Source organism: Lactuca saligna, chromosome 3 (genome assembly GCF_052625555.1).
Source record: "Lactuca saligna cultivar CGN05327 chromosome 3, ASM5262555v1, whole genome shotgun sequence".
Lineage (NCBI taxonomy): Eukaryota > Viridiplantae > Streptophyta > Magnoliopsida > Asterales > Asteraceae > Lactuca > Lactuca saligna.
In genome coordinates this window covers 189,255,161-189,327,249 of record NC_136419.1, presented here as the reverse complement: position 1 = coordinate 189,327,249, position 72,089 = coordinate 189,255,161, and the positions used below count along the sequence as shown (strand labels likewise).

At 35.6% G+C, this 72,089-nt stretch overlaps 1 long non-coding RNA gene across 1 annotated transcript; it reads left to right on the top strand.

Moving 5' to 3' along the window:
• The first annotated feature begins 26,733 nt into the window (after positions 1-26,733).
• On the top strand, positions 26,734-29,366 carry LOC145034082 (uncharacterized). Its single transcript, XR_013677874.1, has 6 exons — positions 26,734-26,811; positions 28,068-28,194; positions 28,428-28,463; positions 28,554-28,707; positions 28,948-29,031; positions 29,305-29,366. It is a non-coding gene; the product is annotated as an uncharacterized LOC145034082 (long non-coding RNA).
• Positions 29,367-72,089: the final 42,723 nt, after the last annotated feature.

Below are 72,089 nucleotides of genomic sequence, written 5' to 3'. Positions count from 1 at the left end.
GAAATAATATTTAAAAAAAAAAAAGAATTTTTAGGTTTTTCCATTTATTTTGCATTTTAAAATTATTTTTTAGAATATGTTAGTCTAATATTCTATTAGAATATTTCACGTATTTAAAAAAAAAAAAAAAAAAAAAAAAGGGATTTTTTTATTTTTTTAGTTAATTGAAGTTCCGAAAATAATATTTAAAAAAAGAATTTTTGGATTTTTCCATTTATTTTGCATTTTAAAATTATTTTCAAATTTGGTCTCACGGTCTAACAAAATTAGAATGGTTTCAAATGAACCTAAACTTATATATATATATATATATATATATATATATATATATATATATATATATATATATATATATATATATATATAGAGAGAGAGAGAGAGAGAGAGAGAGAAAGGGTTCAATTGAGAAAAAAAAAGGTTGAGAATGGGGGAATCATTCTCAGCCACTCATTTATTTTTACTGCAAAAGCCTCCGTCATACCAGCGGAAATGGAAAATGAATAGACATGTGTTTTCCAGCAAAATATATTACTATCATTACCTTAATATATACATTAACAAAGTTTTTTTTGTTTTTTTTTTTAATTTTTAGAAACTATTTTTATCAAAAAATGATTTTAAATATACCAAAATTCATGATTTTTTATTCTCTACATATAAACATTCATATTGATATAATTTTAAGATAAAATATTTTTTTTTTATTTTCAGCTATCATTATTCATAAGTGAATAAAAATGCATCAGGTTTTATTACAGTACATTCGTTATTCACTTATGAATAAAAAAAATATATATTTTTTTTACAATTTAAGTATCATTCATATATGAATATAGCATATAATAAACATAGTATATTTATATTTTAATATTGGGCGATGCATTCACTTGTGAATGTTAACATAGTATATTCACTTGTGAATATTAGATGATATATTCACTTATGAGCATTAAATGATATTTCATATGTGAATATTCCATAGTATTACATGGTATATCACATATGAATGTTACATAGTATATTCACTTGTGAATATTAGATGATATTTTCACTTATGAATATTACATTGTATATTCACATATGAATATTACAAGGTATATTCACTTATGAATATTTGAAGGTATTATGACAAATATATAGACTTGCATATTTTTTTGTGTTTTTAATAATCATATACTGATTCAGGTGAGAAAACATATTCATATGTGAATATAACGTGGTAATTTAGTTTATGCATTTCATCAAACAGTTGGACTACATGCAAGTTAAATATTTTTAAAATGTTAAAAACATCAAGTTATTAATTCCAAATCATCATATACTTCCGATTTCTACTTCAGATGTGACATCCTATGTCTGATCGATTTCTCATTTTGATTTTGATTTCCGAAAATCCGATTGGGAACCTGTGAGTACCAATTCTGAGTCATTCAATGTCGACTGTGACTACGAGTCCAGAACTCCGATTCCAATTTCATGAACAGCGAAGAAATTCCGGTTTAGTTGAAAAAATCTGGATGATAATTTAACGTTTGTGAAAAATTTTGATGATGAACGAACTGTTATTGAATTCTCTATAGTTACGTATTTGAGATTGAAGGTTATTAACATATTTACAAGTTTACCACCATGTCATTTTATGCTTAGATTAAATGAGTGGCTGAGAATGATTCTCCCATTCTCAACATTTTTTATTTTCTCAATTGAACCCACCTCTCTCTCTCTCTCTCTCTCTCTCTCTCTCTCTATATATATATATATATATATATATATATATATATATATATATATATATATATATATATATATATATATATATATATATATATATATATATATATATATATATTGGTAAATAAAAAATTGTATTATACAAGAAATATATGAAACTATTACGATTTTTTTTTGATGAAATCCATTGTTTAAGGGAGCTGATCCTACAATTTTTCTCCATACACAGCAATTGGTGCTTTAAAATGTTGTATTGTACAACTATATAATGCATGAATTGTTGTATATAAAAAAAAAAAACTATTGTGTACGAATCACTTACCTTTTTTTAAACAAGATTTACCCGATATAACCTTATCCAATTACTGTGTTACCCATTATTAAATTTAAGTTAAACTTAATCATTATTTTGTACACCAAAATTGAAAATCAAGCTTTATTTAAATAAACAAAATATAAATTTCATTTGCAATTAATTTTGTTGTTACCAAACAGACAATTCATATATATATATATATATATATATATATATATATATATATATATATATATATATATATATATATATATATATCCACAAAGGGTTTAAGGAACAATGAACTTTTCTTACTTTTTGTTTTCGTCACAATAATTTTTTTTTCTTTTGTTTTTGTGGCGGAAGTTTTGAGTTTTTGGGTTTTTACCACCATTGTTGTTGTTATGTGGATTAACTTCTTTATAATATATTTTCTAATTTTTTTTGCTGAGGTTTAGAGAACATTATAGTTTTTTGTCTTTACATATTTGTCACATAAGTCTTTTGTCTTTACAAATTTGCCACATAAGTTTTTCCAGTTTTGGAAAGAAGATTAACACTTTCGAAAGTTGTCAGTTTTGATCCGTTAGGTTTGATATATTGTCGGTTTTAACCATAAACACAACTTCTTTAATTAAAACTGATTTTATGAAAATTACAATACAGTCCCTGGAGTATATATTTCATAATTTATTATTATTATTATTATTATTATTATTATTATTATTATTATTTCACTACACGCGTTGTCTCACACATTTGTCTTTATAGTGTTTTAAAAATTGTTGTTTTATGAGTTTTTTGTCTTTACAAATTTGCCACATAAGTTTTTCGAGTTTTACATGGGGAAGAAGATTAAGACTTTCGAAAATTGTCAGTTTTAGTCCGTTAGGTTTGACATGTTGCCGATTTTAACCATAAACAAAATTTCCGTTATTAAAACTGATTATATGAAAATTACAATATAGTCCCTGGACTATATATTTCATAATTTATTATTATTGTTATTATTGACTATTGTCAGTACACGCCTCTATGTCCCACACATTTGTCTTTATAATGTTTTAAAAATTGTCGTTTTATGTTTCTTAAAAGTCATTATAGATATTTAAAACTCTAGTTTAATTATTATTATACATTTTTATCAAATCTTTTAATTATCTCCAAAATAATGAGATACAAATTATTGACTTATTGTCATGTTTTTATTATATCATATGATATTCATTATAAAAAATTGTTTTGGCATTAACAATTTCAAGCTTATCAAAAAAATTATTTAGTTTAAAACTAATTAATCAAGTTTTATGTAGAATCTTCACCTTTATGTTCTATTTAACTTTATGTTCAAGTGAGTTTCAATTTTATTTAGAATTCCATAATTTTGTGAATTATAAGAATCAAAACTATTTAATAGCTCTTATTTTGTTACAGGTTTGCATAAAAAAAAAAAAAAATTAACGTTGTGTTCCTGTATCCAAGACCACAAACAAAAGCTTCTCGATGTTCAAACAACAATTGCTTAAGTTGTGAAAGGAATTTATTCGAACCCACACCAATGGCGTTGTGACCTTTTACTATTACAAATAAAAAACGCGCCTTTGGTGCAACTGGCATTTCCTAGTTAATATAAAAAGGCATAGTTCTAATATTTGGGTTGTCCTGTAAAAGATATTTGTCATTTCACTTTTATCCAATTCATTGTAAACTCTTTGGCATACTAAAAATAAATAGTTAAATACAATTGTGTAGTAAAATTTCTTTTAGTTTTTTGTGGTTAGTATCTCAAAATCTTATCCGTTTTGTTTCATTAATTCAACAAATAAGTAAAAATCCATTATAATTAACAACAAATAAGTAAAAATCGTATGATATGATAAACAAATAAGTAAAAATCGATTATAATTAACCCCTATTTCTTAAGTTTTAAACCTTTTAAACTATTGATTAGTTGTTTTTGTATTTCAGACTAGCACTTGTGAAAATAACCCCAGAGTAAGTAATCCCCTTGTGCAACATCCAAAAAAAATTAAGTTATATTATTTGATCACATATAATGGGTTTATGGTTTTTTCTTTTAGGCTCTAGGATTTCACCATTGCAATGGTCTTCACCTCACGAGTGTAACCTCTATTAATAGCTCGAAAAATCATGTATCTATAAATTCTTACAATGGAGCCATCATCTGTAACATCAGCATAACCGCGCCCAAAGAGAGTCCTAACACGGACGGCATTTTCATTTAACTGGTGGACACATTAGGACTAATAAAAATTTCTCATTGCTCAATTATACATCTATTTAATTAAGATTATATGCATTAGATAACAACAACCTACTTTTCCTGATTTATTTATTAATTGCAACATCATTATATCATTGTTGTTTTGAAAAATGTGCATAGTACGAAAATCATTTACAAGCTGATACATGGTATACTAGTAATTCTTTCAACATATATAATCTGAATAAGAAAAAAAAACTTCACGTACATTATAATCATTATAATCATATGCATGTAATATACATCACAATGAAACAAAATTTAATAAATATATAAATAAAGTTATATTATGTATGTTATATATTTCTTGCATTTAATATTTTTACTTGATGAAAAGTATTGTTTCTAACACTATTTTATTTTTATTTTTTAGGGGATGAGTGTATCGCAATCAATGGTGGTAGCTTCCACAACACTGGTGACAGTCTATTTTTTGGCCCAGGTCATGGCATAAAGTTTGTTGTACAACATTCGATCACAACTTAATCACTAGAATTATATCATGGTTGTCACTACTAGAAAATTGGGTGAATTCCTGCGGAAAGTAATAACAGAAATTCCATCGGAATTCTGACAAACATAAAAAAACCCTACTTTAGTGACAGAATATTGACAAAATAGCGACGGAAATATATTCAGTCGGAATTCCGTTGGTGATTACCGATGAATGTAAACAAAATATTAGACTTGGGTCATCCGTTGGTATTCTGTCAGTAATCACCGATGCATTCCCGACGGAATTGTTTTTTTAGAAAATAAATCAACTTTTTATATTAATATTTTTAAAATATTTCAATTATTATTACTATTAATATTATTAATTGTGTAATTCATTCTTTCTTTCTTTATATATATATATATATATATATATATATATATATATATATATATATATATATATATATATATAATAGTTCAATTTACTAATTATTATAGTATAAGTAATTTTGTTATTATTTATAATTATTATGAAAATTATAGATTATCAACGTAAATGTTGTTTTAGGAAATAAGTAAACTTTTTTTACTAGTATTTTTATAAAAATAACTCAATTATTAGTAATAATAGTAATTAACTATTAACTTTTTTATAATTAAAATATTATAATTATCAACCAAATAAATCCACTTTTTATTAGTGTTAGTATATAATAATAGATTAACAACATATATAATTACTACTACTTAAATAATTATTTATTATTTAATTATAATAATATAATAGTTATTATTAATTACTATTTATCGTAACTATTAGTATTAGTAAATAAACAATTATTTACCATTTTATCAACAAAAAGTAATTATTATTAATTACTATTTATCTAGTTATTGGTATTAATAAATAATACGAATACTAATAAAAATATTTACAATAATAATAATAATAATAATAATAATAATAATAATAGTAATAAAATATATTAATGATGTATAATAAAGGTGTGAGGAAGATAAATTAATAAATAACATGTTCAGTACTCGAAAACTTGAAAATTAGGATTGAAACATTGGTCCTGAAGGTGTACACGGTTGTATGTATGCATACATATGCTATAATTTGTCAAATGTATAGTTATTGATATATTATATGTGGGTGAGAAAAAGAAATCCGAAAAAATGAGGTATGGTGCTCAAAAAGTTGGAAATTAGAATAAGTTTGTTGGTAATTACCGACAGATTAGCGACTGCTTGTGACTAAAATATGTGTAGGAAACTAGATCTCATAACTAATGTGCATATTATTAATTCTTTGTCCAAGATTAATCAAATCATTAACAAAATTAACCTCATTTATCATCTCATCTTCTCTTCGAACTACACGTATAAATGCATGAGTCAATTCGTATCACTTTAATTTATTAAGAGCTTTTCATCTTCATTATCTCCGTATAGTCATGGTAATTACACTAAAACTCTATGATCATCCTAATATGCCAAAACTTGAGTAAAATAGTTAATAACTTATGGTATTATTATTATTATTATTATCATCATCATCATCATCATCATCATCATCATCATTATTATTATTATTATTATTATTATTTGTCAATGCAGCCTATTGGTACGATGCTTAACGTGATTACATGCGCCCTCATGAGCATTATTATCATTATTATTGTTATTATTATTATTATTATTATTTGTCAATGCAGCCTATTGGTACGATGCTTAACGTGATTACATGCGCCCTCATGAGCATCAGATTCATCACTGCCACACAACCTCACAATGTAGTTAGTTTGGAAACTGATGTTAAGAGCTTTGGAGCTGTAGGAGATGATATCACCTATCATTCTTTTGTACACAACAACTTTTATATATACACAATGTGATTCTTCTGAATAGTAGCAGTTGACTAATCGGTTTTCAAGCTATTTTCTTTTTGAATTACTGATGGATATTCTAAAAATTGATAGAAATAGGAAATAGGCAGGTAATTAACTTAAAAATAGTTACATTCCTTTTTTTAAGCATTTTACAACTTAAAAGTTTTAATGTACGTATGTCATGATCTTGTAGGTAGTTAACAAGGCATGGGATGCACCATGTAGTTCGACTGGACAATTTAAATTATATGCTGGAAACTTTCTTGTTTAACAAAATATGATTGCCAAGAAAATAAATAAATTAGTTTGTTACTATAGAATTCATGGGATCATTTTATATGTTTCCAGGTCGTAGGGAGTCTACTAGCACCACTGAAGAACAAGTGGGACTCTTTCAAACAGATCATGACATCTTTTTATATATTACAATGTAAAAAACAAAAATATATTTTCATTCAATTGTTTATTAGTTAGATATATTATGGATCTTATTTTATTACAATAAAATACTTTAACAAATCAGTCCAGTTATATATAATCTTGGAAACTGTTTTTCATTCAGATTATGTACCAGGTTATATTTGTCATATTGAAGTCTAGTATTGTAATAACAACAATGGAAAATGTAAAGATCATATGATATGATAAACAAACAAGTAAAAATCCATTATAATTGACCCTTATTTCTTAAGTTTTAAACCTTTTTAACTACTGCTTGTTTGTTTATCTATTTCAGACTAGCACTTGTGAAAATAACCCCATAGTAAGTAATCCCCTTGTGCAACATCCAAAACAAATTAAATTATATTATTTGATCACATATAATGGGTTTATGTTTTTTCTTTTAGGCTCTAGGACTGTACCATTGCAATGGATTTCACCATTGCAATGGCCATCACATCACGAGTGTAACCTCTGTCAATAACCCGAAAAAAATATATATTTATAAATGCTTGTAATGGAGGCATCATCTCTAACATCAACATAACTGCGCCCAAAGAGAGTCCTAACACAGACCACATTGACATATCTGATTAAAGCGGTGTTCATGTCACTAGTGGACACATTGGGACTAGTACAAATTTCTTATTGCTCAAGTATACATCTATTTAATTAAGAGTAGATGCATCAGATAACAACAACCTACTTTTCCTAATTTATTTATTATTTGCAGCATCTATATATCATTGTTGTTTTGAAAAATGTGCATACTACAAAAATCATTTACAAGCTAATGCATGGTATACTAGTAATTTTTTCAACATATATAATCTTAATAAGAAAAAAAACTTCATGTACATTATAATCAAGCATGTAATATATGCAATGAAACAAAATTTAATAAATAAATAAATAAAGTTATATAATGTATGTTGTTATATATTTCTTGCCTTGAATATTTTTACTTGATATGAAAAGCATTGTTTCTAACGCTATTTTATTTTTATTGTTTAGGGGATGATTGTAACATAATCAGTGGTGGTAGCTTCCACATCACTAATGACGGTCTATTTTGTGGCCTAGGTCATGGTATAAGGTTTGTTGTACAACATTCAATCACAACTTAATCACTAGAATTATATCATGGTTGTCACTACAAGAAAACTGGGTGAATATCTATAGAAATTAGTAATGGAATTTTTCCGGCGGAAATTATTAACGAAATTCCGACGGAATTGTTACAAACATAAAAAAAAAAAAAAAAAAAAAAAAAAAAAAAAAAAAAAAAAAAAAACCTAATTTTAGTGACAGAATACCACAAAATAGCGGCACAAATAAATTCCGTCGGAAATCCGTCAGTGATTACCGACGGAATGTAAACGAAATACTAGACTTTAGCCATCCATTGGTATTCCGTCAGTAATCACCGACGGATTTCCGATGGAATTGTTGTTTTAGAAAATAAATCAATTTTTTTATATTAATATTCTAAAAATATTTCAATTATTATTAATAATATTATTATTTGTGCAATTCTTTGTTTCTTAAGATATATATATATATATATATATATATATATATATATATATATATATATATATAAAATAGTTCAATTTACTAATTGTTAAAGTATAAGTAATTTTGTTATTACTTATAATTATTAGGAAAAATATAAATTATTAACGTAAATGTTGTTTTAGGAAATGAGTAAACTTTTTTTATTAGTATTTTTATAAAATAACTCAATTATTAGTAATAATAGTAATTAACTATTAACTTTTTTATAATTAAAATATTATAACTATCAACCAAATAAATCCAATTTTTATTAGTATTAGTATATAATAATAGATTAATAACTTATGTAATTACTAGTACTTAAATAATTATTTATTATTTAATTGTACTAATGTAATAGTTATTATTAATTACTATTTATCGTAACTATTAGTATTAGTAAATAAACAATTATTTACCTTTTTATCGACAAAAAGTAATTATTATTAATTACTATTTATCTAGTTATTGGTATTAATAAATAATAATAATACTAATAATAATAATAATAATAATAATAATAATATTAATAATAATAATAATAATAATAATAACTAGGTGTGAACCCCGCTCCGTGGGGTTCGGTTATGACCATGGTTTTAGTCTTTTGTTTATCGTTTATGACCGTTTTGTTCTCCAATATCATGAGGACAACATATTGTTGTAATCTTCATAAGAGATACCCTATGTACACAGGCCATTCGGAAAGGGTAAAATGGAAAAAATAGAAAAGTACTTTCATTCATTTGTTTATTATAACATCCTACTTTCATTTCTTCCTCATTTTATTTAAAAATTCTACCAACTATAGCAATGTCATCTGAATAAAAAATATACTTCTATGATCAGATAGCTTTTTCAAAGTATAAGGTCGTAATAAGAAAATAAAAGAAAGAACAACGTTATAGCCTGATAGAGCTTTTATAGTACAATGCCTTAATCAAGAAATAAAAGTAAACTACTACTTCTTGCATTCAACCATTTTAAGAACAAAATTTACGCATCAAAGGTATATAAGCATGCAACAAATATTAGACGATTAAAACTAAAAAACAAAGTCAATTATTAATGGAAATAGAAAAAATTATAATCATGAGAAGTAACATATGTTGTTTCGGTCAATAGTTGAACATCGAATAATAGAAGGCTGCTGGTCACAAATTCAATTTGAATGTTCTAAATTCAAATATTTCTAGTTGTGTTCATGGTGAGCCATGGGACATGTTTTTTTGGGCTTTAATTAGCTGGAATGGTAAAAAACTAAAAAATACACACATGTTTATATGCTATTGAGGAGATTTTGCAACAACAACGTCAGCTACAAACAACAACAAATACATTTAATAAAATAAAACTATACCAAAAACAAAGTACTTTCTGGAAACCAAAACATATCCTTATTAGTAACTAAATACATCGTGTTATGGGATAAAAATAAAACTGTACATTAAAAAAAATGCAAGTATGTTGCTATTATGGGTTGTTTTGGACGGTTTCTAGTGTGGGTCCTTTTGTGGTTTGGTTTATCCCTTGTTTTGTTGTTAAACAAACAGCATACACGGGCGTTTTAATCAAAAACTGTTAAATCAACAAATTTCTTTTACAAAAAAAATAGTATGGAGGGGCATCTTTGTCAAATGCTGTTAAAATCAATATTATTTTACCAAAAAATAATATGTAGGGTTTAGGGTTTTTATTTTATCAACAAAGGAGCATGCAGGGGCATGTTGGACAAAAATGCTTAAAAGAACTACTTTTTTTACCTAAAAAAAGTATGTAAGTGTACTTTCATCAAAAAAAGGAAGAGAAAAAACTTTTAATGTTGTAAATGGAGTAAAGCAATATATATATATATATATATATATATATATATATATATATATATATATATATATATATATATATATATATATACTAATTCTGAAAATATTCTCATTCAGTCCACCTTTCTCCATTAGCACTTTCATATCTACAGTCAAACAATTGCTAGATATCAACATGAAAACGACACACATGATCCATGTATTATTTGGTATTTAAAAAAGTGACCTTTCATTTGCTCCATAACGTATAAAGCTTGACGGGTTCTTCAAGATAAAGGTCTTCACATTGCAACATAATATAACACACAATATAATAAAGAACAATAAAAAAAAAGTGTTAAATATGGAAAAAATGCTTGAAGGTAGATGTTGTGTTAAAAAATTAAGAAAGTAAGATGAAAAACCTGAACGATTAGATCCTTACTAAACACAGTTTTTTCTGTCAGTTTTGCTTCTCTAAAGAACAAAACAAAGAATGAAACTTTAAAACTTATTGGTAGTGAAAATATAGAGTTACCTGTTTCACCCTTTTGTATGGGAGTTCTAATTACAGTCTCTATTCGTAATATTGATGACAACAAATATGTTTGAAAAACAAATTTCTTGTTAAAAAAGGAAATACATTATCAATAAACTTACCTGCCAAGCTGCACAATCGGTCTTTTTCCACTACTTAGCCTCTTCATATTATTATGATTAACATCCACTGTCAATGTTTTGCCTCCAAATCGAAACCCAAATAACAGGAAAACATACATTGTGTTAATAGAATCGTCGGAGAATTTAAATATGACTAAAAAAAGGAATCATGCATATCATCAAATATGCAATATAGTAATAACACTTTATGATATTTAAATCATTTTCAAATAAGAGCTTGAAGTTTCCAACTGTAGCTCCAACTGCTACAGGCAAAGCAAGATGAAATATACCACACAAAGATAGAAATAACTGTTTTGTGAATATTGGAATTGCTTTGTTTTCAAGATGCGAAAAAAATATCAAATACAATTATTTTTTTATTTATTTATTTTTTTTTTCAGAATATCATATAAAAGTGTAGTTTAATTTTTTGGGTTATACTAAGTTTGGAAAAGTACATAACAGCAAAAGTCTATATATTTGTTTGTGTTAAGGGCTTTCATTGTAATCACTGATCAGTTATAATAAGGAACACGAACCAGATGTGAATAAAGCAATGAGCTCACCAACCTACCAAGAATAAAGGACAAATATAGTGTGAAACAAATTTATCAAATTGTATTCCATAATGATAGTAGTCACTGTGTAAAAATGAGTGTAATTCATACATTTTATTTGTCAAAAACTTCCACCTACAAAAATAAGATAAAAGTATTAAACCTTGGCAAAAATAAGATAAAAGTATTAAACCTTGGCAACTGTAACGATTGCAATGAAAATATAAGCAAATGATATTGCCTTGTGAATGAAAACATAGACCAATATTTGAGCTCTTAAGCTACACATAACCTTCTCCTATATCTTGTTCATATCCACAATAAATATAAGTGTGAAAATTGGTTCCAATGTATATAGAACTCCAACCTTGGTAAAAAGCTGCCATAAAGGCTCTGTTCTGGCCCCTATTAGTACCTCAAAAAACCTCCGTACAATGCAAGAAATATAAAAGAGAGAGTAGTTACCTAAATGTCAAAATAGGCCAACGTTAGTGGCTGAAAGAGTGTGGTGAAAAGAAAACCAAATGATTCAATCCGGTCTGACCTGCACACGTCATACTTCTGAAAAATAATATGTCGAGTCCTTTTTTTTATGAATAAAAGCTAGTAAAATTATCACATATGTAATTAATGAAGGTGAAGTATTATTGAGGCATTTCATCGAGCATCTAAAGTGCAATTGGGTTTTCAACTAAACTTATAAGTATAACATGATATTAGTATTCCATAATGCAAACCATAATGTATAAACAGCAGAAAATGTTTACTCCGAGTTACCAGAGCCGATTAATGCGAAATTTGAAATAAATAAAGCATGAAAGTGGAAATTTTTGTGGCTGAAACGTACCTAAATGAACTTCCTGGGCAGTTGTTTGTAGCCAGAGTTATTGTTCTTCGCAAATAAAATTCATCATCGTCTCTATTGGAAGGAGAAAATGAAAAGGATTAAGCAAGATACCTGATTAAATATAAAAGGAATTAGTTCATCTCGTTCCGTTCAATATCCTTTGCACCGCCTCCATTGATCGCTACAGCAATCACCACCACCGCCCTCAATTCTGATAACGGAAATCCATGTTAACTGCGATGGCTTTCCTTTTAGGGAAAATAGAAATAGCAGTGATGATAGAAGAAGCCGATGACATTTAAAACTTTAAGCAGAAGTGTATTCAGAGAAAGAATCGGGTGTGGTTTGTGGGTTCGATTTACCTGGGTTGAAGAATACAGAAAAATCAAAATCTATAGGTTCAGGCAGGATTCCCACTTCTCTCCACCAGTTTTCACAACCTATAAATCGCACAATATCAAGCTTAAAAGAAATTCAGAATCCAAAAATGGAACATGCAGGAATGAAAGCATACAGTTGAAAAAACCATTGTACGAATCTTCTTCAAACCGACGACGACTTCACCGGAAGAGCACGTTCAATTAGAGGTGGTCTCTTAAAAGACAAGACGACAGGAATAGAATCGATCGAGATCTGTATATGTGTAAGGAATGGAAGGATCGGGAATAAGGCAAAGCAAGGAAAGAAGCACGTGGCAAAAAATCGGGAAAGGGAAGGCATGAGTAGACAAATTGGATAAAGCAGAAGAAGCCACGTACTATGACGCCCTCCACTACGCAGTCAACGGTGAACACCCGACCCTTGAAAAAGAAGGAAAAAAACAGACAACATTTAGCAAACATACATAACTTAGGGACCAATTTTGCCAATCCCTTAGCTACTTTACAAAGAAGACGTATACAACTCCAATTTCAAAAATGATCTAAAAAGCCCCTGAAGAAAAAAAAAACAGAAATTGAGCATATACAAATACCTAGGGACCAAATATGCCAAACCTTAGCCACTTTACTGTAGCTAAGGGTGGATAAATTTAATATAATAATAATAATAATAATAATAATAATAATAATAATAATAACAATAATAATAGTAATAAAATATATTAATGATGTATAATAAAGGTGTGAGGAAGATAAATTAATAAATAACATGTTCAGTACTCGAAAACTTGAAAATTATGATTGAAACATTGATCCTGAAGGTGTACACGGTTGTATGTATGCATATATTAGCTATAATTTGTCAAATGTATAGTTATTGATATATTATATGTGGGTGAGAAAAAGAAATCCGAAAAAATGAGGTATGCTGCTCGGAAAGTTGGAAATTATAATAAGTTTGTTAGGTAATTACCGACAGATTAGCGACGGCTTGTGACTAAAATATGTGTAGGAAACTAGATCTCATAACTAATGTGCATATTATTAATTCTTTGTTCAAGATTAATCAAATCATTAACAAAATTAACCTCATTTATCATATTATCTTCTCTTCGAACCACACGTATAAATGCATAAGTCAATTTGTATCACTTTAATTTAATAAGAGCTTTTCATCTTCATTATCTCCGTATAAGTCATGGTAATTACACTAAAACTCTATGATCAGATCATCCTATTATGCCAAAACTTGAGTAAAATAGTTAACAAATTATGGTATTATTATTATTATTATTATTATTATTATTATTATTATTATTATTATTATTATTATTATTTGTCAATGCAGCCTATTGGTACGATGCTTAACGTGATTACATGCGCCCTCATGAGCATCAGATTCATCACTACCACACAACCTCAGATTGTAGTTACTTTGGAAACTGATGTTAAGAGCTTTGGAGCTGTAGGAGATGATATCACCTATCATTCTTTTGTACACAACAACTTTTATATATACACAATGTGATTCTTCTGAATAGTAGCAGTAGACTAATCGATTTTCAAGCTATTTTCTTTTTGAATTACTGATGCATATTCTAAAAATTGATAGAAATAGGAAATAGGCAGGTAATTAACTTAACAATAGTTACATTCCTTTCTTAAGCATTTTACAACTTAAAAGTTTTAATGTACGTATGTCATGATCTTGTAGGCAGTTAACAAGGCATGGGATGCACCATGTAGTTCGACTGGACAATTTAAATTATATGATGGAAACTTTCTTGTTTAACCATTGTCTTTCTTGGGTCCATGCACAGCTCCAACTGTTGTCGTCATTGTAAGTGTAATTAATTAATGAATATGATTGCCAAGAAAATAAATAAATAAATTTGTTACTATAGAATTCATGGGATCATTTTGTATGTTTGCAGGTCGTAGGGAGTCTTCTAGCACCACTGAAGAACAAGTAGGACTCTTGCAAACATGTCATGGCATCTTTTTATATATTACAATGCAAAAAACAACAATATATTTTCATTCAATTGTTTATTACTTAGATATATTCATGGATCTTATTTTATTACAATAAAATACTTTAACAAATCAATCCAGTTATATATAATCATGGAAACTGTTTTTCATTCAGAATATGTACCAGGTTATATTTGGATAGATTTGTCATATTGGAGTCTAGTATTGTAATAACAACAACGGAAAATATAAAGATCATATGATATGATAAACAAACAAGTAAAAATCCATTATAATTGACCCCTATTTCTTAAGTTTTAAACATTTTTAACTAATGCCTGTTTGTTTATGTATTTCAGACTAGCACTTGTAAAAATAACCCCATAGTAAGTAATCCCCTTGTGCAACATCCAAAACAATTTAACTTATATTATTTGATCACATATAACGGGTTTATGTTTTTTTCTTTTAGGCTCTAGGATTGTACCATTGCAACGGATATCACCATTGCAATGGCCATCACATCACGAGTGTAACCTCTATCAATAGCCCGAAAAATAATATATCTATAAATGCTTGCAATGGAGGCATCATCTCTAACATCAACATAACTGCACCCAAAGAGAGTCCTAACACAGACCACATTGACATATCTGATTAAAGTGGTGTTCATGTCACTAGTGGACACATTGTGACTAGTACAAATTTCTTATTGCTCAAGTATACATCTATTTAATTAAGATTAGATGAATTAGATAACAACAACCTACTTTTCCTAATTTATTTATTAATTGCAGCATCTGTATATCATTGTTGTTTTGAAAAATCTGCGTACTACAAAAATCATTAAAAGCTAATGCATGGTATACTAGTAATTTTTTCAACATATATAATCTTAATAAGAAAAAAAAAACTTCACGTACATTATAATCATGCATGTAATATATGCAATGAAACAAAATTTAATAAATAAATAAATAAAGTTATATAATGTATGTTGTTATATATTTCTTGCCTTGAATATTTTTACTTGATATGAAAAGCATTGTTTCTAACACTATTTTATTTTTATTGTTTAGGGGATGATTGTAACGTAATCAGTGGTGGTAGCTTCCACATCACTAATGACGGTCTATTTTGCGGCCTTGGTCATGGCATAAGGTTTGTTGTACAACATTCGATCACAACTTAATCACTAGAATTATATCATGGTTGTCACTACAAGAAAACTGGGTGAATACCTATAGAAATTAGTAACGGAATTTTTCCGGCGGAAATTATTGATGAAATTCCAAAGGAATTGTGACAAACATAAAAAAAAAAAAAAAAAAAAAAAAAAAAAAAAAAAAAAACTAATTTTAATGAAAGAATACTACAAAATAGCGGCAGAAATAAATTCCGTCGGAAATCCGTCAGTGATTACCGACGGAATGTAAAGAAATACTAGACTTTGGCCATCCATTGGTATTCCCTCAGTAATCACCGACAGATTTCCGATGGAATTATTGTTTTAGAAAATAAATCAATTTTTTTATATTAATATACTAAAAATATTTCAATTATTATTTGTGCAATTCTTTGTTTCTTAATATATATATATATATATATATATATATATATATATATATATATATATATATATATATATATATATATTTCAATTTACTAATTATTATACTATAAGTAATTTTGTAATTACTTATAATTATTATGAAAAATATAAATTATCAACGTAAATGTTGTTTTAGGAAATGGGTAAACTTTTTTTATTAGTATTTTTATAAAAATAACTCAATTATTAGTAATAATAGTAATTATCTATTAACTTTTTTATAATTAAAATATTTTAATTATCAACCAAATAAATCCAATTTTTATTAGTATTAGTATATAATAATAGTTTAACAAATTATAATATTACTAGTACTTAAATAATTTTTTATTATTTAATTATAATAATATAATAATTAGTATTAATTACTATTTATCGGAAAAAAAATAATTATTATTAATTAGTATTTATCTAGTTATTGGTATTAATAATAATAATAATAATAATAATAATAATAATAATAATAATAATAAAATATATTACTGACGTATAATAAAGGTGTGAGGAAGATAAAGTAATTAAAAACATGCTTAGTACTCGAAAACTTGAAAATTAGAATTGAAACATTGGTCCTGAAGATGTACACGGACGTATGTATGCGTATATTAGCTATAATTTATCAAATGTATATTTATTGATATATTATATGTAGGTGAGAAAAAGAAATCAGAAATAATGAACTATGGTGCTCGAAAAGTCGGAAATTAGAACAATTTCGTCGGAAATCGGTTAGTAATTACCGACGGATTAGCGACGGCTGGTGACTAAAATATGTGTAGGAAACTAGATCTCATAACCAATAGGCATATTATTAATTCTTTGTTCAAGATTAAACAGATCATTAACAGAATTAACCTCATTTGTCATCTTATCTTCTCTTCGAACCAGATGTATAAATACATGAGCCAATTCATATCATTTTAATTTTTTAGAGATTTTCATCTTCTTTAACTCCGTATAGTCATGGTACGTACACTAAAACTGTATGATCTGTTCATCCTATTATGCCAAAACTTGAGTAAAATAGTTAATAACTTCTGTGATTATTATTATTATTATTTCTCAATGTAGGCTATTAGTAGGATGCTTAATGTGATTACATGCTCACTCATGAGCATTGGATTCATCACTGCCACCCAACTTCAGACTGTAGTTAGTTTGGAAACTAATGTTAACAACTTTGGAGATGACATCACCAATGATTCTTTCGTACACAACTTTTATATATACACAGTGTGATTTTAAGTAGTAGCAGTTGACGAATCGTTTTCAAGCTATTTTCTTTTTGAATTGGTGACGGATATTCTAAAAATTGACAGTAGCAGGAAATAGGCAACTAATTAACTTAGCAATAGTGACATTTTTTCAGCATTTTACAACTTAAAAATTTTAATGTATGTTTGTCATGATCTTGTAGGCAGTTAACAAGCCATGGGATGCAACATGTAGTTCTACTAGATAATTTAAATTATCTACTGGAAACTTTCTTGTTCAACCACTGTCTTTCTCTGTTCCATGCAAAGCTCCAACTGTTGTCGTCACTATAAGTGTAATTAATTAATGAATATGGTTGCCAAGAAAATAAATTAATTAATTTGTTACTATAGAATTCATGGGATCTTTTTATATATTTGCAGGTTGTAGGGACTCTTCTAGCACCAACGAAGAACAAGTGGATTAATAACACCGGTACTTGGCTTAACTTTCAACACATTGATAATCTTGTTATAAATGGACCTCAAGGATTTGATGGTCAAGGTGGTGAGACTCTTGCAAACAGGTCATGACATCTTTTTATATATTACAATGCAAAAAGCATAAATATATTTCCATTAAATTGTTTATTATTTAGATATATGCATAGATCTTATTTTTATTACAACAAAATACTTTAAGAAATCAATCGAATTATATATAATCGTTGAAACTGTTTTTCATTCAAATTATGTATCAACTTATATTTTGATAAATTTGTCATATTGGAGTCTAGTATTGTAATAACAACAAAGAAAAATGTAAAGATCATTTTATATGATAAACAAAGAAGTAAAAATTCATTATAATTAACCCTTTTTCTTAAGTTTTAAACCTTTTTAACTACTGAATGTTTGTTTATATATTTTAGACTAGCACTTGTGAAAATAACCCCACAGTAAGTAATCCCCTTGTGCAACATCCAAAACAAATTAAGTTATATTATTTGATCAAATATAATGGATTTATGTTTTTTTCTTTTACGTTCTGAGATTTCACCATTGCAATGGCCTTCACCTCACGAGTGTAACCTCTATCAATTGCCTGAAAAATCATATATATATATATATATATATATATATATATATATATATATATATATATATATATATATATATAAATGCTTCCAATGGAGCCATCATCTCTAACATCAGCATAATTGCGCCCAAAGAGAATCCTAACACGGATGGCATTGACATATCTGATTCAAGCGGTGTTCATGTCACTGGTGATCGGTACAAATTTTGTACTGCTCAAGTATATATCTATTTAATTAAGATTAGATGCATTAGATAACAACCTATTTTTCCTGATTTATTTATTAATTACAGCATCATTATATCATTGTTGTTTTGAAAAATGTGCATAGTACGAAAATCATTTACAAGCCGATGAATGGTATACTTGAGTAATTCTTCAACATATATAATCTTAATAAGAAGAAAAACGTCACTGCATTATAATCATGTATGTAATATATGCAATGAAACAAACTTTAAAAAATAAATAAATAAAGTAATATAATGTTTGTTGTTATATATTTCTTGCATTTAATTTTTTTACTTGATGAAAAGAATTGTTTCTAACAATATTTTATTTTTATTTTTTAGGGGATGATTGTTTCGCAATCAATGGTGGTAGCTTCCACATCACTGTTGACGGTCTATTTTGTGGCCCAGGTCATGGCATAAGATTTGTTGTACAACATTCGATCACAACTTAATCACTAGAAGTATATCATGGTTGACACTATTACAAAATTGGGTGAATTCTTACGAAAATTAGTTACGGAATTTTTCCATCGGAAATTAGTGTCGAAATTCTGAGGGAATTGTGACAAACATAAAAAACCCTAATTTTAGTGATAGAATACTGACAAAATAACGACAAAAATAAATTCCGTTAGAAATACGTCAGTGATTACCACTGAATACTGACAAAATTTAAACGAAATAGTAGACTTTGACCATCCGTTGGTATTCCATCGGCAATCACCGACAGATTTCCGACGATATTGTTTTTTTAGAAAATAAATCAACTTTTTTATATTAATATTCTAAAAATATTTCTATTATTTTTTTATTAATATTATTAATTGTGTAATTCTTTATATATATATATATATATATATATATATATATATATATATATATATATATATATATATATATATATATATATATATATATATGATTCTTCAATTTACTAATTATTATAGTATATGTAGTTTTGTTATTACTTATAATTGTTATGAAAATTATAAATTATCAATGCAAATGTTGTTTTAGGAAATAAGTAAGCTTTTTTTATTAGTATTATTATAAAAATAACTCGATTATTAGTATATAATAATAGTTTAATTTATAATCATATTAATTTTAGGTTCCTTTCGTAACAGTACTCTCCTCTCATTGGTTACTTTCGTTTTTTATTCTTTCCTTTTTGAGACCTTTATTGTCTGTTAATTCCAAAGATATCCTTCATCATCTCTCTCTATTCTTCCCACCGTTTCCACCACCTTCACTCTTTCAATCACTGTTCTTCCTCATCACAGTCTCTTTTTCTTCTTATGCCAGTTTTTCGGGAATAACTTTCTTCATCCGTAAATCTGGCGTCGAACCACCACTATTGTCGCCTCCATTGTCGCCTAGAGATATCCTTGTCCACAGTTCCCTTTGTATCCCAACACTATTCTCGCCTCCATCGTCGCCCGAGAGAAGTTACTTCGACATTGAAGGTCTGGGATCTTCAGGGTGAGCGACTGTTGTTGCCGTCGATTGAAATCCATTGCGGCTCTAAACCACTGGTGTTGAACCCGACAATACCAATACTATTCACCAAGAATAAGGACGTCTTTGTCGATGGGGAAAACGACGGTTTCTATAAGGCAGTTTGGATTTGTAAGAGAGGTAAGCCTTGGAAGGTAGATAGATCAGTCCCAAGCATCGCTGGTGACCAACGAATGAAGCAGTGGAGACGGTAATACCTTATGTTCATCACTATGTTTACTTTTGTTTCTCTTTAGGGTTTGAATAGTTCCCCAACCTTACTATAGCCAATGGTGTTGTGAATTGTGACCGGTGTTGTGAATTGTGATTGTCAATTCTGTTTTTGTTTCATGTTTTCAGGTTTGGTTTGTACTAAAACTTTTGTTTGAGATTTCTCAATGATTGGTCTCATATTGCAATCAGGAGACACACCCATGCATATTCGACCACGGTTAAGAAGAAGGGCAGTAGTTAGTGTTGATGGTGCTGTGATTTTGCAATTATCTTCCCTAAAACTTCTTATTTTTTGCCATATATCAATCTTGAAGGTATGTTTTATGCTGCATTTATGATTTACACTACATTCTTAGTTAAAAATTTCTGCAAAAGTAGCCCTAGATGATTTCTATAGGTGTTAAACATTGCTAGTATCAACTATGGACATTAGTATTTACATGTCAATTTTAGGATTAGTTTCTGTTTGATGAATATTTCTTCAAATATGTAAAATGTGAAATCAAAAATAGTTTTACAAATATGTGACAAGATCCATGGATACGTGCTTCAAAGCAAGTGTCATCTCCAGAAAAATCAAAAGTTGGTGGGTCTATAAGAAAGCAAGTTATCATCAATTTTTGTGTTTATAATTTTATTACAGTTACATTACCCATCTCCCCTATTCTATTCTCCATACCTTTCATCGGTTTCCATTTCCAAAAATCCATTCATTGGGTTGATTCTTTTGTTTATTATCCTATCTTTGACTAGGTTGATTATAGGGGGCATAATGGGTATAATAAATTGCTTCCTAGTATTTTATGATTTTGGGCATTTTTTTTAGTATGAGTTTTGTTATTTTATTAAATGTGTTTGATGTTGATTTCAGTTGAAACTCCTATTGCAAAGCCTATTGTTCTACTATCAAAGCCTAATTCAACAAAAGATAGTATATATGCAGGTAAATATGAATACCTCTAAATGAAAATATTTGGTTTATGTTTATGGATTTATGATAAAAGAAAGATGCACAGTCAGTTTTTTCTTATTTATTTGTAAAAATTACACTTATGGGTAGCTAGAGGATACTTCATTGGTCGAAAAATAAACAATTTACGATGAAGTATAGTAGTTTTGTTCAGGTAAAGGTTGTATTTTATATAAAAAAAATATAAATAAAGTTCAAAAAAGGAAAATTGTGTTAGATAATAGAATTATTAGTGTTGTTATGTTGTTGGTTTGACTTTTGACTTTTTTTTCAATGTGTTACAGGTAGGTGATAATTATTTGAAAGATCTTCTTGCAAACAACAAGGTAAAATACCCTTCGTTTATTTGTAACCAAGTCCATTGACTTTGTTACCATTTGATGATCAATATTCACGTGTTGAAATTACTTATTTGCCCTTTATCATGATCTCAAGCAAATTGATGTTTTGTATTTATTTTTTGTAGTAATATAGTTCACAGAGATATGTGAGGTTGTAGGTAGGATAGAAAAAATTAGACCTGGTTTCTAGGTTGGAATCCAATATGACGAAGCATTGGGAAAACACAATGGCATTTAAGTGAAATAATACATAATTTTTCTTGCTTTCTAGAAGTTTTATAATAAAGCTTTCTAGGGTATTTAATCTACTTTCTCGTCTAATATTAAAAATGGTTTTGGTCATGTTGATAGGATGAAAGGGACAATTCTTTTACTCCCCTCACTATATCGAGCCAAGATTAGACCGTATAAAGAAAAGGTTAACATCATTTGTTCAGGTAAAGGTTGTATTTTATAAAAAAAATAGAAATAAAGTTCAAAAAAGGAAAATTGTGTTAGATAATAGAATTATTAGTGTTGTTATGTTGTTGGTTTGACTTTTGACTTTTTTTTTTCAATGTGTTACAGGTAGGTGATAATTATTTGAAAGATCTTCTTGCAAACAACAAAGTAAAATACCCTTCGTTTATTTGTAACCAAGTCCATTGACTTTGTTACCATTTGATGATCAATATTCACATGTTGAAATTACTTATTTGCCCTTTATCATGATCTCAAGCAAATTGATGTTTTGTATTTACTTTTTGTAGTAATATAGTTCACAGAGATATGTGAGGTTGTAGGTAGGATAAAAAAAATTAGACCTGGTTTCTAGGTTGGAATCCAATATGACGAAGCATTGGGAAAACACAATGGCATTTAAGTGAAATAATACATAATTTTTCTTGCTTTCTAGAAGTTTTATAATAAAGCTTTCTAGGGTATTTAATCTACTTTCTCGTCTTATATTAAAAATGGTTTTGATCATGTTGACAGGGTGAAAGGGACAATTCTTTTACTCCCCTCACTATATCGAGCCAAGATTAGACCGTATAAAGAAAAGCTTAACATCATTTCATTTAATTTCAAATTATTATTCAATATTAATTGCATAAATCACAATTTTAATTTCTTTTTAACTTTTTTCATAGTTTATTATTTATTATTATTATTATTTTCTTTTTCCTCATTACCATTAACTAACTGTAAAATGACAATTTTACTTTTTTTATTTTTTGACACTTTATGGTAGATGTAGGGTTGGTAGATGTAGGGTTGACTACAGACCATCAACTAGGTTTGTCATATTTATCAAGTTGCATTAATTTATTCAATTATTTAGATATACGGTTGTCTAAAGCATATTAGTTTATTTCTTTTGGTAGTTTTCATCTCGCCATTTAGCATAAGAATACCCATTTGAACCATTGCTTGAATGTATGATTGTAGATAGAAAAGTCTTTCATGTGTATTCAATGAATGTTAATGGTGATTCTGGTTTTGGTTTTTTATTGATAGTTGTACAATTGTGGGTAGAACCTCGATTATACATTGTAACATTTGACAGACGACTTTTCAATGGTTGTTTTCCTCACTAAACAGGAAGTTGTTGGTGGTGTTTTTCAAAAGTTGAAGTGCTTCATCCAATCCATGTACAAAAAGGTTTTCGTCAATAAACTTTGAGATGTATGTGCAAATTATGATACTTAATTTTAGGTTATAGAAGCTCATTCCCAACAGAAGTTCGGTTTAAACCATTACATAATTTGTAGTTAATCAAACTACAAAAATAATCACATTATCTGTTTTGTTTTCATGCAGATCATCAGCAAAAGAATCCCATGACGGTTATTTGTTTGATGAAGATATGAAATTTGTAGGGATAATTTTGGAAGGGACAAAAAATGGAGGGGATTGTTAGGGGAGCAAAAACATCATACCTTGCTGTAAATATTCCTAAGGCAGTTCATAGGGAAAATATTGGGATGAAGATTAGTATGGGATGAATAAGACCGAACCATAGACATCACCGCCGCTCTAGGGTCTATCATACCAATTCGAGCTAGATTCAAGACCCTATTTCAAATATGTAAGTGAAGTCTGGTCCATTAAAATTAAAAAGAGCACATGGAATCCATGGGTTTTCACTTTTCACTATCTATAGAGATTATAGAAGGAATTCGATCCTATTCTTCTATTTTATTCTTTTTTTTCTTTTATGATTCTAAAAGGACCAAAATACCCCTTAGAGAAAATCACAACAATGACCTAGATGATCTGGTTCATTAAAGGAATGACTCCAATTTATTACCCTTTAAACAAAATGACCGCCAATGAACCGATTTCTAACTACAAATTGTGAAATTGCTTTTTCAATACTAAAAAAAAATTATGTCTATCGAAAGTAATTCATATATTATATGACTTTTTTCCTAATTTCTTTTTCAGGCTTTTAGTGGGTTAACATTTAGAAAGTATTTTCACAATTTGCAACAGAACTTATTTTGTATAAAAGATAAATAACATGGTCGCACCAACTATTATGGTTGCATATCATGTTTGTTCCTATTAACTCCAGATGAATTTTGTATAATGTATTTTATCCATCTTGCAGATTGTCTAACATGGGCTGATATTGTTGGATTCACTATCCATCAACTAACTGGAACATGTGATCAGAAAGTAATGTTTGATTTATACTCATCTGTCCTTTTATGCTTCTAGGTAGGCCTGTCAAATCGGGCCGTCGTGTCGTGTTTTTGTCTGACACGACACGACACGACAAGGTTTTTTGTAACACGAACACGACACAACACGATGTCGTGTTTTTTTTCACTAACACGAAAACGAACTAATTAAAAAACGACAACACGACACGACACGACAAAGATAATATTACATAACTATTATTTTATTTAATTCATATTTAATCATATATAACACGATAAAAACGACAAACACGAAAACACGACAAATACATGCTCAATCGTGTTAATTTCGTGTGGATTTGTAAACACGAACACGACACGACACGACATTGTGTTTTTTAAACTTAACACGAACACGACACGAAAACGAATTCGAATTTTGATTTCGTCCTGATTTCGTTTCGTGTCGTGTATTTTTGTCGTGGCGTGTCATAAATTGACACCCCTACTTCTAGGGTTTCTCTGGTTCATGAAATCAAGCATAATTGTAATATGATATTTCATTCCATTGCATGTTTGGTTGCAATAACTGCATTCCGTTTATACTATGAAACGGAAAACAAAACCATTTACGATCCCTGAGGAGCATGGGCATCTTCCCTAGTTACTTATAATATTACTAGTACTTAAATAATTAATTATATTTTAATTAAAATAATATAATAATTATTAATAATTACTATTTATCGTAACTATTAGTATTAGTTAATAAATAATTATTTACCTTTTTAACGACAAAAGTTATTACACTTACAGTGAGGTTGAATGATGTGATTGCCAAGAAAATAAAATTAATTCGTTACTAAAGAATTCAAGGGATTTTCAGGTCGTAGGGACTCTTCTAGCACCACCGCAGAACAAGTGGATTAATAACATCGATACTTGGCTTAACTTTCAACACTTTGATAATCTTGTTATAACTGGATCCGAATGATTTGATGGTCAAGGGTTGTCTAGTTGGTGGGACTCTTGCAAACAGGTGATGACATCTTTTTATAACAATGCATAAAACAACAATATATTTTCATCCAACTATTTATTATTTAGATATATGCATGGATCTTATTTTTATTTCAACAAAATACTTTAACGAATCAATCCAATTATATATAATCGTGGAAACTGTTTTTCATTCAGATTACGTACGAGCTTATATTTTGATAGATTTGTTATATTGGAGTCTAGCTAGTATTGTAATAACAACAAAGGAAAATGTAATGATCATAAGATATAATAAACAAACAAGTCAAAATCCATTATAATTAAGCCCTATTTCTTAAGTTTCAAACCTTTTTATTAGTTTATGTATTTCAGACTAGCACTTGTGAAAATAACCCCATAGTACGTAATCCCGTTGTGCAACATTTAAAACAAATTAAGTTATTTTTTGATCACATATAATGGGTTTATTTTTTTTTCTTTTATGCTCTAGGATTTCACCATTGCAATGGCCTTCACCTCACCAGTGTAACCTCTATCACTAGCCGAAAAAATCATATATCAATTCATGCTTCCAATGGAGTCATCATCTCTAACATCAGCATAACCGCACCCAAAGAGAGTCCTAACACGGACGACTTTGACATATCTGATTCAAGCGGTGTTAATGTCATTCGTGGACACATTGGGACCGGTACAAATTTCTTATTGCGCAAGTATATATCTATTTAATTAAGATTAGATGCATTAGATAACAACAACCTATTTTTCCTGATTTATTTATTAATTGCAGCATCATTATATCATTGTTGTTTTCATAAACGCACATCGTACGAAAATCATTTACAAGCCGATGAATGGTATACTTGAGTAATTCTTTCAACATATATAATCTTAATGAGAAAAAAACTTCACGTACATTATAATTATGCATTTAGTATATGTAATGAAACAAAATTAAAAAAAAATAATAAAGTTATATAGTATATGTTTTTATATATTTCTTGCATTTAATATTTTTAAGCATTGTTTCTAACACTATTTTATATTTATTGTTTAGGGGATGATTGTATCAGAATCAATGATGGTAGCTTCCACATCACTATTGACGGTCTATTTTGTGGTCGGGGTCATGGCATAAGGTTTGTTGTACAACATTCAATCACAACTTAATCACTAGAATTATATCATGGTTGTCTCTATAGAAAACTGAGTGAATTCTTACAGAAACTAGTGACTGAATATTTCTGTCGGAAATTAGTGACGAAATTGCAAATGAATTGTGGAAACCATAAAAACCCTAATTTTAGTGATGGAATTGCGACAAAATAGCGACAGAAATAAATTCCGTCGAAAATTCGTTGGTGATTACCGACGGAATGTAAACAAAATACTTGACTTGGGCCATCAGTTGGTATTCCGTAGTTGGTATTCCGTCGGTAATCACAGACGGATTTCCAACGAAATTGTTTTTCAGAAATAACTCAAATGTTTTTATATTAATATTGTAAAAATATTTCTATTATTATTATTATTATTATTATTATTAATTGTTTAATTCTTTCTTTTTATAATGATATATATATATATATATATATATATATATATATATATATATATATATATATATATATAAACACACACTAATTCAATTTACTAATTATTATAGTATAAGTAATTTTGTTATTACTTATTATTATTATTATTATTATTATTATTATTATTATTATTATTATTATTATTATTATTATTATTATATATATATATATATATATATATATATATATATATATATATATATATATATATATATATATATATATATATAAAGTTATGAAGAATAGGAACAGTAAATATGCATCTTATTTGTCTCTTTTGGTCCATGTACTTGCATTCGTTAGGGTTGGAAGAATTGATCTATAAGTTTAGATATTTTCATTTTCTACCCTGATTTGTTCCTATGGGTTGAATTTTACCCGACCACAGTTACTGTTTATGGGTTACCACATCAGTTACGATGTCGGTAGTGTACCTTGCAATGTGTCCTCCACCCACGATGGACTGACTCAAACTTCCAATACCATTGCTCCATCTACCCATCTCCTTCCGTTTCATCCCAATCTTCTTCTTCCACCGCCTTTTCATCTAATATCGATGTCTCCACCGCTAACTTCCCACACATGGTCATTTTTTTCGCTTTACCCTCTTTCATGCTTTCCAGATATTTCTCGTTTCTCATCCTTAATATTGATCTCCACCTCTCTGTACCATCGCTCCTATCATCGGTCGGACCTGATTAAGTGAGGAAATGGTGGCTTTTTCATTTTGTTTCTTCTGCATTCTCTACTTTTGATTCTTCACAACTTCTGATGGTATTTGGAATTTGTGTTGTTTATAGGCGACGTAGCAACATCCTAATAAGCCCTAATTTTTAGCATTCGGTCTACCAAGGTCTTGGTGGAAGTGGAGTACTGCATGTTGAGGATTTGAGTGAGCTTAAGAACGGATTTTCTCCACTGAATCAGGTATGTTCGATGTTTACCACCGCTAGTTTATGCTTCTCACCGGAAACAAAAGGCGGTGATTATCTCAATTTCTTTCAATTGCTCTTCGATTATATGCTTTGTTGCCAAATATATGGCCTCCACAAACCCTACGCACACTCCATCGTTATGGATTCAACTTCACCCAGTCAAGTATACTTATAGTTGTTGATTTCATATTTCACATATTTTTTCTTCGTTTCGTTTCGTTGCAGGTTTAATGAAGATTTGGACACTTCAAACTTCTGGTTGTAAGTTTTTTTTAATATTCTTTTGCGTTTTTTATTTATTATTGTTCTATAGTTGCAAATTTTGTTCTCTAATAGCAAATTACTTTTCAGTAAACCCAGACAACAAAGCTTACTTCAAATCAAGATTTAGAGTGGTATCAGCCACTTGGTCAGGTGTGTGGAATCTGTCGGTTCTATTTCATTTCCAGGAAGAGGAATGAACAAAATCCTATTCATTAGAATCAAGAAGCACAAGGATTTGGAGGTAATTCCAATTCCAGTATAATTACAATCATTGTGCTTGGTTGGATTTTGGTGTATGTTAGGCTTTTCATAAACTTAGTTTTTTTTTTTTTTTTTTTTTTTTTTTTTTTTTTTTTTTTTGGTTAGATTTCTTGGCAACTTTCAGTGCCAGCCTTCTTGCAATCAACACCTTTGATTTATTTGATTTTGTTTACTCTAACATTAACATCTCTTGGTAGCCTCACTATCATCCTTCTTCCAGTCTTCTGTTACAGGTTTGAAGTGTAGTTCTGGTCAAACAAATGCCTTGGAAAGAATGGGCAGTTTTTGTAACGACCCGTTCCCGGTATGTTAATTCATTGGTAATTGTTGTAAGTTTTGCATGAGAGACTCGGCGAGTTCATAGCCTAACTCGCCGAGTAGGGTCGCGACTTCGAGCACGCGTGAGCCGGGGACTCGGCGAGTCCATCTGTCTGGGTGAAACCCTAAACCCCCGGGTTGCCCACTATTTAAGTCACCTTATAGCCCCATTCTCGCCTCCCTCACCCTGAGAACACTGTGAGAAAGAACCCTAATCCACCTTGAGAGCTTATAAGTGTTTTTGTGCCATTTTGTGAAGGTGTGAAGAAGGAGAAGAAGAAAGGAGCAAGGAGAAGAGTTGTAGTGCAAAGATCCAAGGGCAAATCTGAGTTATTTGAGGTATTTTCGGATTTCCCCTCTTGTTATATGCTTTAAACCTCCATTAGAGCTCTCCTAGGATCTAGTTGATGCTTGTTCCAAGCCTTATGTTTGCATGAATGCCTTAATAAGTCGAGATATCTTCAGATCTGAATGATTGGGTGTTGTAGAGCCCAGATCTACTGCCTTTTTGGAGTTACTTTGCATATTAACCATAGATCTACCCATTTTGTGCATCTTTTAGCCTTATTTCCCTTATTCATGAGGTTGTACACGTAAAGTTGGAAACTTTACGTGGTAAATCAGCTTATTGGACTCAGATCTATCAATTGTATGTGTTGGATTCAAACAAAATCAAGTAAAAATCAGTTGCATGGCGGCGAACGACTCGGCGAGTTGGGTCGCGAGTTCCCGATTCCTTCATTTTTATCAGTGTCGAGTGGATCCAGTGAGTTAGAGAGTGGACTCAGTGAGTTGAGGGTAGACTCAGTGATGGAGGGACTCGGCGAGTTGTTCATACAACTCGGCGAGTCCAAGGCAATCTTCTTAAGAACAAGAACAACCCGTCGAGTTTGTTCATACGGCTCGGCGAGTCGGATGAAGATTGTCTGAGTTCTTGGATCAAGTGGGTACTCGTCGAGTCGATGCCACACTCGACGAGTAGCAGCGTGTAGAACTGAGAAGTGAGAGTAGGACTCGGCGAGTTGGGCGGCCCAACTCGGCGAGTCAGCCCAAAAGAGAGTTGATTTTGACCAAGGGTAAAAGAATCATTTTACCACAAGTGCAGTGTTTAGCATTTGATTGAGTGTGTTTATGGACTTGTAGCCGAGGAGATTCAGGAGCAGCAGCCGTTAGCTTCCCGAGCCACACACTCAGCAGCCAGCTTACGAGGTGAGTTTCCTTCCAGTAGGAACGAGTCTAAGGCCACAATGCCGGCCCGTTCAGTCAGCAGTAGTTTCCGGATTTAGGTCCGTTGCAGTAGCTAGTATGTTTGATGCCTTCGTGGCTCGAACATGATTTGTGTGCTATGTTTTATGCGTTAAGTGTTATGTGTTCCGGGCTACGGCCCGATGTAGTATGCCGTATATGTGTTCATGCTAGTTAATGTGTTATGCTATGCCATGTTCAGTCGGTCAGTTCCGGACTTCGGTCCGATGCAGGGGACAAGGTCCCAGTCGGTTCCGGACTTCGGTCCGATGCAGTTAGTTCCGGACTTTGGTCCGATGCAGTTAGTTCCAGACTTCGGTCCGATGCAGGGGACAAGGTCCCAGTCAGTTCCGGACTTCGGTCCGATGCAGTTAGTTCCGGACTTCGGTGCGATGCAGGGGACAAGGTCCCAGTCAGTTCCGGACTTCGGTCCGATGCAGTTTCCGGGCTTCGGCCCGATGCAGTGGGCAAGGCCCAATATGTGTTTATATGTTATTTTATGGTATGTGGTAGTTTGGGGGAGCTCACTAAGCTTCGTGCTTACAGTTTCAGTTTTGGTTTCAGGTACTTCCGCAAGCAAAGGGAAGAGCTCGGGGTGATAGCATCGCACACACCACAGCTTAGCTTTTATCCTGGGGATGGTTTTAGTTGTTTTGGATTTGATATAGTATGATACCGTTTTCCGCACAGTATTTTATTATGATTTGGGATATATCACGTATGTTTTTTTTTTATGTTATGATACTCATATTATGGTTTTGATTATATTGAAAAACGAAATTTTTGGGTCGTATTTTTGGGTCGTTTCAAGTTGGTATCAGAGCCCTGGTTTGAGGGATTCGGATACACTTCCGGGTGTATCTGAACTCAAACTAAGGGAAATAAAAGATTTTAGTAAAATAAAAATGTTTTACCAAAAAGAATTTTGAAAGCACTTAGAAAGAAAGAATTGTTTTTAACAAGATAGAGGTGTGTGCATGCGGTCAGCCGAGCTCAAGTAAGTACTCCCAAATTACCCATACAAGTTAATTGTTCAGTTTCAGTTTCAGTAGAACAGCATGCTAGTATAGGACTAAGGATCTAGGAGAATGCCTTATGTGCCTGCTTATGTGTTACAACTTTATGAGTATTGCATGCTAGTACTGAGTAGACAGCAGTAGGATAGCCTGATTAGGTTATGCCTGTTAGTGGAAGCTTAGCATCCTATGCTAGTGCAATTTCTTGTTATGAGAATAGTTTGGCCTGAGTCTGTTTCCCTTATCCGAATGTTGCTTGCTTCGTGCTTGGTGGGGTTCTGAGTAATGGGAGTTAGCCATTATGTGAACACGTAACACCACATGTGATCAGGTTTGAATAATCCCAGAGTGCTGGAACTGGCCCTATTGCGCAGCTCTTGTTTGAGTCCAACCGTTGTAGGGACGGATCTTTTACTTGAAGGATTATCTGATCCTCATCACATGTGATGGTGTTTAGGTGGTGGCTAACTGGCATTATGAGGAGACCTACAGCAGCTGAGGACCAGTCGTGTTGAGCTTGAGGTTTCCCTAGGGCAAGCCTAGGATGAGAGTAGCAGAGAATCGCAGTAGTAGAAGTGACTTGGTGGAGTCAAGGCAGTTCTTGAGGAAAGTACGGATAGATGTGGAAGGTAGTATGGGCCCGTACTACTGAAAGCAGAGGATCCGTACTCGAATCAAGGAAGGCCAAGACAAGACCAGGAAGCTAGTAGCAGTGTCATGATCCCTTGAGATATTTCAGTGTTCTGATGTTGTTATGATATGTTTCAGAATGGTAGTTTTGCGTCCGAGACCAGCAGTCGGCAGCTCAGATGCCGGAGGGGGATCAGGATCGGGATCAGGCCCGGAGGTCGGGCAGATGGATGAGCAGACTAGAGAGTTCCTTTCTTCTGAGGTTACCCGCATCATACTGGAGCAGACTCCTGTGATCTTCGGTTCGATCAAGGAGGGTATTTTAGAGCTGATGGATGAGAGATTGAGTACTTTCCGTGCTGAGATGGCGGCCGTGATGGGGTCGCGCACACTTACATTCAGGGAGTTCAGGGCATGCGGGGCTCCAGACTATCATGGGGCGCGGGACCCCATAGCGAGTACTAGATGGTTGGCGGATGTGGCCAACGCTTTCCGCACTAGCAGGTGTCCCGAGGGGGACAAGGTCAGATTGGCGTCCTGTCTTCTGAAGGACAGGGCACAGGATTGGTGGGAGGAGGTCGGACATGCCATCGGGGATGATGCGGCATTAGATGCCATGACCTGGGCTGATTTCTCTACCAGGTTCAGGGCGGAGTTTGCACCGGTCATTGAGGTGCAGCAGTTAGCTAGGGAGTTCCAGGACCTTACCCAGACTACCGAGATAGTGGCGGAGATCACCGCCAAGTTCAGGGAGAGGGCCCTTCTTGTTCCACAGTATGCAGCCGATGAGGAGATGAAGAAGGCCCGTTATCATGAGATGTTGCGGAGTGACATCCGCATGTCTGTGAGCCGGTCCAGTTGTAAAACGCTGGACGACATGATTGCTAGAGCCAGAGAGAGGGTGATTGATCTCGAGATGGAGAAGGAGAGGAAACCGGAGGCGGTTTCGGGTTCAGGTAGTGTGGGCAAAAAGCCCAAGGTTTCAGATCACAGGTCCAGGGGTCAGCAGAGCCACGGTCGGTGTGGCAAGTGTGGGAGATTGCACGAGGGGGCATGCAAGGCAGGGAGTTCTGGCTGCTACAAGTGCGGTCGGACTGGGCATTTGAGTAGGGATTGTACGGCCCCTGCTACTACGGTTACAGCATCAGATCTGATTTGCTTTCAGTGCAATCAGAGGGGACATAAAAAGTCCCAGTGTCCCAGTTTAGCTGCAGCAGGGAAGGTGGTTGCACCTGCCCCTGCCACCTTGAGGATTACGGATGGCCGGCAGGGCCGATCTGATGCGCCAGTGGCGAAGAGCAGGGCATTTCAGATGACAGCAGAGGAGGCGCGAGCGACTCCTGATGTGGTGGCGGGTATGTATCTTTCCTCCATCTTTTAATTGTTATTATATCGTTTGAATATTACTTGATGATATGTTTTATTTAGGGTCGTTCTCGGTGAACGGCATCTCTGCTTTGGTATTGTTCGATTCGGGGGCTACCCGATCATTTGTATCGCTTGCGCTTAGCAAGAGATTTAGCAGAGCTCCAGGGGAGCTGGATTGTCCATTAGAGGTTGAGATAGCAGATGATAGGACCGTGAGGGTCGGCAGAGTACATAGAGGGTGTTCCCTTCAGATATTTGATGAGCAGTTTTCAGTGGACCTGGTTCCTATTCCCCTGCGTGGGGATAAAGTTATTGTGGGCATGGATTGGCTAAGCCCCAATGGGGCGGTGATTGATTGTGAGCTTCAGCTAGTGAGGGTTCGCACTCCCAGTGGGGGATAGATAGTGATTCAGGGCGAGAGGCCCCAGCGAGGACCGACCTTTTGTTCTGCCGCAAGGGCGAGGCGCTATGTTCAGTAGGGTTGCGCCGGTTTTGTAGCTTACATCTTGGATGCCCGGGAGAAGGGCAAGACGACGATTGATGATATTCCTATTGTTCGTGACTACCCGGATGTGTTTCCCGAGGATTTGCCGGGGATACCTCCAGAGAGGCAGGTTGAGTTCAGGATCGACCTAGTTCCTGGTGCGGCTCCGATAGCCAAAGCACCGTATCGACTTGCTCCCCCTGAGATGCAGGAGTTGTCTACACAGCTTCAGGAGCTGTTAGACAAGGGTTTCATTCGGCCGAGCAGTTCGCCTTGGGGAGCGCCGATCTTATTTGTGAGGAAGAAGGATGGGTCGCATCGTATGTGCATTGATTATCGGGAGTTGAACAAAGTAACGGTGAAGAACCGTTACCCACTTCCGAGGATAGATGACTTGTTTGATCAGCTTCAGGGAGCGTCTTGGTTCTCCAAGATCGATCTACGCTCCGGTTATCATCAGATGAGGGTTAGAGATGAGGATGTACAGAAGACTGCTTTCAGGACCCGGTATGGTCATTATGAGTTCGTGGTGATGCCATTTGGGCTCACCAATGCCCCAGTCGCGTTCATGGATCTCATGAACCGCGTGTGCAGACCGATGCTGGATCGGTCGGTGATAGTATTCATAGATGACATCTTGGTATATTCCAAGACACAGGGGCAGCACGAGGAGCACCTGCGGGAGGTGTTGGAGACTTTGAGGAGGGAGAGCCTTTTCGCAAAGTTCTCCAAGTGTGAGTTCTGGTTGCGCGAGGTGCAGTTTCTTGGTCATCTCGTCAACCAGAAGGGTATTTTGGTAGATCCGGCCAAGATTGAGGCCGTGATGCAGTGGGAGGTCCCGAGGTCTCCATCTGAGATTCGGAGCTTCCTAGGGCTGGTAGGGTATTATCGGAGATTTATTCAGGACTTCTCCAAGATAGCAGTGCCGCTCACCCGACTAACCAAGAAGTCGGTGGTTTTTCGTTGGGGGCTTGAGCAGCAGGCGGCGTTCGAGACTCTCAGACAGAGATTGTGCGAGGCTCCGATCCTTACCTTGCCAGAGGGAGTAGAGGACTTCGTAGTCTATTGTGATGCTTCGATCACAGGTATGGGAGCAGTATTGATGCAGCGAGGCCATGTGGTAGCTTATGCCTCGAGACAGTTGAAGCCTCACGAGGCTAATTATCCTACCCACGACTTGGAGCTGGGGGCAGTTGTATTTGCCCTCAAGATTTGGAGACATTACCTTTATGGGGTCCGCTGTACTATATACACGGATCACAAGAGTTTGCGATATCTTATGGATCAGCCGAGTTTGAACATGAGGCAGAGGAGATGGTTGGACGTGCTGAAGGACTATGATTGTGAGATCCTTTATCATCCAGGGAAGGCCAATGTGGTGGCCGACGCCCTGAGCCGCAAGTTGTCGACGGCCCCTATCAGAGATCTGTGTATGAGGATGACAGTGATCACTCCGTTGTTGGAGCGGATCAAGGAGGCTCATATGGAGGGCCTCAAGGAGGAGAGGCAGAAGTGTGAGAGGATAGTGGGCAGAGTAGCTTCATTTGATTACGACAGTCGGGGTTTGTTGACGCTTCATGGTAGGATGTGGGTACCGTACTGGGGTGGGGTACGGCAAGTATTGATGGACGAGGCTCATAAGTCTCGATTTTCTATCCACCCAGGAGCGACGAAGATGTATCGTGATCTTCGACCTGATTATTGGTGGCCCTGCATGAAGCGGGACATCGCTTGGTATGTTGAGAGATGTTTGACCTGCCGGAAGGTCAAGGCGGAGCACCAGAGACCTCACGGCAAGATGCAGCCGTTAGACATTCCCGTGTGGAAATGGGAGGATATCACCATGGATTTTGTCACCAAACTCCCCAGGACCGCACGTGGAGTGGACTCGATATGGGTAGTAGTGGATCGGTTGACGAAGAGTGCTCATTTTATTCCGATTCAGGAGAGTATATCGGCGGAAAAGTTAGCCGATATCTATGTGCAGGAGATTGTGGCACGTCATGGAGTGCCAGTATCGGTGGTGTCAGACCGAGATGTTCGTTTCACGTCCAGATTCTGGAAGCAGTTCCACGACGAGATGGGTACTCGTCTCCATTTCAGCACCGCTTTCCACCCTCAGACTGACGGGTAGAGCGAGAGGACGATTCAGACTCTTGAGGACATGCTTAGGGCATGTGTTCTAGATTTTGGGGGCAGTTGGGATACGTACCTGCCGTTAGCGGAATTTTCGTATAACAACAGTTATCATGCGAGCATTGATCGACCTCCTTTTGAGATGTTATATGGCAGGAAGTGCAGGACCCCGATTTGTTGGGGCGAGGTCGGTCAGCGAGTCATAGGGAGCACCGAAGTGGTGCTCAAGACGACTGAGTTGATCCAGTAGGTCCGTAGTAGGCTGCAGACTGCGCAGAGTCAGCAGAAGAGCTACGCCGACAGGAGGCGTTCGGACTTGGAGTTCCAGGTGGGAGATATGGTTCTTCTGAAAGTCTCACCTTGGAAAGGTGTCATCAGGTTCCGGAAGAGGGGCAAATTGGGCCCCAGATTTATTGGTCCTTTCAGGGTTTTGGCCCGGGTGGGTCGGGTTGCTTATCGATTGGATCTTCCCGAGGAGCTTAGTCAGATATACAACACCTTCCACGTGTCGCAGTTAAGGAAGTGTTTGGTGGATGAGACAGCAGTCGTTCCCCTAGAGGACATTCAGGTTGATAGCGGCCTGAATTATATTGAGAGGCCGGTCGCGATTCTAGAACGGAAGATCAAGACCTTGAGGAACAAGGTAATTCAGCTAGTGAAGGTGCAGTGGCAGCACCGGAAGGGGTCTGAATGGACGTGGGAGGCTGAGGAGGAGATGAGAGCGCACTACCCGGAGATATTAGCAGATCCAGCCGAAGCAGACTTCGAGGACGAAGTCTGAGACAAGTGGGGGAGAATTGTAACGACCCGTTCCCGGTATGTTAATTCATTGGTAATTGTTGTAAGTTTTGCATGAGAGACTCGGCGAGTTCATAGCCTGACTCGCCGAGTAGGGTCGCGACTTCAAGCACGCGTGAGTCGGGGACTCGGCGAGTCCATATCCCTGACTCGGCGAGTCCATCCGTCTGGGTGAAACCCTAAACCCCCGGGTTGCCCACTATTTAAGTCACCTTATAGCCCCATTCTCGCCTCCCTCACCCTGAGAACACTGTGAGAAAGAACCCTAATCCACCTTGAGAGCTTATAAGTGTTTTTGTGCCATTTTGTGAAGGTGTGAAGAAGGAGAAGAAGAAAGGAGCAAGGAGAAGAGTTGTAGTGCAAAGATCCAAGGGCAAATCTGAGTTATTTGAGGTATTTTCGGATTTCCCCTCTTGTTATATGCTTTAAACCTCCATTAGAGCTCTCTCCTAGGATCTAGTTGATGCTTGTTCCAAGCCTTATGTTTGCATGAATGCCTTAATAAGTCGAGATATCTTCAGATCTGAATGATTGGGTGTTGTAGAGCCCAGATCTACTGCCTTTTTGGAGTTACTTTGCATATTAACCATAGATCTACCCATTTTGTGCATCTTTTAGCCTTATTTCCCTTATTCATGAGGTTGTACACGTAAAGTTGGAAACTTTACGTGGTAAATCAGCTTATTGGACTCAGATCTATCAATTGTATGTGTTGGATTCAAACAAAATCGAGTAAAAATCAGTTGCATGGCGGCAACTCGGTGAGTCGGGAAGAACGACTCGGCGAGTTGGGTCGCGAGTTCCCGATTCCTTCATTTTTATCAGTGTCGAGTGGATCCAGTGAGTTAGAGAGTGGACTCAGTGAGTTGAGGGTAGACTCAGTGATGGAGGGACTCGGCGAGTTGTTCATACAACTCGGCGAGTCCAAGGCAATCCTCTTAAGAACAAGAACAACCCGTCGAGTTTGTTCATACGGCTCGGCGAGTCGGATGAAGATTGTCTGAGTTCTTGGATCAAGTGGGTACTCGTCGAGTCGATGCCACACTCGACGAGTAGCAGCGTGTAGAACTGAGAAGTGAGAGTAGGACTCGGCGAGTTGGGCGGCCCAACTCGGCGAGTCAGCCCAAAAGAGAGTTGATTTTGACCAAGGGTAAAAGAATCATTTTACCCCAAGTGCAGTGTTTAGCATTTGATTGAGTGTGTTTATGGACTTGTAGCCGAGGAGATTCAGGAGCAGCAGCCGTTAGCTTCCCGAGCCACACACTCAGCAGCCAGCTTACGAGGTGAGTTTCCTTCCAGTAGGAACGGGTCTAAGGCCACAATGCCGGCCCGTTCAGTCAGCAGTAGTTTCCGGATTTAGGTCCGTTGCAGTAGCTAGTATGTTTGATGCCTTCGTGGCTCGAACAGGATTTGTGTGCTATGTTTTATGCGTTAAGTGTTATGTGTTCCGGGCTACGGCCCGATGTAGTATGTCGTATATGTGTTCATGCTAGTTAATGTGTTATGCTATGCCATGTTCAGTCGGTCAGTTCCGGACTTCGGTCCGATGCAGGGGACAAGGTCCCAGTCGGTTCGGACTTCGGTCCGATGCAGTTAGTTCCGGACTTTGGTCCGATGCAGTTAGTTCCAAACTTCGGTCCGATGCAGTTAGTTCCGGAATTTGGTCCGATGCAGGGGACAAGGTCCCAGTCAGTTCCGGACTTCGGTCCGATGCAGTTAGTTCCGGACTTCGGTCCGATGCAGGGGACAAGGTCCCAGTCAGTTCCGGACTTCGGTCCGATGCAGTTTTCGGGCTTCGGCCCGATGCAGTGGGCAAGGCCTAATATGTGTTTATATGTTATTGTATGGTATGTGGTAGTTTGGGGGAGCTCACTAAGCTTCGTGCTTACAGTTTTAGTTTTGGTTTCAGGTACTTCCGCAAGCAAAGGGAAGAGCTCGGGGTGATAGCATCGCACACACCACAGCTTAGCTTTTATCCTGGGGATGGTTTTAGTTGTTTTGGATTTGATATAGTATGATACCGTTTTCCACACAGTATTTTATTATGATTTAGGATACATCGCGTATGTTTTTTTTATGTTATGATACTCATATTATGGTTTTGATTATATTGAAAAACGAAATTTTTGGGTCGTATTTTTGGGTCGTTTCAGTCTTGGTAATTTGTTTTATCATGGTGTTTCAGGTTTCTTTATGATTGTTTTTTTTCCCTTGTGATGATGGCTGCCTTGGTGGTTTTCTGATATGTTTACGGTTTCTCATGTGTTCTTGATTCAACAACAAGATCTACTTATTTTTGCATGGAATGAATGTTACAAGTGGAGAATTCAGTAACATGTGAATTTTTAGCGTTGGAGAAATTGATAGCTGTATGGGATGTCGGTCTTAGTCTTAGATAATGATGTTATTTAATTTCATTGTGGAAAGTTGATCAGGATGGGGCTGTTGATAATCTCTTTCAATTTAGCAATGTACATTCTTTTTTTTTAATTCTTTTTTTGTTAGCATACTGCAACACTTTGATATCTTTTCTTATTAAGACATTGTCCTATTGAAATTCTATCTAATTATTGGATTGTATTTTCTTATTATAGCATTTACACTTTTGTAAATGGACAAATCTCCTACAATGGCAACGTACTTTGTTGTGGCTAACAAATTAGGCAATGTACTTTACTTTGACGCAAAAGCAACACCTTCTGCCTCCGCTACGCAGGGGGAAACTTTCTAGTAATTATAATGGAAATTATAAATTATCAATGCAAATGTTGTTTTAGGAAGGAAGTAAACTTTTTTTATTTGTACTATCATAAAAATGACTCAATTATTATTAATAATAGTAATTAACTATTAATTTTTTTTATAATTAAAATATTATAATTATCAATAATAAATCCACTATTTTATTAGCATTAGTATATAATAATAGTTTAATTACTTATAATATTATTAGTAATTAAATAATTATTTATTTTTTAATTAAAATAATAGAATAATTATTATGAATTACTATTTATATAATTATTGGTATAAACAAATAATAATAATACTAATAAAAATAGTTATAATAATAATAATAATAATAATAATAATAATAATAATAATAATAAAATATATTACTGACGTATAATAAAGGTGTAAGGAAGATAAAATAATAAAAACATGTTTAGTACTCGAAAACTTGAAAATTAGAATTTAAACATTGGTCCTGAAGGTGTACACAGATGATTGTATGCGTATATTAGCTATAATTTATCAAATGCATAGTTATTGATGTATTATATATGGATGAGAAAAATAAATCGGAAAAATGACGTATATTGCTCGAAAAGTCAGAAATTAGAACAAGTCCGCTGGTAATTACTGATAGATTAGCGACGGCTTATGACTAAAATTTGTGTAGGAAACTAGATCTCATAAATAATGTGCATATTGTTAATTATTTATACAATATTTAACAAATCATTAACAAAATTAACCCCATTTATCATCTTATCTTCTCTTCGAACCACATGAATAAATGCATGAGCCAATTCCTATCATTTTAATTTTTTCAGAGCTTTTCATCTTCTTTATCTCCATATAGTCATGGTAAGTACTCTAAAAAAAGCTTATTTATCTCCATATAGTCATGGTAAGTACTCTAAAACTGAATGATCAGTTCATCCTATTATGCCAAAACGTGACTAAAATAGTTAATAACTTTTGTTATTATCATTATTATTATTTGTCAGTGCATGCTATTGGTACGGTGCTTAATGTGATTAGATGCACTCTCATGATCATTGGATGCATCATTCAACCTCAAAATGTAGTTAGTTTGGAAACTGATGTTAAGAGCTTTGGAGTTGTAGAAGATGACATCACTGATGATTCTTTGGTACACAACGACTTTTATATATACACCGTATGAGTGTGATTCTTAGTAGTAGTAGTTGACTAAGTTAGCCATGGATTAACTAGTGACATTTATTTTTTTAGGCATTTGACAATTTAAAAATTTTAATGTACATATGTCATGATCTTGTAGGTGGTTAACAAGGCATGGGATGCAACATGTAGTTCGATTGGACAATTTAAATTATCTGCTGGAAACTTTCTTGTTCAACCATTCTCTTTCTCGGTGTCACAACACGAAAATTTTATTTTTATAAAAGTCAACTTTGGTCAAACTTATTTCTTCCATTATCTTAAATGAGATATATTATTCGTTTATGAATTTTGAAGCCTAGTAACTAAGTGTGTTATAGTTTGGAAGGGAAAAGCCATATGAATCGAGAACCCTCGCATCGACTATAAAACCTTCGCAGCCGTGAACCACCGAGTCGTGAACCTGCGAAGCCGTGAACCTCTTCGGACCGTGATCAAGCTTCGAACCATGAACCCTCGGTTCACGGCCATGAACTCATCGGCCGCAATCACCTCCCTACATATAAGTGTTTGGTCTATTTTACCTTCATTTCCTCACTTCTGGCCATGATCTCTTCCATTCTCTCTCAAGTATCATCCTAAAGAACATCGTCTTCTTCCTTTAAACACCCCTTTTCTTTTATATCTCTTTGGTATACCCCAAAAGGGCCTTGAAACACTCACCAATCCACAAGATCTTCAAGTGTTCTTCACATCTTTGGGTCGTGAACCACTCATAGGGCCATGAACCCTTCAACATTGGCCGTGAACACTCAAGTATTCTTGAGCCGTGAACCCTCCTTAAGGCCGTGAACACCATTTCATCCTCCTAACTTGCTTCTAAAACTATTTTGGTGAGTTATTCTTGCATCCTTAGTCGTTTCCTAAACACCTTTGCAGTTATATTCACTAACTATATACATATATGTGTAATAATATGCTAATTATGACTCATTTGTGTCTCGGGACTTCGTTCGTGGAACTTATCATCCCATATTGGATCTTCAATTGAATCACCACATAAGGTGAGTGTGTTATAAATTATAAATTGCTTATTATGTCTTTGTACCAATAAACTGTATTTTGAACATGAAACTTTGAATAGAACATAGAAATGAGCTTATGAACTTTAATAAGTTTAGTTTAAGGAACTAAAGGATCTTTTTATAAACATATTTGTTAACTATACAAAGGTTTTTCTGCATTATTACTTGTAAAGTCGTTAATCTAGCTTGTGAGGCACGTCTTCGGTACTTACATAAGTACAACGAAAGTTTACCTTTACGACCAGAGTCTCCTAGAGGGAGAGCGTGAGTTTGTGTATAAGGTATGCTACCTTTACGACCAGAGTCTCCTGGAGGGTGAGCGTGAGTTTGTATATAGATCTATACCGGATTGACAATCCCATACCTCGTTGTTAGCTACAACCAGGTCGACAGGTCTGCGGGTGACAAATGTTATATTCTTTTCGACGTCTACAATATGTCGTGTTTAACTGGTCCAATTAGTATGGTCGTGAATCTCATAATAGATAACAACGATATATTTACATAGTAATATACTTTCCATGAACAATCTCAAAGGATACTAACTATGTGATTACCCAATGTAAACTTTTGGGTTAGATAAAACTGAAGTCTGATAGACAGCGGAATGTTTGCTTTCTACCCTACTTCGTGTTCCTTGTTTGGTTGTGGGCTTGGGGCTGATTTACTCATTCGACTCTTTGTTCAGTCTAGGTTATATACAAGTTGTATGTATTAGGTAATCATAGGAGGGTAGTATCGTCGTATCAGGATGTCAGCACAACCAAGTCTTTAAATAGTCTAACTTATCAACAAAACTAGATAACATTAAATTAAGTTCAGTAGTTGTACTTGTGCTTTTCAATCTCGGAACAACATAGACAACCAGTCGATTTTATAGAAATATAGGATTTTCCATGGTAAACATCATTCTTTTAAGATAAACAACTTTCAATAGAACTTTCTGAAAACAATAGCATTCTTACCAAAAACAATGTTTCACAATAGAGTAAGTGAGATTAGAAACTTATCTGTAAAAGGTTTAATATGTATTATTAAACTAGTATAACATAAAGGACCTTAAATGGTTAATTCTATAATTCCTTGGTTTATACATCAGGGTTATATATGATTAATATCTGATAGGCAGTGGAATGTGTGGCTTCAGCCTTACTTCCTGTTCCTTGTTTGGTTGTAGGCTTAGGGTAGATTCACACATTTAACTATCCGTTTGATATTAGATTATATATATATTGTATAACCTCAGTGATTATAGAAGGAGCTATTTTGGTTACCATTTTTTCTAAACGAATATATGATTTTCTTAAGGAATGTTTTCTTCATATATAAAAGAACTATTACAGTTAACTCCGTAAGCACCTAGTGAATATGCTAGGGTTATATACAATGAAGATCTAACAAACAATAGGATGTGTGATTTCCACCTTACTTCCTGTTCCTTGTTTGGTTGTGGGCTTAGGGCAGATTCACACAATCGATTGTCTGTTTACTCCGAATTGTATATAACTTGTATCCATTAAATGCTCATAGAAGGATTGTAAGAGTCATTTTCACTTATCTTTCATCACATCAGAAAATATAGGATTTTCTGGAGGAACAGGTGAACTTTTCTATAAGAACATAGAATATATATATATATATATAATAAAAATGCTTATGAACTCGCCAGCTTAAATGTTGATTTACTCTTTCAAAATAACTTGTATTCTCAGGAAACTAGTAGACAGGTACACGCTCAGGGATTCAGAAGATGGAGCATAGTATCTTCATGTCTTTGTTTTGTTAATAACTTTCAAAGTTAATATTTTGTGAATCAAACATATGTAAACACTTTAATATTAATGAAATGGTTGTTTGTTACTTTGACTACTATGATGCATGTGTTGTGATACCAAGCGCGATGTCCTCCACCCCCGAACATTTTCGTCGTTCCGGTTTGGGGGTGTGGCAAATTGGTATCAGAGCATCATTTATAGTGAACTAAGTATATCAACCTATAAAAGATATACAACTATAAATACAATGGGGCCGAAGTGCTCTGACTAAAAGTATATATTTAAAATATAACAATATTTTATAAAAGTATACATCCCTGCATATATATATATATATATATATATATATATATATATATATATATATATATATATATATATATATATATATATATATATATATACATACATACTAGAACAAGTATCTCAAGAAGAAGAAAATAGAAGTATTTAAAGGTTGGACACTGCGGTCAAACCTGGACAGTTATGTAATCATATCTAGGGTCAATATATCCTGATCAACTATATTTATTTGAGATATGACCAACATATGTTTGAGAGTGATGTGGTGTTGCAACAGACTTAAAACTTACCTAACTCTTTACACAAAGGATTTCTAAAACAGAACATAAAATTAAAATACTATAGGAGTATTTTATGATACTATAAGATAACAACGAGCTTAAAACTTACCAAGTTCATACCATTAAAAATACTATAGGAGTATTTTAGGCACTATAAATAACTTATATGAAAATTAAAAGACCCTTACTGGTAGGTCTTTAATTCTGGAATGGATACTCTCAGGGTTTATATAATTTAGATTTTATATACTTAGAATTGGTGATCTATGCTTTACTTCCTGTTCCTTGTTTGGTTGTGGTCTTAGAGTAGGATCACTTATTCGAAGGTCCATTTAATCTTGACTTATATACAACTTGTATACATTGCATGGTTATAAGAGGACCTAATAGGGATCACCCCTGTAATAATTAAAATGTTTTATTGAATCTCAGATTCTTTAGACACTCCCATTGTCGCATACCTAACATAGATAGAGGTAACCTCTCCGAGTAGAAGTCATAAGAGGAGTCTGGAAGGAATAAGAAGAGGTTCATAGGTAGGACTCCGAGAAGGGATCAGCCGAAGAGAAATGTGTCGGGGTGATCATTGATGAACCATACCCTTGCAAGAAGAGACATGGGAAGTATGCATAGACATTCAGAGTCAGTAACATAGACAACAAACCTTCATAGGATGAACCAGAGCGAGCATATGAAGGGCAGAGAACAGAGGAAACCACTAACAATACATGCGAAGAAACCGAATACCATATATGAAACACTAATAACTAATTAACTAATATGATTTAGTGAGTTAAAGATTACACTACTCACACTACGTGTTAGGCTTATTGCCTCTTTTCTTGCAACTAGTATCAGTAAACAATGTTACAGGAAGTCATTTAAGAATAGTCGCTATTAATTCATATGTTTATTTGATATAAACTTCCATTATGAATTGTTTTCGGAACACTATAGAAGTCGATCATGATACACTCGACACTAAGATAACTGATGTGAATATTTAATGCACTGTTTTTTTATAAGTCATAATTTATCGCATCTAGACCACACCTTAAAGACAGTGAACCCGATCGAGTATAGTATAGCTTTGATAAGCAAGGGTGTCGAACACAAGGGGAACGGTAGTGAATTAATTTAAAATATTTGATTATAGGTTACAGAACACGCGAAAAAAATAAAGAAATGTTTATTAAATCTCAAACGAATAACTAATAGCAATTCTCGATAAACCGACAGTAAGACAATTCTCTTCAGGTACTTTGGTTTAGACAAATTACACCTTAAAAAGAGTAAATTACATGAATGGTCCCTATGGTTTAGGGTAATTTGCAGGTTTGGTCCCTAACTTAATTTTTTAACTCGAAAGGTCCCTACAGTTTGTTTTTGTTACGCGTTTGGTTCCTGTCTTACCTAAAAAGACTATTTTGCCATTGATTTTTTAATTTATTTAAATAAACACACCCCAAAATCCATTCCCCTCACCTTACCTTATCTATCCCACCATTTTTTCCTATTTAAATAATAGTCTTTTTAGGTAAGATAGGGACCAAGCGCGTAACAAAAACAAATAGTAGGGACCAAACGCGTAACAAAAACAAACAATAAGGACTTTCCGAGTTAAAAAAATTAGTTAGGGACCAAACGCGTAAATTACCCTAAACCATAGGAACCATTCATGTCATTTACTCCCTTAAAAACATAGACAATTGCATACACAGATTCATTTATTCATGTTCACCGATTTATAAAATGATTAGACTCACATTCGCTATTACTAATCCTTTAGCAAACAAGTTAATTCAAACAGCGATCAATTGGTTAAACTAACATGCTTCCTAGTGTTTAGTTCGTATCAAGCAAGACTTGTAATAATAGTTAATTAAATTACTAATTCAATTAACCTATTGTTGATGGTTCTTCACACAAGGCTCACACATTAACTTACTTATTTCCTAGTTAATCATAGCTTCACGTTCACTATTCCTAGACATATAATCTTGATGGTCATCAAAATCATAATAGACAGGCAATCAATCAGATGTTCATACAACTCAATATACTTAACAATTAACAGAAAATATTTATTATTAACACGTAAGTATCTTTTAACAAACTTGGCAAGATAAATTAAACATAAATCAAACAATCAAATATAGCAATTAATCCAATATTCAAGGTTTTATCTAATCATAAACTCAAGCAATTGGTTTTGACACCAAAATCATAAAGTAAAACATAGTAGTATCCAAATAGAATGCTAAGAATGGTCGCATTAACTAACCACATGATTACCGACACGAATTCGCTCTCTAATCATTCAGATCTTTGCTCCTGTCAGCTTAACGGCCTTCCAGCCGCCTTCTAGACCCTTAAAACGGCCAAATATATGTTACTTGTTCACTAAGGATCGAAGGTAGTCGAATTCTCCCTTTTGGTTGGCTGATATTCGCTATTTATAACCATTAGAACTGACTTGCATACACTCGGCATAAGTAGGTTTACGCTTGGCGTAGTAGGAATCCCATTGCGATAAGGAAGTCCGGATGCAAGCCCAATACGGTGGGCGTAAGTAAATCTACGTTGGGCATAGTCTTTGTCTCACCAGTACGCTTAGCGTACGTACCATTATGTTGGGCGTAATTGCATCCTTCAGCATTTTTCTTTCTTTTTGCTTCTAAGCCCGATTTCCGCTCCAATCTTTTCTTTTCTGCTCTATTGACAACAAATAAGTGTAAATCATAATTCAAAGCATTATAAGTACCTTTTAGTTCTAAATAAGAATAATAAAGGCTAAAATACTAAGATATAATGTATAAAAATACACATATCAATAACTTAGTTTGAATAACACTCGACTTATAGCCACTACTAAAGACTTAACCGCGTTCGTCTTAAAAATCTTATAGCTGAAAGATGCCGCCTCGTAAATTGTTTGGGCGTCTCACCAACAATCCACCGATAACTTTATCCACCACTGACACTGCAATTTGACCTTACTGCTTTCCAGGCAGCAGTCACAGCTGCAATGGCAACCGCCATAACCCAAATCCGCGCAAGTGGTACCAGTTGATCTGGTGGCGGTGCTCTCCCAATCAACCTCGGAGTTACCCATGGACACCCACAGGAGTGTTCGTACAAGGACTTCATGAACTGAAAACCATGATCCTTTAATGGAATTGGGGGACTCATCGCTCTAATGTGGTGGTTTGAGAAAATAGATTCAATTTTTGAAATATGTCTGTGCCCAGAAAGGAGCAAAGTGAAGTTTGATGCCTGCACCTTCTCCGACAGAACCCTAACATGGTGGAATGGCCATGTTAAATCACTGACCCTATCAGTGGCTAACTCAATGGGTTGAGAGAACCTGAATGAGATGATGAGAGAAGAATACTGCCCAAGAGGCGAAATTAAAAAGCTAGAGCAAGAACTATGGGATCATACCATGGCTGGCTCGGATATAGTAGCCTACACTGATAGGTTTAACGATCTGACGGTGATATGCCCCAGGATGTTTACCCCGGAGAGTAAGAAGATAGAAAGGTACATCTAGGGTTTATGAAAGACCCAAACTTTCATACTATTTCAAAATATTTCTTAAGTTACTTCCTCAAAACATGCTACATGCATATTTATAAAACAATATTTTATATTGATAAAGTGATTACAAAGGATTGGATACAAACCGACTAAGTTTTATTACAATTTCATGTCTACCCAGGAATCTACTATTCATATACATACATGAACATTAAAAATACAGAGAAATACTATTAACTATTCTAAATCTTTCAGCAGTATAAAGCTATATTGGAATACTCATCACCTGCAATTGTTAAATATTGAGAGGAATAAGCGATAACGCTTAGTGAATTCAATAAATAGATACAATATAATCTTATGCCTTACATATACCAATATGACAGAAGCAGAAGGGAACAAGAAGACATATGTGAAATCATGTGACAAGCGTTCATATCAATCAAAGACTTTATTCAAAGATATACTTTTCAATGAGACATAACGATTTCAATACTTGATATGCATCAATAAAGCTTTGGCCCAATTGCCACAGAAGACATATAATTTCTGATTATCAATATGATAGATTTCAGGTTTCCATGCCCTGTTTAGCATTTCAGTAGATTTCAGGTTTTCATGCCCTGTTTAACCATTTCGGTAGATTTCAGGTTTTCACGCCCTGTTTAACCATTTGCTAATACCATAGAATAGAGTTCAATACCCATACGGAGTCATGCTCTACATGTTCAGAGGCTACATACCATTCCTATCAAACCTTATGGCAATGCCATAGAATCTAAGTCCTTTCACTGATCACATGGTCAAAGGTATTATATTTGTTATAAACATAGCGAATAAAATAACACGGAAGAATAACTCAGAATAATAACACTGAGAAGCACATAGCACATATTGTTGGGTTTTGAGCAATCTAACACTTCCTAAGTGTGCATGCAACCCTAATAAACCTTGGATCTATGTTCGTCTAAATACATGCAAAATAATAATTTTCCAAGGTTTATAACCTAATCTAACATGACATGGGGAACATTTCAACATAAAAGAGTTAGAAGAGATTACATACCTTTTGGTGAGTTTGGTTCTAAGGAGTTTGAGGGCCAAGCACCAATAGTATGAATGCCTCAAATGGAATCACAAACACCACAAACTCTTGGAAAACTTTGAGAGAGTATACACCTTGTATAAAATCGGCCACACACATGCACACACACACTAGTTCACTAGTTTTCTCTTAGGCTTCATTTCATGCTCCATAAGCATGCTTATATAGTGTGCATGGTTAGGGTGAGACCCTAATAACCCATGTGTTTTCCTTTTCAAGGATCCATGGGTTAAAAACTCCATGGATCATCCATGGACTTCCACATAAGCCTAGCCCATTAACAAATGAGTATTAGCCCACACTATATAAAACAAATAGCCCATAATCTAATTAGTCTTCCTTTTAATCTCTAAATTAATTCATAATTAATTTAAGACTAAAACTAATTAAATAACGTAACTTCATATTAATATATTATAACTCATAATATATTAATAAACATATGTGTATAACTCTCATAAAATTATCCATAATAGTTTGGATGAGATGCAACCCAAATGGACCATGCCGGTCGGGTCAAGTATATACCAAATAAGTTATGAACTTAGACACCTTATCCAACAGACTCCCACTTGGATAAGTCTAATAACTGTATTTGCCTATAACTTCAGGAACCAACCAGCAATCGTAGCTCTCGAAAACGCCCTCGAACTATGAAGACTTTGTTGACTATGAAGCACCATTTTAGATAAGTGATCACATAATCCTCTGTTCTCATGATATCAGCCGGACAAACACATGGAACTATGTCTTGCTTATTGTCTAGCAATTGTTTCTCGATTTTCCGATTTGTTTGACGACGAACTTCACTGAACACATCGGTTTAGTTCTGACCAGGCCTGGTACATGGGTCAACACAAAATCATCGAGGGGCCCAGATATCGCTTCTATTTCTAGAAGGAACAGATAAAGTTCGACTGATATGCTTGTTCTACTACTTATTGAATTGTACACAAAGGCACGTTTTATAACATCAAGTTACTGATGTGTTTACGTGCAATCAATGCACAACCAACTCATAGGTAACAAATCATATCTCTAGGTTTAAAGATTTATATGATGTTATCGTCTCACGATCACTCGAGATAAATTCCATGAAGTGATACAAGTGAGCGTGGGTTTATACCAATACTCATAACTTATGAGTACTCATGAATGTTGCAGCAACCATTTCCATGTCTAAACACCTTTAAGGCATCTACAAACCCAATTCATGACAATCTTGATTCATACCTACTTCCGACGTATGATCGATTGTGGAGGTTTGAATAAATTAATTATTCTAGAAGTCAAAACATGCAAAGCTGAAACAATTGTAAATAATTGACAATGATGCAAAACTGAAACAATAGTAAATAATTGATAATGATAGTAACACTTTACTCATAAATAAATCACAAATTTTATTCATCATCAAACGTCGATTACATTTTAAAAGTTTCAGGAAAACTATCTAATCTGTAAAACTAATATCGTCCCTCAGCCCGATGCGTCTTGCATGCTGAAAATGCTTAACCCTCGTCAGTCCCTTCGTAAGGGGATCTGCAGGATTCTCATCCGACGATATCCTCCTTGTCACAAGGAGTCCTTCTTCAATCTTGTGTCTTATGAAGTGATATTTTCTGTCAATGTGTTGGGATCTACCACGATCTCTGGGTTCCTTGGCTAAGATAACCGCACCATTGTTGTCATAGAAAATCTCTATAGGTTCCTTAATAGCTGGTACAACTCCAAGGTCTCCGATGAAGTTCTTTAGCCATATCGCCTCCTTCGCTGCTTCACTCGCTGCTATATACTCTGATTCACAAGTCGAATCAGCCACCGTCTCCTGCTTGGAACTCTTCCAAGAAATTGCCCCTCCATTTAAGGTAAAGATCCAGCCCGACTGAGAGCGGAAATTATCCCTATCAGTTTGAAAACTAGCATCACTATACCCTAATACTTTCAAGTCATCACTGCCACCAAGGGTAAGGATCCAATCCTTAGTTCTCCGCAGGTACTTGAGAATGTTCTTTACTGCGGTCCAATGAGCCTTGCTAGGGTTCCCCTGATACCTGCTGACCATGCTCAAAGCAAATGCCACATCAGGACGGGTACAAGTCATAGCATACATGATCGAGCCAACTGTGGAAGCATATGGTAATTGGCTCATCTCAGCTATCTCTGCCTCTATACTCGGACTCTGAGTCTTACTCAGTTTGGTATTGCTTTGGATTGGTAAATCTCCTTTCTTGGAATTCTCCATATTGAACCTTTTCAACACCTTATCCAAGCAGATACTCTGACTAAGTCCAATTAGTCTTCTACTCCTTTCTCTTAATATCCTTATCCCTAGGATATAGGTAGCCTCCCCTAGGTCCTTCATAGCAAAGCACTTCCCAAGCCAGGACTTAACCTCCTACAAGGTTGGGATGTCATTTCCTATGAGTAGTATGTCATCCACATACAGTACCAAGAAGCTAACTATACTCCCACTAGCTCTGACATACACGCAAGACTCATCTTCACTTCTAGAGAAGCCAAACTCTTTGACCTTCTCATCGAAACAAAGATTCCAGCTACGAGATGCTTGTTTTAATCCATAAATGGATTTCTCAAGCTTGCATACTCTATTAGGGTACTCTGCACTGACAAAACCCTCTGGTTGATTCATATACACATCCTCACCCAACTTTCCATTAAGGAAAGCGGTTTTGACATCCATTTGCCATATTTCATAATCATGAAATGTTGCAATGGCTAACATAACCCTAATAGACTTAATCTTTGCTACCGGCGAGAAGGTTTCATCATAATCAATAACTTGAGTTTGAGTAAAACCCTTCGCAACCAGTCGAGCCTTATAAGTATGCACTTTTCCTTCCATGTTTGTCTTCTTCTTGAAGATGAATTTGCACCCGACTGTTTTACGGCCTGGTACATTATCAACCAAGTTCCAAAGTTGATTGTCATACATGGACTGTATCTCGTTGTCCATAGCCTCCTTCCATTTAGCAGACTCCGGGCCTACCATGGCTTCCTTAACACTGCTAGGTTCATCCAAATTTACCAGTGTGCTATCACTAATAAACGTATCACCTTCCGTAGTAATATGAAAGCCATAATAAAACGAAGGTGTGTTCCTAACCCGTGTGGAACGCCTCGGAGGTACAGACTCGTCAGCTGGATCAACAGGAGTTTCCTCCTCAGGTTGGTTGCTAGTGTCTGAGGTTCCTTCACCAATTGATTCTTGAATTTCTTCAAGATCAATCTGCCTCACACTGTCTCCTTGGCTTATAAATTCTTTCTCGCGAAAGATCCCTCTTCGTGCTACAAAGACCACATTCTCACTGGGTCTGTAGAAGAGGTAACCGAAGGATTGTTGTGGGTAGCCGATGAAAATACACCTTTCACTTCGGGGTTCAAGCTTATCATGAGTTTCACGCCTCACGAAAGCTTTGCAACCCCAAATTTTGATGTGGTCCAAATTGGGAACCTTCCCAGTCCACATCTCATGAGGTGTTTTGGTAACCTTCTTTGTAGAGACTAGATTAAGGATATGGGCGGCAGTCTCTAAGGCATACCCCCAAAAAGAGATTGGTAACGAAACTCGACTCATCATAGAGCGAACCATGTCCAACAAAGTTCGATTACGCCTCTCAGCTACACCATTCAGCTGTGGTGTCCTGGGAGGAGTCAATTGTGGGACAATCCCACACTCCTTAAGATAGTCAAGGAACTCGGTACTAAGATACTCACCACCTCGATCGGATCGAAGCATCTTAATGTTCCTGCCCAATTGATTTTCTACTTCCTGTTTGAATTCCTTAAACCTTTCAAAGGTTTCTGACTTATGTTTGATTAAGTAGACATACCCATATCTACTAAAATCATCAATAAAAGTCATATAATACCGATTAGCATCTCTTGTGGCAGTTTTGAATGACCCACATACATCAGTATGTATTAGGTCCAACAAACCCTCACCCCTCTCACATGTTCCAGTGAAGGGTGATTTTGTCATCTTTCCAAGTAGACAAGATTCACAATTATCATCCGATTTAAGGTCAAATGATTCCAAGACTCCACTCTTTTGGAGTTAGCCTATGCTTTTCTTGTTTACATGTCCAAGACGACAATGCCACAATGATGCTTTATCTAGGCTAGTAGAAGAATCAATATACAACACATTATTTCCTAAGTTGTCTAGAATCGACACAGTTTCATACACACCATCACAAGGTAATGCTTTAAAATAAAACACATTTTTAAAGAAAGCATTAATACCACCACATTCATTATCAAAGGAAAAGGTAAAACCTTGTTTGTACAAAGCATGAAAAGAAATAATATTCCTCGCCATTTCAGACGAGTACACACATTTATTCAAATCTAATTTTAACCCATTATTAAGCAACAAAGTATAAACTCCAATCTTGGAAACAGGTGAAGCCTTCCTATTCCCCATGATTAAGTTTATCTTTCTGTGCTCCACATTCTCACTTCTTCTTAGGCCCTGCAAATCAGAACATATGTGAATACCACATCCTGTATCAAGCACCCAAGAGTTAGAATATGTTGAGTAATTAGACAATATAGTGTAAATACCTGCATGGGTGGGTTTCACTTTCCCATCCTTTAGATCCTGCAAGTACTTAGGGCAGTTTCGCTTCCAGTGTGCCTTTTCATGGCAATAAAAGCATTCAGCATCCTTGGGAATGGCAGAAGGAGTGGCAGAACCGCTCTTAGTCTTTGATGAGGAGCCTTCAAGAGACTTTCCCTTGGTACCCATCGAAGGGTGCTTCCTCTTCTTCCCTTTGCCTTGCCCAATAGCTAAAATAGGGGTAGATGTTGGAGTAGGAGTAGTAGAGGTAACAACCGCTTTACCCTTAAGACTGGATTCCGCGGTATTCAAGAGTCCTTGAAGCTTGCTGAGGGTAACTTCCTCCTTGTTCATATGATATGTCATTCGAAAATGATCATAACAAGAAGGCAAGGAGTGCAAAATGATGTCAATTGCCAACTCCTCAGGGATGTTAACATTCAGCTTCAGCAAATGGTCCACATACCTTTGCATCTTTTGCATGTGGCCCGTGACAGATTCACCGTCCTTCATGCGGGTAGTTATTATGGAGGAGATTATTTCATACCGCTCCTGAAGAGCACTCTGATGGTACCTTTCCATCAGGTCTTGGTGCATCTCAAAAGGGTAGAAATCTTCATACGACTTTTGGAGTTCGGCTGTCATCGTGGCCATCATGATACATGCTACCTTAGTAGCATCTCTCTCATGAGTCTTGAATTCAGCGATCTCCCCAGGAGTAGCAGTAGACTCATCAAGTTCTTTTAACTCGTTATCGAGGACATATTCTTTGTCCTCATAACGAGTAACCACCCTGATGTTCCTAATCCAATCCATGAAGTTGGAACCATCAAAGATGACCCTCCCACAAAGATTCATGAGAGAGAAAGAACCAGTTGGGTTAGAGCCTGAAGCATTAGGGTTGGAAGACATCTGAAAAAGAGAGTAAGTTTAGATTAGATATATAGAATCCTTAATAAGACACCCAAATGTAATATTAAGGCTAGGATCCAATCACAATATATTACACTTAGAAGAGGGATTCCGTAATCTAAGTAATAATATATTTGAAAGGTAGGTGAATGACGATTCACCAATTTCCACCATAAAAACGAAATGATTTATTAGGTTTAATTGGATTTGAAATTCCTAGATTCTTTTGAGATTCATTGAAATTTTCGATGGCATGTTTCAATCTCGATTGTGCCTTTCAAGTTTTGTAACTGGGATGCCGAGGATCACAAAACAAGGTGTGAATAACCATGCTAATTCACTTGGTACTCTTAATATTATCACCTAATCAATGTGCCGGTTAACCACACACGCTCCATTGATCTATGACAAACATTAAGTCACCCTTCGTGATCCTTACTAGTCCTAGTTAGTGTGCCGGTTAACCACACACGCTCCACCAACGACTTGGTAAGGTACAAAGTGTGAATTCCATGGACTAGCACCATGTTCACATTTTCCCTAAAATAACTAAGATTGGGAATTGAAAGAGTTTAGTTATTTTAATAATATTCATTATACTTTTAATGAGGATTTAAAGTCATTGTTCTACCCGTTCGGCTAACGACCCTCCACCGATCAAGCAAGCGGTGGGTGAGAGTATACACCCATTAAGTTGCCATTTTATAGGCAACAACCTTATACCCACCTTATAGACCGGCTTCGTGAATGAGGCCTACTAACGGTAAAACGACTTGTTCTTATACATATATATATAATAATTAACCATTAATGTTATAAATATTATAAGGGTTGAATTTTAACTATTAAAATTCTAAGGGTTGGAATTAAAGTTTATTAAAGTGTGTGAAACTTTACAAATTCCAAAACTTGAGGGCAAGTTTTGTAACTTTGCAAAACTCTTCATTTCATAACTTATGAATTAAAGGTTTATAAAAATGAAGACTCTTCATTTTCATGTAACTTATGTGTTTTAAGTGTGTGTTAAATAAGAGTGACCTTTGGAAATCCATAACTTGAGGACAAATTATGGACTCCATTAAAACACACAAATGATCAAGAATTAATTCTAAACAATTCAGCAAATAATTCCTATCATTTTCTAAACTCATAAGAACATGAACATGATCATCAAAAATTCAAGAATTATATAAACACATAAAATCATGAAATTTTGATATATGCTATTGCAAATGGATTAGAACAACCATTACACCAACTAAAATAAGTTTTATAACACCAAAACAGTTTAGGGTAATGTTTCTAGTCCATTTCCAGCAGCAAAAGTCGAAAAACTGCACTCTTTCGATCCTACTCGTCGAGTGCATGAACTGACTCGTCGAGTAGGTTGAAGTTTTCCTTGGACTTGTCGATTCCCCCCAATGGACTCGGCGAGTCCACCATGCAGACAGCAACGATTTCGACTTTTTTCACTATTTTGCATCAAGTATCAAACAAGCAAGCCTAGGCTCTGATACCACTGTTGGGTTTTGAGCAATCTAATACTTCCTAAGTGTGCATGCAACCCTAATAAACCTTGGATCTATGTTTGTCTAAATACATGCAAAATAATAATTTTCCAAGGTTTATAACCTATCTAACATGACATGGGGAACATTTCAACATAAAAGAGTTAGAAGAGATTACATACCTTTTGGTGAGTTTGGTTCTAAGGAGTTTGAGGGCCAAGCACCAATAGTGTGAATACCTCAAATGGAATCACAAACACCACAAACTCTTGGAAAACTTTGAGAGAGTATACACCTTGTATAAAATCGGCCACACACATGCACACACACACTAGTTCACTAGTTTTCTCTTAGGCTTCATTTCATGCTCCCTAAGCATGCTTATATAGTGTACATGGTTAGGGTGAAACCCTAATAACCCATGTCTTTTCCTTTCCAAGGATCCATGGGTTAAAAACTCCATGTATCATCCATGGACTTCCACATAAGCCTAGCCCATTAACAAATGAGTATTAGCCCACACTATATAAAACAAATAGCCCATAATCTAATTAGTCTTCCTTTTAATCTCTAAATTAATTCATAATTAATTTAAGACTAAAACTAATTAAATAACATAACTTCATATTAATATATTATAACTCATAATATATTAATAAACATATGTGTATAACTCTCATTAAATTATCCATAATAGTTTGGATGAGATGCAACCCAAATGGACCATGCCGGTCGGGTCACGTATATACCAAATAAGTTATGGACTTAGGCACCTTATCCAACACATATAACACATAACATACAATTGTTCCTATATATTGAACTCACCTTAAGTTAATCGAGGGTTAAAATAGTAATTTGGACAGCATTTCGGCTGTAAATATGACTTTCTATGTTGAAAACCGGGAGCTTAATTGAAAATCGGGCTCTGCGAAGGTACGGCTTCAAAACCGAAAAGATAAAATTTTCGGGCTTCTCAGGGGTCTCGGGATGTGTTTCGGGTGCTAAAATTGATATCGGGGCTTCAGGAAAAGTCAAAATAGTGAAAATATTGAAAAAGGGGCTAAAATTGAAAATTTTCAAATTCCAGCCGGGAGGGTTCGCACCCTCCTATTTATAGTGGCGAGGTTCGGATCCGGAGGGGCAGGTGGCAGCAGCAGTGAAGACCACGCAGCAGCCGGAGCGAGATCGGTGGCCAGGTGCGAGGCTTGGAGTGGTGACACATAGCTGCTCGGTGGCGAAGGCGAGACGTGTCTCGCGTCGGACTGGCCACCGATGCGAGACGTGTCCCCTTCCTGCTGGACCTCGGCCTCGGCGAATCTGCTTGCAACACTTGTTGACTTCGGATTTGGCCATGTCTCCGGTGACGCACCTGCTTCGTGCGAGGTGACGTGGCCGGTACTATTCATGCGAAATTCTTCGGTTTTCGGGCCCCGAACTTCTAAAATCCATAACTTTCGCATACGAGCTTCGTTTTTTACATTCTTTATATGCACGCGTAGCTAAAATTACGCTCTACAACTTTCGTTTAGACTTTGTCGGCTAGTTTTAAATTTAATTTTAATATTATTATTTTTAACAGACCGGGACAGGAAAATCCGTTAAAAATTCATAACTTCTTCATCCGACATCCGTTTTCGTCAGACTTTTTACCGTTGTACTACATATGACGAGACCTTCGATTCTCGTTTAGGATGTATCGGTCAAATATCGCTCAATCTAAAATTCGAATTTTTAGCTGTCTACTTCTAAGTTGAAACTTCGAAAAATCATAACTTCCTCATACGAAGTCAGATTTTGGTGTTCTTTTTATCGAATTTCTCGGTTTAACGAATACTACGACTTTCATTTAGATTTATAAGGCTAAAAAGTAGTTTATCAAAAACTCACTTTTTACGTCATTTGGCACCGTGCCGGTTTTGTCGCGGATCTTCGGTTGGTCATAACTTCTTCATTATAACTCGGATTTCGACGAGGTTTTCGTCTACAAGTTTCTAACGAGATTCTCTACAACATAAAATAATAAAATTTTACTTATTTAACATTTTATATTTTCGCTAAATTTCACTATTAATTGGAATCTCATAAGACTTCCAATATTTTATGAGTGATTCTAAACATAGTTTTACTTCATTTCTAGTAAAAACTATCCGTTAGAACTCAACACTCAATTTCACATAATATTATTCTCTTTTATAATTTACAATACATTATTTCAAAATGTGTATGTTATAAATAGCTCCTCCTTTTGAGGATTTCGTCCCCGAAATCATAACGATTAAAACAATTAGGGATACTTCACTCTTATTTCATTCTTATTTTTCCCAAGTATAATTTGGGCCTCGATGGTGCTTCCACTTGACAATCACCAACTTCATTTCTGTATTACGTAAACTAGTTGTTCTTTTATTTACAATCTCTTCTACTTAACTTATTATCCAGTATCACCTCGGATAATAGGACCATTTCATCATATATGCTTAAACCTTTACATAGATAGCTCACATGAAACACTTCATGAATATTTGTCAAATCTTTAGGCAATTCCAAGCAGTATGCTTGCTTACTAACCGTTCTTTCTTCCAAAGTAGTATAACACCTATTTATGAAATACCTTCAGTATTACTATATCATCCACCCGGAATTCTACGGGTCGTCTCCTCTTTTCTGCATAGGACATTTGTCGATCCTGGGCCGCTTTCATTCTTTCTCGGAAAATTTGTATCTTGTTAGTGATGTCTTGAATCATTTTAGATCCTCTAAAGGTCTTCCGTCTTACGTCACACCAACATATTTGAGTATGATATTTACGCTCATACAGTACTTTATATACCTTCAGTATATTTTCTACTCTTTGGATTGCTCTCTTCTTTTGACCATTTGTCTGAGGATGATAAGTTGTACTAAGAGCAATTCGAGATCCTAATTCATGCTTCACTCTCACCCAAAAGTGAGGAGTGAAATGAGTATCACAGTCGGAAATAATCTATAGTGGCGCATCATGACTTGCCACAATTTCGTCTAGGTAACTTACACGTATTTCTCCAATGGAGTCGTTTCACGTGTGGCGAGAATATATGTGTTGGATAAGGTGTCTAAGTCCATAACTCATTTGGTATATACTTGACCCGATCGGCATGGTCCATTTGAGTTGCATTTCATCCAAACTATTTATGGATAATTTTATGAGAGTTATACACATATTATTATTAATATATCATAAGTTATAATATATTAATATGAAGTCATGTTATTTAATTAGTCTTAGTCTTAAATTAATTATGAATTAATTTAGAGATTAAAAGGAAGACTAATTAGATTGTGGGCTATTGATTTTATATGGTGTGGGCTAACACCCATTTGTTAATGGGCTAGGCTTGTATGGAAGTCCATGGATGATCCATGGAGCTTTTAACCCATGGATCCTTGGAAAAGGAAAGGTCATGGGTTATTAGGGTTTCACCATAATCATGTACACTATATAAGCATGCTTATGTTGCATGAAATAGCCACTAGTGTGTGTGTTTGTGTGTGGCCGAAAATTGTAGTGTGTGTACACTCTCTCAAAGTTTTCCAAGAGTTTGTGGTGATTTGTGATTCCATTTGAGGCATTCACACTATTGGTTCTTGGCCCTCAAACTCCTTAAGAATCAAACTCATCAAAAAAAGGTATGTAATCTCATCTAACTCTTTTATGTTTAAAAGTACCCCATGCCATGTTAGATAGGTTATGAACCTTGGAAAATTATTATTTTGCATGTATTTAGACAAGCATAGATCCAAGGTTTATTAGGGTTGCATGCACACTTAGGAAGTGTTAGATTGCTCAAAACCCAACAGTGGTATCAGAGCCTAGGCTTGCTTGTTTGATACTTGATGCAAAATAGTGAAAAAAAAAGTCGAAATCTTTGCTGTCTGCATGATGGACTCGCCGAGTCCATGGGGGGACTGGACGAGTCCAAGGCAAAGTTCAACCTACTCGGCGAGTAGATTCGTGCACTCGCCGAGTAGAAGGTTCAGAATGCAGATTTTCGACTTTTATTGCTGGAAATGGACTAGAAACTTTATCCCCAAACTGTTTTGATGTTTTAAAACTTATTTTGGTTGGTGTAATGGTTGTTCTAATCCATTTACAATAGCATATATCAAAATTTCATGCTTTGTATGTGTTCATATAATTTTGAAACTTTGCTAATCATGTTCATGTTCTTATGAATTTAGAAGATGATAGGAATTATTTGCTGAATTGTTTAGGATTAATTCTTGATCATTTATGTGTTTTAATGGAGTCCATAATTTGTCCTCAAGTTATGGATATCCAAAGGTCACATTTCTTTAACACACATTAAAAACACATAAGTTACATAAAATGAAGAGTCTTCATTTTATGAACCTTTAATTTATAAGTTATGAAATGAAAAGTTTTGAAGAGTTAAAAAACTTGTCCTCAAGTTTTGGAATTTGGAAAAGTTTCACACACTTTAATAAACTTTAATTCCAACACTTAGAATTTTAAAAGTTAAAATTGAATACTTATACTATTTATAACATTAATGGTTAATTATATATATATATATATATATATATATATATATGTATAAGAACAAGTCGTTTTACCATTAGTAGGCCTCATTCACGAAGCCGATCTATAAGGTGGGTATAAGGTTGTTTCCTATAAAATGGCAACTTAATGGGTGTATACTCTCACCCACCGCTTACTTGACTGGTGGAGGGTCGTTAGCTGAACGGGTAAGATAAAGACTTATAAATTCTCATTAAGTATGATGAATATTATAAAGTAACTAAACCTTTTATTTAATTCCCAATCTTAGTTACTTTAGGAAAAATGTGAACGTGGTGCTAATCCATGGAATTCACACTTTGTACCTTACCAAGTCGTTGGTGGAGCGTGTGTGGTTAACCGACACACTAACTTGGACTAGTAAGGATCACGAAGGGTGACTTAATGTTTGTCATAGATCAATGGAGCGTGTATGGTTAATCGGCACATTGATTGGGTGATAATATTAAGGGTACCAAGTGAATTGGCATGGTTATTCACACCTTGTTTTGTGATCCTCGGCATCCCAGTCACAAAACTTGAAGGGCACAATCGAGATTGAAACATGCCATTGAAAAGTTCAATGAATCTCAAAAGAATTGAAGAGATTAAAGTTTCTTTTAATCTATGAAGATCGATAAGATCTTGAACAAGTTATGAAAACAATGACGATATAAACACAGTAAAATTATAGAACAAGAATGAATCAAACGTGTTGAATGATTAAAACAAAATCCTCAGAAGAGCTCGATTAAGAACATCAACTGTAGAGGATTGGAAGGTTATAAGTATGATCAAAGAAACCTTTAGTCGTCTGGAAAATATCGTATTCTCAGATCTCTAAAACCTTAACCTAATATGCATGCAAGCATAAGCTTATATACAAAGCATAAAAGACACACGGTTGGACAGGCCCAAACCGTAGTACAGAACATTATAAACAAACAAGCCCAAAAGACGCAATCTTCTAAGCCCAACAATCTCCCCCTTTGCGTCAATTTGGGGCGAGATCTTCACTCTCTCTTCAAAGCAGATGGCTTCTTTACCGTTTGAAAAATTTTCGGTATCAAAGCCAGAATATGATGCATGAAGGTAATATACCAACGAAGCATGTCTGTAAAGTTCTTCTTATCTGTTGTTGTGTTCTGTTTGCATCGGTGAATGATATTGATGATGTGCTCCAGACACTCTGTAGAGAACAGATGCTTGTCTACCAACACAAACAGAAACTTGTGCTTATCACCCCTTGTGAACATAACTGTCAGATTGGAAGAATCAATCTGCCCCAACTTCATTTTATGGACATCTCCAGTTTTGGAAGTGGGCTTGACAGTTGGTTTCTTGTTCATCACCTTTGCTATTTCCTGATCCATAGTGGTGAGCTCATGGACATAGGAAGCCAACATTCTTTTAAGATGAGAAAGAATTGGTTCATATTCTCTCTGGTTGGAGAGAAGAATGTTGTATAGCAAGATCCAATCGTGGGGGTTCAGACTGGGAAGATCTGCCAGAGAAATAAGATGTTCGGTGTTGGCAGTTCCTCTGTTGATTTTGAAATTGACGTTCACAAATTTCCCAGCCTGGGTTGGTTTCAGTACCTTGACTTTAATAATTTTCTGGGCACTCCATGTCAAGTACTGAGGTTGACCGAATTTCAGATAGAAATCGATAAGCTCCCTGTCAACCTTCGGGTTCGGATGAGGGACGTTTGCAGTGACATCAAAGCAGTGAAAAGTGAAGGCTTTACGCGTAATGGGCATGTCGAACTGCGAGTCTCTAGAATTTTCACACTCAAAAGATGCAATCGGTTCCAACCAATAAATAGAAGGAAACTCAATTGCTTGAGTGATGAGTGTGTCTCTGTCCCAATCTGGGAACAGAGTCTTTTTAGCTTGAATAGCCTCCTCATCCTCCCGGATTTTCCTTTCTCTGGCTTCTGCCTCACGAGCTATTTTCAATGTTTCATCAAGCTCTCTGTCCCGTTTCTTGCGTTGAAGAGCTTTAGTAATGGTTTCATCTGATTCTGATTCGCTCTCAACTTGGACATGTTTACCAGAACCCGAAGCTACATTACCCTTCGGTTCTGTTTTGGACACACCTTCCTCTCCCCCTTGTCTCGGAAGAACAGGCTTCTCCGAGACACCCTTCATTTCACTTAGGATAGTGATTGCCGGAAGGAGTTTCGCCTGGAGATGCTGACGAATAGTGAGGGTTAGGAAGGGATCATGGGAGTCAAGAACACCTGTTAACAGATTTTTAACGTCACCAGCGCAACTTTGAAGAACTGCCCGTTGAGTTTGAAGCAAAGTGATTTCTTGTTGTGCCTGGGCCAGTTGAACCTTCTGTAAGTCAATAGTCGCCTGGTGCTTGATAACTTCTTCCTTCAGGGTGCTCTCGGCTGCCAGAGAGGCAAAACGTGAATCCAAAGATTTGAGGAGTGAAGTGGATTCAGTTTTGAGGTCAGCACGCAGAGCCTCAAATTTCCTGGTTTCTCCCTGAAGGGTGGCTGTGAACGAGTCTACTGACGCTTGAAATTTGGAAGCATTAGAGTCAGCATGAGCCTTGAGAGAATCAAGAAAGATCTGAGTTGTATGACCAACCTCAGAAACTTCCTTAGTGGCTTTGGAGCAGGATGCCGCTGAATTCTCTACGGCGTCAGTAGAACGATCCAAGGCTTCGGTGTAAGTCTGGATCGCTGACTCAATAAAAGCCTTCAGCACAGCACCCCCATAGGCTTTACTGTCAGCCAGCAGACTGTCGAGTTTGGCGTGAATCTCTTGAAGTTGCTGACTTGACACAGGGGTATCTGCATCGGTGTCGGTAGGGATTCGGTAAGGGCTGTAATAGATGGAATCAAATTCTTCATCATCACCCCCTAAGGTAGCACCGGAGTTGGAAGATGGAGAAGGGGAGGATTGAAGATTGATGACCGGGGTTTCAACCACAGAAGCAGCCCCCGTATCAGATACGTTGACCGTTACTGGTGGTTGGGTTGTGGTGATGGTGACAGATTCTGTGATAATAGGATTGGAGATAGAAGATGAAGGTTGAGAAACGGTGAAGGGAATAGTAGTTTCGGTTGAGGTTTGGGGAATTGATGTTGGAACAGAACTTGAGATGTTCTGTTTGGGTGATTGGGTTGGGGTTGGAAATTTTGGGGAAGTAGGAGGAGAAGGTGATTTGGTAATTAGGGGAGATTTAGGTGGGGTAGGTGAGTTTTGTGGAGACGAAACGGGTGTAGTTTCGGGTTGAGGATCAACGGCTTCTGTTTCGGATGGTGCATTCTGTTTTGATTCAGAAGGAGATCCTTTGGCTCTTTTAGCCATCTTCTTGACCTTTTTCGGTCTGGACTGAGAAGGTGCCTCTGCCTCGGATTTGCGTTTGGAGGACCTTCCCTTTTTCTCCTTTTGGGGTGCAGGTTCTTTCATTTCAGCCTTCTCCTTTTTGCTCACTCTTTTGCCCCGGTTATCAGGCTTATGCAGAGCCTCAAGAGCAGCACGTTGTTCCTCGGAAAGAACCCTAGGAGGCAGGGGGTTCTTGAGCTGTAGTCTGCCATGATCTTGCTGTGGGGCGTGACGCATCTGTACATGGACTCAGGGATTAGTCCATAGTGGAGGAACTTACTTGGATCTGAGAGAATGGCTCTCCTGGTGATGAGGGTCCAAAACCTGGCGCATGAAATCTCTGAGTGCCTGGCGGTAGTGTTGAGACTCTGAACCACTTGAGACCAGAGAATCGACCCATAGTCAAGATTAATGCCGTTGTAAAGACTGTACAGCATTGTAAGAAACCCTTTGCTGGTGGTGTCGGAACCACCACATCGCTCCGCTAAACCCTTAATTAAAAGGGTAAGCAATCCATTCCACTGATATGGAAGACATGATTTCTTGACTTTGGCAATAGATGTTAGAACATCTGTATACCCCATCTCATACATCATCGTAAAGATCTGGGCGGTGGTGATGAAGTCTGGTGAGATGACAAAAGCGTCCACGGCAAGCCCTAGAAGAGAGCAAAACCGTGTTTTGGAAACGGAAGTCTTCTTGTCGTTAATAGAAAAGTAGATACGGTCTTTGTTTCTGTCGTAGCTAGCCGTGGTGTAGACTTGAGATAGCAGGGACATAGGAACGGTCTCCACCTGCGTCAGTGCCAATACCAATGGGGAATATTTGAGGCATTCCACCACATAGAGCATGTATGAGCCATAGAGGAATGGAGACAACTCTATGATCATGTTCTGATTTGGTTTGATTGTAAGAAAAGAAGAAGAAGCAGATTGATCGTGAGCAGAAGAAGAAGTCGCCATTGTTGAGTTTTTGGAAGAAGATGAACAGTGGTAACTTTTTCAGAGAGATAATGCTTTGAGAGGTAACTGCCAAAGAACACGATCACGTCTTATTTATACCGTTCTCAGGAGAGAGAAAATCGTGATGATGAGGAACCCAAAACGTCGCCTGAAAAAGCGCGATTAGAAGTTATGGTGTATTCAATGAATACGTCAGCACACGTGGGGTTGAAACGAATCCTTTGCACGCGCCCAAATCTTTTTCGTACCGTTTGAAATCCCTTGTGCCCTTGTTTGGTTACAACTGAAACTTAGAACCATGTGCCAAACAGCAATTAGAATGTGGGAAAAAATTCCGTGCATAAGAGTGTGAAAGACAAGGAAATAAATCAAATGTGTTTGGAGGTGCGTGTTGTCTAGATAAAAGACAGAAGGCAGAAGATTCCGGGCAAGAATCGCTTCCTTCAGAGCCAGGAGAGACCTGAAGTGTTTGTGTAGTTTCCCGAGAAATACGATCAGTTGTCTTTAGAGAAACAATGAAAGGCATCTTCTGTTGATGGCTAAGGGGTGGCTGAACTCAAACCAAACATTAAGTCTTGACATAAAACTAAGTGTTGGTAGAGTTACCTGTGAGACCGATGGGATCTGTTGAACAGGTAGGTGGGAAGTGTTTCGTGATGGGAATGATATAGACAGAAATCTCAAAATAAATTAAACTGGACCTCTTTGGGAAGAAATGTCTTAGGACGAGACAGTTTCATAAAAGATCACTCATAAAAAAAATTTCCAAGTAAAAGCTTGAGTTAATTACTCACCGTCAATTCATTTTAGGTGTTGGATTTTGGGTTTCACTCAGAACGTGGTAAACGAATCTAAGATCATGAACACAGATGTTGTGCAACCATAAGCCTCAGTGGTAAGGACCGAGAGCATCAAGGGTTACTTTGGGGAGCGAATGTAAGTGAAGAAGTTGAAGAGATGGTTAGGAGACCGAACGTACCTTCTGCTACATAAATGGGACAAAGTAGAGCAACTCATGTTTCAGATGAGTAAAAGAAGGTAGCTCTAGACCGAATATGAGAGAATAGCCTGATTGGGAAGAAACGATAGGTATTGATCGAATCATTAAGGCATGCTCGAGGTCATAGAGGCTTGAGACAACATACAGCAGCATGCTTCTAGGGACGTCTAACTAGTCTGATAAAAGAAAAACATACCTGGATGAACGTTTCATAAGGAGATGCTTGTATTCACTTGAGCAAGAAGTACATATACTAGAAATATAAAATATTTTTGAAATTTTGAAATTTACTTAGAGATAAATAAATACTGAAAGACAAAATATTTTTGTTAATTTTTAATTTTCTGAAAAAGAAATAAAAACAGAAAGATAAAATATTTTTGTTAGATTTGAATTTTCTGAAAAAGAAATAAAAAAAACAGAAAGATAAAATTTAGACAAAGAAAAGAAGCAGAGATTAGGAAGAACCGAGCGGTTTGTTTGAATGAGCGCCGTTATTGTAGAGGCAGAGAGAGACCGAGCGGTCTGGTTGTTTCGGTTCCGTTATGTTACTAGAGCAGAGAGTAACCGAGCGGTCTGGTTGATTCGGTTCCTTGATTTTACCAGAGCAAAGAGCAACCGAGCGGTCTGGTTGATTCGGTTCTTTGATTTTACCAGAGCAGAGAGCAACCGAGCGGTCTGGTTGATTCGGTTCTTTGATTTTACCAGAGCAGAGAGCAACAGAGCGGTCTGGTTGATTCGGTTCTTTGATTTTACCAGAGCAGAGAGTAACCGAGCGGTCTGGTTGATTCGGTTCCTTGATTTTACCAGAGCAGAAAGCAACAGAGCGTTCTGTTAGCTTCGGTTCCGTTAAAGCGCCAGAGCAGAAAGCAACAGAGCGTTCTGTTAGCTTCGGTTCCGTTAAAGCGCCAGAGCAGAAAGCAACAGAGCGTTCTGTTAGCTTCGGTTCCGGATTTTTTTTTTTTTGTTTTTTTTTTTAAATAGAGACATGAGGATTTGGGACCGATTCTGCAACCATCATGCCTAAGCCTTGCAATATCTGATTGAATGATGCTTCAGGAAGAGCTTTTGTAAAGATGTCAGCCAGCTGATCAGTGGTTCTTACGAAGTGAACTTCGACATTTCCATCTTCCACATGATCTTTGATGAAGTGATACCTTAGTGCTATGTGTTTGGTTTTGGAGTGTTGCACTGGGTTATGACAGATCCTAATTGCACTTTCAGAGTCACAATATAGTGGGATCTTCTTCATATTGAGTCCATAGTCTCGAAGTTGACTTTTGATCCAAATCACTTGTGATGTGCATGATGCAGCTGCAATGTATTCTGCTTCGGCTGTGGATAGCGACACGCATGTCTGTTTCTTGGATTGCCAGCTGACTAACTTCCCGTCAAGAAATTGACATCCACCAATCGTGCTTTTTCGGTCGAGTCCACATCCTCCAAGGTCAGCATCAGAATAGGCTTGAACGAAGAAGCCTGAGTTGGATGGATACCATAGACCTAAGGAGGTGGTTCGCTTGAGATATCGTAGGATGTTCTTCACTGCAAGCATGTGAGGTTCACGAGGGTTTGCCTGAAATAGAGCACAATAACACACAGAAAACATGATATCAGGTCTGCTAGCAGTAAGATACATTAACGATCCAATCATTTGACGATAGAGCGTGATATCAACAGCTGGTTTGTCTAGAGATGGTGTAAGCTTAGTGCCGAATGCCATTGGGACTTTGACTTTTGAGTCTCCCATCATACCGAACTTTGCTAGGAGAGTCTTCGTGTAAGCTTCCTGATTAATAAAGATGCCTTCGGGTCCCTGTCTTATGTTTAAACCAAGGAAAAAGTTAATTGAACCCATTGAGCTCATTTCAAACTTAGTCTCCATCAGCTTTCTGAATTCAGCCGTTAAGCTTGGATTCGTGGAGCCAAAGATGATATCATCGACATAAATTTGAACTATCATAAGGTGGTTACCTTCCTTTTTGCGAAAGAAGGTTGGGTCAACCGAACCTTGTTTGAATTTAGACATCTTTAAAAATTTTGTAAGCGTTTCATACCAGGCTCTCGGAGCTTGTTTAAGGCCGTACACAGCTTTATCCAGAATATAGCAATGATTTGGATGTTTTTCGTCACGAATCCAGGAGGTTGCTCTACGTACACTGTCTCTTCAAGTTCTCCATTGAGAAATGCACACTTGACGTCCATTTGGAAAACTTCAAAGTTCTTGTGAGCAGCATAAGCCAGAAATATTCTAACAGATTCTAGCCGAGCTACTGGAGCGAAAGTCTCTTCGTAGTCTATCCCTTCCTCCTGACAATATCCCTTTACCACCAGACGAGCCTTGTTCCGTATAACATTACCTTCTTTGTCCATTTTTTTCCCAAAAACCCATTTGAGACCAACAACCGAAGCATCTGGAGGAGTTGGAATTAGGCGCCAGACTTTGTTCCTTTCAAATTCGTTCAACTCGTCTTGCATTGCTTGAACCCAATCAGAGTGATCGAGAGCAGTGTTAACTGTCTTTGGTTCAACTTTTGATACGAATGAATTGAACATGCAAAACTCTACCTTTGAAAATAAGGAAGTTTGTTTTGCCTTCAGTTTGGATCGGGTCAGAACCTTTTCAGATACATCCCCAACTACTTGAGAGACAGGATGATCTCTGGTCCATTTGATAAGAGGAGGGTAATTTGGATCAACGGTTGGGTCTAATTCAGCATTGATTATTTCGTCTAGCTCAGATTGGCTATCATAACCGAGTGTCACATCATCATGTTCTACCTCAGTTGGTGTACTTTGGAAGATATGAGGTTCGTGTGATTCTAGTGGGCCTGAGCTTGCTGGTGTTGAGACCTCTTCGGTTGAAGTTGTGGAATTTGGCTCCCCCTGGACTTGAGCGTTTGGCTCCCCCTCGACTTGAGTACATGGCTCCCCCTCGACTTGAGCACTTGGCTCCCCCTCGATTTGAGCTTCGTTGGAAGGAGAGTCGTTACAGATTAATTCTTCTTCATACATTCTCCTTGTAGCATCTTCAACAATCTGCTCCATGCGATCAACTTTGTTATCTGCTGCACCAGCTTCAGAAAGTGAAGCATTCTCTGGTTCGTCAAAGAGCCCCAGAATTGTCTCAAATAGATTAGCAACCGAGACTGTAACCATGCCATTTGGAGGAAAGATTTCCCCAGTGATATTTTCTTTAGCCTGCAGCTTCTTGACATAGTTGTCGTCAAAGGTCACATAATACGTCTCTTCAATTTTTCTTGAACACTTGTTTAGGACCCTGTATGCCTTGGATGTGAGAGAGTAACCCAGAAATATTCCTTCGTCGGCTTTGACATCAAACTTGTTGCGGTGTTCTTTAGAGTTGAAGATGAAGCACCTTGAGCCGAACACATGGAAAAATTTCACATTTGGCTTCCTGTTGTTCAATATCTCATATGGGGTGAGTGCGAACCTTTTGTTGAGATATGACCTGTTCTGTGTAAAACAAGCAGCAGAAATAGCATCAGCCCAAAAATAAAGAGGTAAAGAAGCGAAACTTAGCATAGTTCGGGCAGCTTCACACAAGGATCGGTTTCGTCTTTCGACTATTCCGTTCTGTTGTGGTGTGTAGGGAGCTGAGAAATTATGACTAATTCCCTTCTCTGCAAGAAACTCTTCAAACTCCCTGTTCTTGAATTCGAGACCATTGTCGCTTCTGATGTTGCGAACAACCTTTTTGAGCTGTACTTCAATTTGCTTAATAAACATTTTCAGCTTTTGAGTCGCTTCAGATTTGAGCTTTAGAAAGAACACCCATGTAAATCGAGAAAAATCATCAACGATAACAAGAATGTACTTGCTACCACCGATGCTTTCGATAGATGAAGGACCACACAAATCAATATGAATTAATTCGAGTGGTTCAACAACTTTTGTGTTGATTATAGATGGATAACTTTGACGACTCTGCTTTCCCATTTCGCATGCAGCACATAGATGATCCCTGTCGAACTTGAGTAATGGAAGGCCCCTTACATGACCTCCTGTAACAAGACGATTGATATCTTTGAAGTTAAGATGAGATAATCTTCGGTGCCACAACCAGCTTTCGTCGGATTGCGCTTTTGACAATAAGCATACAGCTGGGTTTCCTTTGATGGGTTTCATGTTTAAGGGAAACATTTCACCCTTTCGCTCTGACTTGAGAATTATTTTATTTGACTTTTTCTCTATAATTTCTGAACCTTCATCATCGAATGAGACTTTGAGACCTGTACCTCCAACCAGTTGAGATACACTAATGAGGTTGTGTTGGAGTCCTTCCACATAAGCCACCTTCCTTATAGAGAAGTCCCCATTGGTTATCATCCCGTATCCCTTTATGGTGCCGAAAGAATTGTTTCCGAACTTGACGTTGCCATCATTTGCAAGCGATCTGTACTCCCTAAGCTCATCTTTCCTCCCTGTCATGTGACGTGAGCAGCCACTATCAATGTACCATTCTTCGTCGAACTGCTCGTCACTTATAACCTGCAAAATTTAGACAGATTTAGGAACCCAAAGTTTCTTGGGTCCACGTGAGCTTTGCATGGAAACAGGAGCAATGAGAGAGATATCAACAAGATAAGTTCTTTTTACGAGAGTTGTTTTATCTTTCCTTTTAATGGTGTACAGTTTTATTTTGTTAAGATTAGTAGTGTTAGATTCGGTCTCTGGTGTGGATTTATTGACCTTCTGCTTCCACTTTTGCTCAGTTGATGAATGAGATTTAGAACGAGATCGATATGAAACAGAGGGTGAAGAAGAATTAGAAGAATGAGAAGAATTAGACTTAGAAGGAGACTCTAGGTGACCCTTTTGTTTTTGATCATTGGAGGGACCGACCTTAGAGTTTTGTACTCTTTTGTCTTCAGAACCGAACCTTTGCGTTCGGTTGGAGCCACCTTTGGAACCGAACCTTTGGTTCTGGTTGATATCCTTTTCAGAACCGAACTTCTGCTTTCGGTTGTTATCTTTTTGTGAACCGAACCTTGACTTTTGGTTGATATCTTCTTGTGAACCGAACCTTGACTTTCGGTTGATATCTTCTTGTGAACCGAACCTCGGCTTTCGGTTTTTGGGACTTTCAAGCTTTTCTGCAGGAATGTTTTCATACTTTAGATTCTTGTCTTGATGAGTGAAGTATGCATTCTGGGAATGCCAGAATTGTTTCCTTTCAGAAAGGTTCTTCCGGTATCTATTGTTCCTTTCTATCTTCATGTTCCGCATCTGAGATGGTTGTTGATGAACATTTGCTTTCGTTTTTGCTGACTCCTTGACCGGTTCCATTTGAACTACGGTTGAATCACTTTGAGCTGAAGGAGCCGAAGGAATGTCTTCTTTTGGTGAGTGAACATTCTTCTGAGGAGTATCTTTTGTACCACTAGTGCTCGACTCATTGAAGTTATTTGGCTTATTCAATGGTTCGGGTATGTATCTTCCTTTGCTCTTCCAGGAAGTTCTTTCAGATAAACCAATGGTTTCGTCTGCATTATCAATAGGAGCTTCCCAGAAGTATTCATCACAGCCATCAGCATTGTCTTTGTTTACAATGGCTGCAAGTTCAGCTGTTTGATGTTCAGTTACTCCTGTTACCTTGTATACTTGATTTGGAGTAGTCCTGACCTTTTGATACACAACAGCTTTCTCAACTAATTTCGGGGACTTTTGATGGGACAACCGAGCGAACTCTACTGAATTTTCAGAAATAAGATTCTTGTGATTTTCTGGCTCGGTTTTAATAAATTCTGAGCAGTCAACCGTGTCCTCTACAGAAATTTCACTCATATTGTCGTCCTCGTTAAGCTCAGATGCATTTTCAACATCAATTTTGTTTTCTGAGCTTACATTGGCGTTTAAAGAGTCAAATTTTTGCATGGTTTCGGTTCTCAGTTTAAGTCTGTCATTTTCATCCAAAAGATTTTTAAGCATGAGCTTGTGGTCTTTAGATTTAATGAAGGACTCAATTTTGTCCAGTCCATACATATAGGTGGGATTTATGTCATCAGACGATATCACACTTTCACAATTATAGGCTTCGGCATCGATTTCATCTTCCTTAAATTCTAGGAAGGGCAAGATCATGCGGTGAAACCTTTGGCCTATTTCACAATCCAAGTGAAGCTGAGTAATATTAGAATACAGACGTTTAGCAATTAAACAAAAAACATTTCGTTGTTTTAACAATTTCAAATTGTCTCTTTGCAAATAAATGTTTTCATCTTTAACTTTGACTAATTCTGATTCCTTCAACTCTATCCACATTCTCCACTCCTCACTCTTTGACGCTGCCCTGCTCAATTGATCAGTTAGGTTAGAATTTGTGACCCGAGTTTGAGTTAAGCTACTATCTAGATGAGATATTCTTGTATTGACACTTTTTAGTTCTTTCTCATAAGAGGATGATGGTACTTTACATGAAATAAAAACAGATTGTACCTTCTTTATCAGTTCATCCAGCTCATTGAACTTCTGGCTGAGTGGTTTGGCTGTGAAGCACATGTCCTCCTTTGCATTCT